At 40.6% G+C, this 72,089-nt stretch overlaps 1 protein-coding gene across 6 annotated transcripts; it reads right to left on the reverse strand.

Annotated features, from left to right (window-relative positions):
- Positions 1–285: 285 nt before the first annotated feature.
- On the reverse strand, positions 286–27,751 carry LOC148977507 (uncharacterized). 6 transcript variants are annotated; one of them, XM_089134731.1, is made up of 15 exons: positions 27,644–27,750; positions 27,532–27,551; positions 27,368–27,426; positions 26,980–27,110; positions 9,979–10,092; positions 9,351–9,464; positions 8,930–9,043; positions 7,736–7,801; positions 6,884–6,997; positions 3,800–3,913; positions 3,370–3,483; positions 2,176–2,241; positions 1,746–1,859; positions 1,324–1,437; positions 286–1,015 (listed from the first exon to the last, which is right to left on the reverse strand). In XM_089134731.1, the coding sequence occupies exons 4-15, from the start codon at positions 27,036–27,038 to the stop codon at positions 874–876; spliced, it is 1,245 nt and encodes a 414-aa protein (XP_088990857.1). In that variant the 5' UTR covers positions 27,039–27,110; positions 27,368–27,426; positions 27,532–27,551; positions 27,644–27,750; the 3' UTR covers positions 286–873. The 6 variants fall into 6 exon arrangements, with proteins under 6 accessions (XP_088990857.1, XP_088990856.1, XP_088990858.1 ...); XM_089134730.1 differs by having other exon boundaries at positions 27,532–27,751; XM_089134732.1 differs by lacking the exons at positions 27,368–27,426; positions 27,532–27,551.
- Positions 27,752–72,089: the final 44,338 nt, after the last annotated feature.

A 72,089-nucleotide genomic window follows, 5' to 3' on the forward strand; every position in this document is an offset into this window, starting at 1 on the left:
CACTGGGATTTCGGTGCCCCACCGCCTGTGATGAGAAGACCAACGCCTGTGAAGAGACGACTCAACGCCGGCGATATGTTATGGTGCCTTTTTATATATAAACAATATTAATATTTAATATTTAGATATAAACAATATGAATGTTAGCCAGAGGAGAACTGGCCCCCGACTGAGCCTGGGTTCTCCCAAGGTTTTTTTCTCCATCCAATCTGATGGAGTTTTGGTTCCTTGCCACTGTCGCCTTGCTTTTGGCTTGCTTAGTGGGGTTAGTTAATATTTAATATTTAACAATATTATTGATCTGTGTTGTACTACTTTCATGTTATCACTGTGAAGCTGCTTTGATAAAATCTGTATTGTGAAAAGCGCAATATAAATAAATGTGACTTGACTTGACACTGCCAAGGGCGTAGCTCGTACCAAGAGCGTGGTGAGCTGAAACGTGCGTACGTCACGAAGAACCGCTAACATCCAATAGGAAAATTCAACTGCAGTAGCCACCGTTCAACCTGAAGAGGGCAGCACTAAGACGTTTTTACACCATATATTATAGAATTAAAACACTTTATACAAATGTCAAAAAAGTTACTCGAATCAATAACTGGTATTAATAAAGATCCATTCTTACAGTTGGTTTAGGGTTTAGTTACTCTTTAAAGTATGATGAATGATTAATGTTTGATTTGCTGCCACTTTCCTCTAGAAATAACTCTTTGGGCTTTACTATGTTAACTCTGACTACTTATTTTTTTATTTTTATGTATGACACGGTTTCATACTGTTTCATATTTTTATATTTAAATTGTCAAATAAAATCAATCAATCAATCAATCACTTTTTCTGTGATGTAATACAATATTTAACATCGTTACACTATAAGCATAACATAGAAATGATATACCTGAGATGAGGCTGTGTGTCTCCACTCTTAAACGTTAGTGGCATATTCATAGAGGCGTTACTCCTCATAGACGCACAGCTAGACTCTGGGTTTGAGCTCTTCTGCTGGACTGAACTGGAACAGAGAACAGATTCAGTTTAATCCTTTAGATTACTATGTTCATTCTTTATGAGAAGAACAATTATTGATATGAACATTTATCTTTCATTATTTTTTTCATGTTAGTTTTAAAACAAAAACAGCAAAAATGTATATTTTCTCTATAAATGTGTATTTGATCTGTGTGTGTGTGTGTGTGTGGGTACATTTATTGTTTAAATCTAGACAATAAAAAGTGATGCATTGTATTACATCTTTTTTTCTGTGATGTAATATAATATTTAACAGTGTTACACTATAAGCATAACATAGAAATGATATACCTGAGATCAGGCCATATGTCTCCACTCTTAAACGTTAGTGGCATATTCATAGAGGCGTTACTCTTCATAGACACACAGCTGGACTCTGGGTTTGAGCTCTTCTGCTGGACTGAACTGGAACAGAGAACAGATTCAGTTTAATCCTTTAGATTACTATGTTCATTCTTTATGAGAAGAACAATTATTGATATGAACATTTATCTTTCATTATTTTTTTCATGTTAGTTTTAAAACAAAAACAGCAAAAATGTATATTTTCTCTATAAATGTGTATTTGATCTGTGTGTGTGTGTGTGTGTGGGTACATTTATTGTTTAAATCTAGACAATAAAAAATGATGCATTGTATTACATCTTTTTTTCTGTGATGTAATATAATATTTAACAGTGTTACACTATAAGCATAACATAGAAATGATATACCTGAGATCAGGCCATATGTCTCCACTCTTAAACGTTAGTGGCATATTCATAGAGGCGTTACTCTTCATAGACACACAGCTGGACTCTGGGTTTGAGCTCTTCTGCTGGACTGAACTGGAACAGAGAACAGATTCAGTTTAATCCTTTAGATTACTATGTTCATTCTTTATGAGAAGAACAATTATTGATATGAACATTTATCTTTCATTATTTTTTTCATGTTAGTTTTAAAACAAAAACAGCAAAAATGTATATTTTCTCTATAAATGTGTATTTGATCTGTGTGTGTGTGTGTGTGTGTGTGTGTGGGTACATTTATTGTTTAAATCTAGACAATAAAAAGTGATGCATTGTATTACATCTTTTTTTCTGTGATGTAATATAATATTTAACAGTGTTACACTATAAGCATAACATAGAAATGATATACCTGAGATCAGGCCATATGTCTCCACTCTTAAACGTTAGTGGCATATTCATAGAGGCATTACTCTTCCTAGAAAAAGTTACTCGAATCAATGACTGGTATTAATAAAGATCCATTCTTACAGTTGGTTTAGGGTTTAGTTACTCTTTAAAGGGTTAGTTCACCCAAAAATGAAAATTAAGTCATTAATTACTCACCCCCATGCTGTACCAACCCCGTAAGACCTTCGTTCGTCTTCGGAACACAAATAAAGATATTTTTGATTAAATTTGAGAGCTGTATAACTACCACATTGGCTCCTAAGGGACTGCCTCTTGACGGCCCAGAAAGTCAATGAAGAAAATGTTTAAATATCCCAAGTGACTACCGTGGCTCAACTATATGTTTATCAAGCGACGCGAATCCTTTTTGTGCGAACAAACAAACAAAAATAACGAGTTTATTCGACTATTTCTTTTCTTCCTTGTAGGCCAGAAACGAGACTTCCTTAGATTTCCACGACACATGCGCGAGAATTGCGATCTGAAGTAGTGCAGAGCGGCTCTGAAGTAGTGTAAGCAGATCGCAAATCTCGCGCATGCGTCGTGGAAATCTAAGGAAGTCTCGTTTCTGGCCTACAAGGAAGAAAAGAAATAGTCGAATAAACTCGTTATTTTTGTTTGTTTTTTCGCACAAAAAGTATTCGCGTCGCTTGATAAACATATAGTTGAGCCACGGTAGTCACTTGGGATATTTAAACATTTTCTTCATTGACTTTCTGGGCCGTCAAGAGGCAGTCCCTTAGGAGCCAATGTGGTAGTTATACAGCTCTCAAATTTAATCAAAAATATCTTAATTTGTGTTCCGAAGACGAACAAAGGTTTTACGGGGTTGGTACAGCATAGGGGTGAGTAATTAATGACTTAATTTTCATTTTTGGGTGAACTAACCCTTTAAAGTATGAATGAATGATGAATGATTAATGTTTGATTTGCTGCCACTTTCCTCTAGAAATAACTCTTTGGGCTTTACTATGTTAACTCTGACTACTTATTTTTTTATTTTTATGTATGACACGGTTTCATACTGTTTCATATTTTTATATTTAAATTGTCAAATAAAATAAAATAAATCAATCAATCAATCAATCACTTTTTCTGTGATGTAATACAATATTTAACATCGTTACACTATAAGCATAACATAGAAATGATATACCTGAGATGAGGCTGTGTGTCTCCACTCTTAAACGTTAGTGGCATATTCATAGAGGCGTTACTCCTCATAGACGCACAGCTGGACTCTGGGTTTGAGCTCTTCTGCTGGACTGAACTGGAACAGAGAACAGATTCAGTTTAATCCTTTAGATTACTATGTTCATTCTTTATGAGAAGAACAATTATTGATATGAACATTTATCTTTCATTATTTTTTTCATGTTAGTTTTAAAACAAAAACAGCAAAAATGTATATTTTCTCTATAAATGTGTATTTGATCTGTGTGTGTGTGTGTGTGTGTGTGTGTGGGTACATTTATTGTTTAAATCTAGACAATAAAAAGTGATGCATTGTATTACATCTTTTTTTCTGTGATGTAATATAATATTTAACAGTGTTACACTATAAGCATAACATAGAAATGATATACCTGAGATCAGGCCATATGTCTCCACTCTTAAACGTTAGTGGCATATTCATAGAGGCGTTACTCTTCATAGACACACAGCTGGACTCTGGGTTTGAGCTCTTCTGCTGGACTGAACTGGAACAGAGAACAGATTCAGTTTAATCCTTTAGATTACTATGTTCATTCTTTATGAGAAGAACAATTATTGATATGAACATTTATCTTTCATTATTTTTTTCATGTTAGTTTTAAAACAAAAACAGCAAAAATGTATATTTTCTCTATAAATGTGTATTTGATCTGTGTGTGTGTGTGTGTGTGTGTGTGTGGGTACATTTATTGTTTAAATCTAGACAATAAAAAGTGATGCATTGTATTACATCTTTTTTTCTGTGATGTAATATAATATTTAACAGTGTTACACTATAAGCATAACATAGAAATGATATACCTGAGATCAGGCCATATGTCTCCACTCTTAAACGTTAGTGGCATATTCATAGAGACATTACTCTTCCTAGAAAAAGTTACTCGAATCAATGACTGGTATTAATAAAGATCCATTCTTACAGTTGGTTTAGGGTTTAGTTACTCTTTAAAGGGTTAGTTCACCCAAAAATGAAAATTAAGTCATTAATTACTAGGGATGGGTATCGTTAAGGTTTTATCGGTATTACTACTCTTACCGATACCGCTTATCGATCCGGTACTTTAACGGTATTCTTATCGGTTCTTTTTGGTGTTTTTTTTTTTTTTTTTTTTTTTAAGAATTAAGAACATAATTAAACTTTATATTTTGAAATGTAAAATATAAAAAGAAAAACGAAGAAAAATATATTTTTGTTATGCAGCAATGTGCAGGCTTTTTTTGTTTATACAAAAAGGACACATAAGAAAAAAAAACAAGTACAAACACAAGAATACAATTAATCAAAGGTACAAATTATATACAAAGTGCTTTAATTTCAGGAAGGTCTACTAGCATATCTTGTCAGGTAATTGTTTCTGTCTGAAAAGAAACCTATTAATCAAATATAAAATAGCACTGTAGTTTATCATAGATAGAATAATGCTTATTAAATCTAAAGTTACTCATTCAAAGGCTGTGAGTGATTTTCTCTGCCTTTTGTTGTTTGATTTGCATTAATGGCTGAATCGTCAGCAGGTTTAGGCTATTAGACTGCTGCCCCTTTAAGACCGATTGCAGATCTAATGGGGACTGATGCACCATCATTTTCTCCCTATTATTTACGTCCGTTTAAGACATGTGTTTAAGTGAATAAACTGTGTTTAAGTGAATCTCAGAGCTGGTCATTTTGACATTTGTATGTATATTTGATAGTTAAGGACGCACAAAGCCCAAGTATATAGGTTACTTTTCTTGTCTCGTTGCAGTCCGTTTCGGAGCGTGCACCGCCTTGTGAACAGCGTCTCTTGCGCAGGTTTTTGTGTTTTTAATAGCTATTTTCTTGATCTTGCAACAGTAGAAGACAGCACTTTGAAACAATCGCCGATCGTGCTGATTCTGACGGTTACGTTTGGGTTTTAGGAAGAACTGACAGCGCTCCGCAGTGCTTTGAAGTAAAGGAAGTTAAGCTGGACAGATCGTTTCGTTTTTTAACGGTTTTATCTCAAATATCTTCTTTTATAATCTTTTGGAAGCCGAAATACAAAATATATTAGAATAATACCCCAGATCTAAAGTGTAACCACGTTGGATGTTTAGTTCTGTCCTCATTGTCACTCATTAAGCAAGGGCTGTCGTGTTGCGCGTGCTGTGGCTTTGCGTGAGAGATCACTCTCTCTCTCTTCTCTCTCTCTCTCTCTCTCTTCTGAACTGCGAATTGCAAATTTGCATCACAGACATATGGTTTAATTAAAATATAGTTTATATATAGAAATGGCTGGTGATATAAACATGTTCAAGATAACGTCTTTATAGGAATAATAAATAGTAGCCCAACTTGCGTGTATTTACTTAATTTCTCCAGTACCGACAGCAGAACCGGTAACGTCCGAGCTTATCGATACAGCGGTCTTTCAAAATTCAGTACCGGGGCCCGTTTAATACCGGGTTTCGGTACCCATCCCTATTAATTACTCACCCCCATGCTGTACCAACCCCGTAAGACCTTCGTTCGTCTTCGGAACACAAATAAAGATATTTTTGATTAAATTTGAGAGCTGTATAACTACCACATTGGCTCCTAAGGGACTGCCTCTTGACGGCCCAGAAAGTCAATGAAGAAAATGTTTAAATATCCCAAGTGACTACCGTGGCTCAACTATATGTTTATCAAGCGACGCGAATCCTTTTTGTGCGAACAAACAAACAAAAATAACGAGTTTATTCGACTATTTCTTTTCTTCCTTGTAGGCCAGAAACGAGACTTCCTTAGATTTCCACGACACATGCGCGAGAATTGCGATCTGAAGTAGTGCAGAGCGGCTCTGAAGTAGTGTAAGCAGATCGCAAATCTCGCGCATGCGTCGTGGAAATCTAAGGAAGTCTCGTTTCTGGCCTACAAGGAAGAAAAGAAATAGTCGAATAAACTCGTTATTTTTGTTTGTTTTTTCGCACAAAAAGTATTCGCGTCGCTTGATAAACATATAGTTGAGCCACGGTAGTCACTTGGGATATTTAAACATTTTCTTCATTGACTTTCTGGGCCGTCAAGAGGCAGTCCCTTAGGAGCCAATGTGGTAGTTATACAGCTCTCAAATTTAATCAAAAATATCTTAATTTGTGTTCCGAAGACGAACAAAGGTTTTACGGGGTTGGTACAGCATAGGGGTGAGTAATTAATGACTTAATTTTCATTTTTGGGTGAACTAACCCTTTAAAGTATGAATGAATGATGAATGATTAATGTTTGATTTGCTGCCACTTTCCTCTAGAAATAACTCTTTGGGCTTTACTATGTTAACTCTGACTACTTATTTTTTTATTTTTATGTATGACACGGTTTCATACTGTTTCATATTTTTATATTTAAATTGTCAAATAAAATAAAATAAATCAATCAATCAATCAATCACTTTTTCTGTGATGTAATACAATATTTAACATCGTTACACTATAAGCATAACATAGAAATGATATACCTGAGATGAGGCTGTGTGTCTCCACTCTTAAACGTTAGTGGCATATTCATAGAGGCGTTACTCCTCATAGACGCACAGCTGGACTCTGGGTTTGAGCTCTTCTGCTGGACTGAACTGGAACAGAGAACAGATTCAGTTTAATCCTTTAGATTACTATGTTCATTCTTTATGAGAAGAACAATTATTGATATGAACATTTATCTTTCATTATTTTTTTCATGTTAGTTTTAAAACAAAAACAGCAAAAATGTATATTTTCTCTATAAATGTGTATTTGATCTGTGTGTGTGTGTGTGTGTGGGTACATTTATTGTTTAAATCTAGACAATAAAAAGTGATGCATTGTATTACATCTTTTTTTCTGTGATGTAATATAATATTTAACAGTGTTACACTATAAGCATAACATAGAAATGATATACCTGAGATCAGGCCATATGTCTCCACTCTTAAACGTTAGTGGCATATTCATAGAGGCGTTACTCTTCATAGACACACAGCTGGACTCTGGGTTTGAGCTCTTCTGCTGGACTGAACCGGAACAGAGAACAGATTCAGTTTAATCCTTTAGATTACTATGTTCATTCTTTATGAGAAGAACAATTATTGATATGAACATTTATCTTTCATTATTTTTTTCATGTTAGTTTTAAAACAAAAACAGCAAAAATGTATATTTTCTCTATAAATGTGTATTTGATCTGTGTGTGTGTGTGTGTGTGTGTGTGTGGGTACATTTATTGTTTAAATCTAGACAATAAAAAGTGATGCATTGTATTACATCTTTTTTTCTGTGATGTAATATAATATTTAACAGTGTTACACTATAAGCATAACATAGAAATGATATACCTGAGATCAGGCCATATGTCTCCACTCTTAAACGTTAGTGGCATATTCATAGAGGCATTACTCTTCCTAGAAAAAGTTACTCGAATCAATGACTGGTATTAATAAAGATCCATTCTTACAGTTGGTTTAGGGTTTAGTTACTCTTTAAAGGGTTAGTTCACCCAAAAATGAAAATTAAGTCATTAATTACTCACCCCCATGCTGTACCAACCCCGTAAGACCTTCGTTCGTCTTCGGAACACAAATAAAGATATTTTTGATTAAATTTGAGAGCTGTATAACTACCACATTGGCTCCTAAGGGACTGCCTCTTGACGGCCCAGAAAGTCAATGAAGAAAATGTTTAAATATCCCAAGTGACTACCGTGGCTCAACTATATGTTTATCAAGCGACGCGAATCCTTTTTGTGCGAACAAACAAACAAAAATAACGAGTTTATTCGACTATTTCTTTTCTTCCTTGTAGGCCAGAAACGAGACTTCCTTAGATTTCCACGACACATGCGCGAGAATTGCGATCTGAAGTAGTGCAGAGCGGCTCTGAAGTAGTGTAAGCAGATCGCAAATCTCGCGCATGCGTCGTGGAAATCTAAGGAAGTCTCGTTTCTGGCCTACAAGGAAGAAAAGAAATAGTCGAATAAACTCGTTATTTTTGTTTGTTTTTTCGCACAAAAAGTATTCGCGTCGCTTGATAAACATATAGTTGAGCCACGGTAGTCACTTGGGATATTTAAACATTTTCTTCATTGACTTTCTGGGCCGTCAAGAGGCAGTCCCTTAGGAGCCAATGTGGTAGTTATACAGCTCTCAAATTTAATCAAAAATATCTTAATTTGTGTTCCGAAGACGAACGAAGGTTTTACGGGGTTGGTACAGCATAGGGGTGAGTAATTAATGACTTAATTTTCATTTTTGGGTGAACTAACCCTTTAAAGTATGAATGAATGATGAATGATTAATGTTTGATTTGCTGCCACTTTCCTCTAGAAATAACTCTTTGGGCTTTACTATGTTAACTCTGACTACTTATTTTTTTATTTTTATGTATGACACGGTTTCATACTGTTTCATATTTTTATATTTAAATTGTCAAATAAAATAAAATAAATCAATCAATCAATCAATCACTTTTTCTGTGATGTAATACAATATTTAACAGTGTTACACTATAAGCATAACATAGAAATAATATACCTGAGATGAGGCTGTGTGTCTCCACTCTTAAACGTTAGTGGCATATTCATAGAGGCGTTACTCCTCATAGACACACAGCTGGACTCTGGGTTTGAGCTCTTCTGCTGGACTGAACTGGAACAGAGAACAGATTCAGTTTAATCCTTTATATTACTATGTTCATTCTTTATGAGAAGAACAATTATTGATATGAACATTTATCTTTCATTATTTTTTTCATGTTAGTTTTAAAACAAAAACAGCAAAAATTTATATTTTCTCTATAAATGTGTATTCGATCTGTGTGTGTGTGTGTGTGGGGGGGTACATTTATTGTTTAAATCTAGACAATAAAAAGTGATGCATTGTATTACATCTTTTTTCTGTGATGTAACATAATATAACAGTGTTACACTATAAGCATAACATAGAAATGATATACCTGAGATCAGGCCATATGTCTCCACTCTTAAACGTTAGTGTCATATTCATAGAGGCGTTACTCTTCGTAGACACACAGCTGGACTCTGGGTTTGAGCTCTTCTGCTGGACTGAACTGGAACAGAGAACAGATTCAGTTTAATCCTTTAGATTACTATGTTCATTCTTTATGAGAAGAACCATTATTGATATGAACATTTATCTTTCATTATTTTTTTTCATGTTAGTTTTAAAACAAAAACAGCAAAAATTTGTTATTTCTAGAGGAAAGTGGCAGCAAATCAAACATTAATCATTCATCATACTTTAAAGAGTAACTAAACCCTAAACCAACTGTAAGAATGGATCTTTATTAATACCAGTCATTGATTCGAGTAACTTTTTCTAGGAAGAGTAATGCCTCTATGAATATGCCACTAACGTTTAAGAGTGGAGACACATGGCCTGATCCCAGGTATATCATTTCTATGTTATGCTTATAGTGTAACACTGTTAAATATTATATTACATCCCAGAAAAAAAGATGTAAAACAATGCATCATTTTTTATTGTCAATCAATCAATCACTTTTTCTGTGGTGTAATACAATATTTAATAGTGTTACACTATAAGCATAAGAAATGATATACCTGAGATGAGGCTGTGTGTCTCCACTCTTAAACGTTATTGGCATATTCATAGAGGCATTACTCTTCCTAGACACACAGCTGGACTCTGGGTTTGAGCTCTTCTGTTGGACTGAACTGGAACAGAGAACAGAGAAAAGTAACAGAGAAAAGATTCAGTTTAATCCTTTAGATTAAGGTGAAGACACATTCGAGCTCTTCACGGTGAAGCAGGAGCTGGAATACGTCGAGAAACAGATCCGCGGTCTGCTGGTGAAGCAAGCCGAGCTGTTGGATCGGCGCTCAACGCTTGAAGCATCACGCGCCGACGCTAACAAATCAAATCACTCTTTGACTCCGAGTTCATCTACTCCGTATGTTACTCTGCCGAGGAAGATGCGATCATCTCAGGCTTCATTCACTCCGGCACCGAAACAACATGGACCATGGATCACACAGCGGAAGACACGAGCCAGGACCAGAGCTGCCTCTCCGCCCCTCCCGGTCTTCGAGATCTCCACCCGGAACCGCTTCTCCCCTCTTCGCGAGCCGGAACGCGATGACGCCGTGATCATCGGCACATCCATAGTCCGCCATGTCCGCGCTAATTCGGATAAAGGTAAGGTGCGCACTCACTGCTTTCCTGGTGCTCGTGTTCTTGATGTTGCTGCACAAGTTCCCGAGATCCTGAACGGGGACGAGCGCGTCGGAGCTGTTGTGCTGCACGCGGGAGCGAACGACATTAGGCTGCGGCAGACGGAGGTTCTGAAGAAGGACTACAGGAGCCTGATCGAGACGGTACGCAGCACAGCGCCTAAAGCAGCGATCATCGTGTCTGGACCGCTTCCCACGTACAGACAAGGACAGGAAAGGTTCAGTAGACTTTTTGCATTAAATGAATGGTTAATGTCATTGTGTAATGAACAGAGGCTGCACTTTGTAAATAACTGGCATCTGTTTTGGGAAAGACCGAGGCTGTACAGCACAGATGGTCTCCATCCCAGCCGAATCGGAGCGGCTGTGCTGTCGGACAACATTTCCAAGACACTACGCACCAGATGACTAATGAGTCAAAGTCCAAATTACAGCCTTTGCGGTCCAAACTTAACTAATAAGCATAGTGTGGAACGTTATATAGAAACTGTGTCTATTCCTCATTTAGTGAAGCCAAACAATAAATCTAGTGTAGGATCTAGCAAAAATCTTATTGTAATTAAACCAGAAAATCTAAATATCAGTGAACAAAAACAATTTCTAAAGCTAGGTCTCCTAAACATTAGATCGCTCACCAGTGTTGTGCAAGTTACTTCCAAACTGTAATACATTAGGTATTACTTGTTACTGTTATGTAAGGGTTAATGCCCGACGAGGTGTCCATTGTCAGGTTTTAATGGACGACGGCGAGGCGTAAACCGGCCGACGCGCAGCGGAGGACGGTTGCCTCCGCCGAAGTCCATTAAAACCTGACAATGGACACCTCGGAGGGCATTAACCCGCTTATACCATGGTCACTTGCCAAATAAAACATTAGTTTATATTTTAATTAGGCTAAATCTAGTTTTTACAAATAATAACTTGCCTTGCCTGCCTGAGTGTTTATTTAGCAACCGGAGATATATAGTCCGCTTAGTTCGTATCCCTCCAGGTTCACAAATGCATTTTTTTTTCATGAAACACAAAGGTAGGCATAGTTTTTTTTTTTTTATTACTCATAAAACAATTAATCAAACAACAATAAAAAAAAAAACAATTAGCTCTGATCTCCAGCTATTCGCGCTTAACGTTATAGAGGGCAATAAATTAATCAGATCAAAGAGAGGGTAATTTTCCTCAGGCTCCTTAGGCTTGAAACGCTGTAACGTTCAGCCTTCTCCTGCCTTGGTTGTCTGGACAGCTGCGTAAAACTCCCGCAGGGTCTCATTCAGGGGTGCATTTCCCGAAAGCATCGTTATCCAACTATGGTCGCAAGTTACGTCGTTACCAATAGAGTTCAATGGAGCAGAGCAGCAGCGGTGTAATTTTCTCCGTTTTATTTACATTTTTTTCTTTCTTCAGCAGCATACCAGTCGTCAAAGTTGCCATATTCTCCATAAATGTTAAAAGAAATAGCACAAGTCGCTCATTGTTGTATTAGGCTATAATATCTAACGTTATAGACCATGTGACTGCCTGTTGCTATGGTTACTCACAGCCGTTGTAGGCAGCGCATTTATTTATTAATTTCGAATGGTAAACAGGCAGTTTCACCAGAACTACTTTACTAGGTGTCCTCTATCACTTTTTAACGGACACCCTGCAGCCAATCAGAATCGAGTATTCACCCAGACCATGGTATAATTAAAAGTAATTCATTACCTTACAATATTACTGTCTCAGAATTGTAATGCGTTACATTACTCATGTATTACTTTTGAGTTACTTTCACCAAAATAACTAAGTACAGGGCTCCAGACTGCGACCAAATGGTCGCATTTTGCGACCAAAATTTGAGAGTGTGCGACTGAATTTTACATCCAGTCGCACATGTGCGACTAGTAAATTTGCCGCACGTTAAACGCATGGTAAAGCGTGGAAGGGGCGCGTCAATGAATCCGTGACAAGAATAGCGCGATTAAACGTCTGTGGGAAGGAGACGGAGACAAATATCACATCCTGATGTGCGTCTGAGCAATCAGCGATCTATCGACTCGTTAGTCGTTACCTAGCAGCGAATGCAAACAAAATGAAAGTGGAACAAAAATACGCCACTCATAGGACCGTGGAGCAGCAGCAGCGATCCGAACCATTGACGGTAAAATAAAGCCCCGAACTTGCCAGTCGCGGGCCGATCTCGCTCACGCAACACTGTTAATAGGAGATCCAGTGAAGAAATCCATTGAATTCGCCTCAGAATTAATAACATCAACACCACGAGATCCAGTGAGAAACACTCCGATTCGGCGCAGAGTTCTGTTATAAACCATATCAGATCAAACAGCGCTGACGTGGAAATCAGGAGAAACACTTATAGAAGGCTTTCAGTCCACAAATCAGCCTAACAGAACCATGGATTTAGGCTAATGTAGTAAGTTAACTCTAACCATAAATATGATAATGTGTAAGAAAATCAAATGCTTACAAGTAGCCTACACATCTTTTCCCAGCACTTCAATAATATCATATATAAATGTTTTATTTTTTTGTATTTTTAATGTGATTACCAACACATTTTTTGTTCATCCTTTAAAAATTGTCCTAAAAAGAAAAAATTTGAGATGTTGGAAAACTCTTATTTAAACACTTAAAAAAATAATAATACCATTGTAAACAGTAGGATGTTTATTGGCTATTTTCACTCCATATACATATTTTCACTACTTTTATTAATTAATATTAAGACATTATAAATGATAATAACTAAAGTTAATTTCATCTACACCCTAAATTAAGCTTAGTGATTTATTTTCAGCAGTGCTACCAGATTTTTTTTTTTGTAGAACTCGCTGTGAGTTCTCATTTGAGGTGATGCTGCCCTCAACTTTGAGTCTGAAACCCTGTAAACTTAAAACAAAACAGCATATCATAATGTTAGGTCTATTTATTATTAAAGAATTTGTCAGTATTACAGTTATTTTGGGGGAAATTTGAATAATTGCATTGCAAGCTGATTTAAGGTGTGCCCCTAAATTTTCAGCTTGCGCTCCTAAAATTTTCAGTTAGGGGCAACAGCGCTCCTAGTAAAAAAGTTAGTCTGGAGCCCTGAAGTAGAACAACTTTGGGGCCAGTGTTGTCAATATTATGAAGCTGCAGACTCGGAGCCTGCATCTACAGTCCCCCACCGAGAGTCCCGCATTCTCAGACCCCTCATTTTTCGAACACAGCGCCTCCTGCTGTTCAAAAGATCGAATAACACCCGCACACAGAGTACAGTGCACTCTTATCCAAATGCAATTAAAAACAATAGGATGCAATATTACGGTCTTCAAATAAATTATCCAATAAATATTTGCGTTCCCTGCTTAATGCAGGTGCCAAAAAAACTCATTGTTACTGATGGAAGGGATACAATTACAGATTGAACTATCTTCTGAAAAATAGTCTATGTGATATTTTATTGCTACAATGTTTGGGTTTTTTTTTTATATATTTTTTTTTATTCAAAATTCAAATTCCACTTTTTCTTTCAGTTCAACCTATAATGGTCTAATTAACATTACCATGCTAACATAACACAATCTGTTTTTTGATATTTTGAATGCGAAGCAAAATAAATCAGAATAGACAAAACACCAATAATAAACAATTCAGTAGGCTACTTTATTTAATGATCACCTAAACATCATCTTACTGTAAAGAAAAAAGGAAGAACAAACTGTGTTCGTGACTTTACTTTTCGTCTTTAATTGCATTAAAAAAAACTCATTTATAAGTCGCTTTGCATAATCATAAAATGATACGTTGCTGGAATCGGAAGGGGCAACTCCATCGATGTATGGTGTACTGGATACGATAGCACATGTCTTATGATCTTTCAAAAAGAAAGAAAAAAATTCAAATTCATGTTGCACTGCTCTGACTGTAGAAGTGTCCCTTGAGATGTTTTTGAACTTTGGACAACTTTGTGGGTTTGAGATATATGGGGGCACAAAATAGGCAGTAAAAATAACTGCAGCATTTATGACATATAAAAAAGTCCGAGGTTAAAGGCTAACGTTAGCTATCAAAATATTTTCGGGGTAAAGAGGGCGAAGAAACAACGGCTCAAATCTTGTTACAAACTACCTTTACAAATATTAAATGGACTATTCTTATGTTGTATCGATTAGCTAAATTAGTTTTATTAAAAAATAAATCAAACGAGCTATTACGATTCTCTAAATAAAATTGAAGACAGCCTACTCACGTTTTAGCTTAAGTTCTGTTTATCTGATACAATTTGATAGGAGGCGCTGACTCGAAAAACGAGGGGTCTGAGAATGCGGGACTCTGGGTGCAGGGGGACTGTAGATGCAGGTCTCCGAGTCTGCAGCTTCATACTACTCAGTGTTGTGCAAGTTACTTCCAAACTGTAATACATTAGGTATTACTTGTTACTGTTATTTAAAAGTAATTCATTACCTTACAATATTACTGTCTCAGAATTGTAATGCGTTACATTACTCATGTATTACTTTTGAGTTACTTTCACCAAAATAGCTAAGTAGAACAACTTTGGTTGTTCAGGTGTTTCGTGAGGTGTTTCGACACACCTCTTCCAATTCCCAGCATTATTCTCCTTACCGTCCAGATCCAATGCTGCCTTATCTTTATTTTATTTTTAAAAAATTAGGCTATTAGTATTATTTGAAGTTAACATTATAAAATACGTAGACCTACACCACAAAACTAGTTAAGGAGCATTATGGACATGACATTTGCAGTCAAAACTTGAAATAAAAATTCTCAGAAAATACATGTATTGAAACGTCTAGGCTTCCTCAAAGGACTCCAGACATTAGACAAATATCAGTCTATGTTTTATTTTTAATATTAGGGAAAAGACACACATTCATGCGTGACAAAAAAAAATAGGAGGCAAAATATATTTTTTGAAATTCTGTTAATTACACTGCGCAAATCAGATGAGAAAGGGTTGGCTCTCCAGTCTCCATAGAACTTAAAATATTCATTTTATTTTAGTTTTCGTGTTCGCATTTATGAGGAAAAAACAATGTTACAGACACGACCGCTCTGAACTGGCACTAAAAGACTGCTTTAAAACTTTCACACAGTATGTTGCCTTTAAGAAGTAAAAGCAGACAATACACTGTAATACAACTGTAATACAAGCCTCACTGAACATCAGTGTTGGGAGTAACGCATTACAAAAGTAATACATTACAGTAACATACTACTTTTTGCTGTAACGCAGTAGTGTAAGGCATTACTAATCAATTTTCAGTAATATTTTACTCGTTACATGTTCAGTGAGGCTTGTATTACAGTTGTATTACAGTGTATTGTCTGCTTTTACTTCTTAAAGGCAACATACCGTGTGAAAGTTTTAAAGCAGTCTTTTAGTGCCAGTTCAGAGCGGTCGTGTCTGTAACATTGTTTTTTCCTCATAAATGCGAACACGAAAACTAAAATAAAATGAATATTTTAAGTTCTATGGAGACTGGAGAGCCAACCCTTCCTCATCTGATTTGCGCAGTGTAATTAGCAGAATTTCAAAAAATATATTTTGCCTCCTATTTTTTTTTGTCACGCATGAATGTGTGTCTTTTCCCTAATATTAAAAATAAAACATAGACTGATATTTGTCTAATGTCTGGAGTCCTTTGAGGAAGCCTAGACGTTTCAATACATGTATTTTCTGAGAATTTTTATTTCAAGTTTTGACTGCAAATGTCATGTCCATAATGCTCCTTAACTAGTTTTGTGGTGTAGGTCTACGTATTTTATAATGTTAACTTCAAATAATACTAATAGCCTAATTTTTTAAAAATAAAATAAAGATAAGGCAGCACTGGATCTGGACGGTAAGGAGAATAATGCTGGGAATTGGAAGAGGTGTGTCGCAATTCTGCTCGTGGATCTGAGTCGTGTGGCGAATCGCGATTTCGGTTTCATATTGCATATCGTTACAGCCCCAAAGTTGTTCTACTTAGTTATTTTGGTGAAAGTAACTCAAAAGTAATACATGAGTAATGTAACGCATTACAATTCTGAGACAGTAATATTGTAAGGTAATGAATTACTTTTAAATAACAGTAACAAGTAATACCTAATGTATTACAGTTTGGAAGTAACTTGCACAACACTGCTGAACATGTAACGAGTAAAATATTACTGAAAATTGATTAGTAATGCCTTACACTACTGCGTTACAGCAAAAAGTAATATGTTACTGTAATGTATTACTTTTGTAATGCGTTACTCCCAACACTGTCGCTCACACCTAAGGCGGTTATTGTAAATGAAATGGTCACAGACAATAACTTCGATGTTCTGTGCCTTACTGAAACCTGGCTTAAACCAAATGAGTATTTCGGTCTAAACGAATCTACTCCGCCAGGATACTGTTATAAACATGAGCCTCGTCTGATCGGTCGTGGCGGCGGTGTTGCAACAATCTATAAAGATATTTTTAATATTACTCAGAAAACAGGTCACAGGTTTAATTCATTTGAAGTACTTGTGCTAAATGTTACGCTCTTAGATGTAAGAAGGAAATCCATATTATCTCTAGCCCTGGCTACTGTATATAGACCTCCAGGGCCATATGCTGAATTCCTAAAAGAGTTCGCAGACTTTCTCTCGGATCTATTGGTAAATGTCGATAAAGCAATAATTGCTGGAGATTTTAACATACACGTAGATAATACAAATGATGCTTTAGGGGCTGCGTTTACAGATTTATTAAACTCCTTTGGGGTCAAACAAAACGTCAGTGGTCCCACTCATCGTCTAAATCATACACTAGATTTAATTATATCATATGGAACCGATCCAACTGATATAGATATTATACCGCAAAGCGATGATGTCACTGATCATTACATGGTGACTTGCATAATACGTACTGATGAAATATGTCATGTTGCGCCACGTTATAGACCAGGCAGAACAATCCTTCCAACCACTATAGATGGATTTTCAAATAGCTTACCTGATCTATCTAAGCTGCAAAGTGAACCCAAACAAACAGATGAATTAGAGGAAATGACTAGCAGTTTAAGCACCATTCTTACTAGTAAATTAGATATTGTTGCGCCAATTAGATTAAAAAAGGTTAGAGAGAAAATTAAAGCACGGAAAGCGTACAACAGTGCTACGCATGCTATCAAGAGAGAAACTCGCAACTTAGAGCGTAAATGGAAACAAACTAATTTAGAGGTCTTTAGAATCGCGTGGAAAGACAGTATGTCACGTTATAAAAAGACACTAAAAACAGCCAGGGCTGAGCATCTCCGCAAACTAATCGAAAATAACCAAAATAATCCAAGGTTTTTATTTAACACCGTGGCTAGACTAACAAATAAACAGACATCACCAGAGCAAAATATACCGTTACAGTTTAGTAGTAATGATTTTATGAATTACTTCAATGCGAAAATAGAAAGCATCCGAAACAAAATTATAAATGTACAATCCGCTATGGTGTTGTCACATTCCTCCGTCTGCACCAGTCTGTCTTGTCTTCAGCACTACACTTCCCAGGATCCTCTTGTCACCCTATCCCGTGTTCACTCCCTCATCAGCCACCTGTTCCTCGTCATCATCATCTGTTTCACCTGTTCTCACCCCATTATGTTTGATTATTCTGTGTATTTAGTTCCCTCTGTTTTACCCTTGATTGTCGGTCGATGTTGTATGTTACCCGGTGTTACCCTGCCTTCCAGCCTGTAGTTCCATTAAATTACATCTCCATTGTGAATCTGGACTCCTTCCGTTCCTTCCGCCTACACTCCTGCATTCCTGCACCTTACCCCGTGACAGATCGACCGACCACAAAAAGCAACATGGACGCCGGGATCTTCCAGGGGATTCTACACCCGACTCACCGGCCCCGTTTGATGCTCGTTCCCCGAAAGCTTGCACTCACCGTCAGCCTTGTCGAGCCCGAGCTTTCCCCGCTGGTTCCGTCCAGTCCTCCTGAGCATGAACTCCTGTTTCGGCGCCCCCGCTTGATGCTTGTCCCCAGAAAGCCTGCGCTCACCGTCAGCCCTGCCGAGCCTGCGCTCACCGTCAGCCCTGCCGAGCCTGCGCGCACCGTCAGCCCTGCCGAGCCTGCGCTCACCGTCAGCCCTGCCGAGCCTGCGCTCACCGTCAGCCCTGCCGAGCCTGCGCTCACCGTCAGCCCTGCCGAGCCTGCGCTCACCGTCAGCCCTGCCGAGCCTGCGCTCACCGTCAGCCCTGCCGAGCCTGCGCTCACCGTCAGCCCTGCCGAGCCCGAGCTTTCAACGCTGGTTCCGTCCAGCTCTCCAGAGACCGAATGCTCTTCACCGCTGGTTCCGTCCAGCTCTCCAGAGACTGAATGCTCTTCACCGCTGGTTCCGTCCAGCTCTCCAGAGACTGAATGCTCTTCACTGCTGGTTCCGTCCAGCTCTCCAGAGACTGTATGCTCTTCACTGCTGGTTCCGTCCAGCTCTCCAGAGACTGTATGCTCTTCACTGCTGGTTCCGTCCAGCTCTCCAGAGACTGAATGCTCTTCACCGCTGGTTCCGTCCAGCTCTCCAGAGACTGAATGCTCTTCACTGCTGGTTCCGTCCAGCTCTTCAGAGATTGAATGCTCTTCACCGCTGGTTCCGTCCAGCTCTCCAGGGACTGAATGCTCTTCACCGCTGGTTCCGTCCAGCTCTCCAGAGACTGAATGCTCTTCCCCGCTGGTTCCGTCCAGCTCTCCAGAGACTGAATGCTCTTCACCGCTGGTTCCGTCCATCTCTCCAGAGATTGAATGCTCTTCACCGCTGGTTCCGTCCAGCTCTCCAGAGATTGAATGCTCTTCACCGCTGGTTCCGTCCAGCTCTCCAGAAACTGAATGCTCTTCACAGCTGGTTCCGTCCAGCTCTCCAGAGACTGAATGCTCTTCACCGCTGGTTCCGTCCAGCTCTCCAGAGACTGAAGGCTCTTCACCGCTGGTTCCGTCCAGCTCTCCAGAGACTGAATGCTCTTCACCGCTGGCTCCGTCCAGCTCTCCAGAGACTGAATGCTCTTCACCGCTGGTTCCGTCCAGCTCTCCAGAGACTGAATGCTCTTCACCGCTGGTTCCGTCCAGCTCTCCAGAGTCTGAATGCTCTTCACCGCTGGTTCCGTCCAGCTCTCCAGAGACTGTATGCTCTTCACCGCTGGTTCCGTCCAGCCCTCCAGAGACAGTATGCTCTTCACCGCTGGTTCCGTCCAGCCCTCCAAAGACTGAATGCTCTTCACTGCTGGTTCCGTCCAGCCCTTCAGAGACAGTATGCTCTTCACTGCTGGTTCCGTCCAGCCCTCCAGAGACTGAATGCTCTTCACTGCTGGTTCCGTCCAGCTCTCCAGAGACTGAATGCTCTTCACTGCTGGTTCCGTCCAGCCCTTCAGAGACAGTATGCTCTTCACTGCAGGTTCCGTCCAGCCCTCCAGAGACTGTATGCTCTTCACTGCTGGTTCCGTCCAGCCATCCAGAGACTGAACGCTCTTCACTGCTGGTTCCGTCCAGTCCTCCAGAGACTGAATGCTCTTCACTGCTGGTTCCGTCCAGCCCTCTAGAGACTGTATGCTCTTCACTGCTGGTTCCGTCCAGCCCTCTAGAGACTGTATGCTCTTCACTGCTGGTTCAGTCTAGCCCTCCAGAGACAGTATGCTCTTCACTGCTGGTTCCGTCCAGCCCTCCAGAGACTGAATGCTCATCACTGCTGGTTCCGTCCAGTCCTCCAGAGACAGTATGCTCTTCACTGCTGGTTCCGTCCAGCCCTCCAGAGACTGAACGCTCTTCACTGCTGGTTCCGTCCAGCCCTCCAGAGACTGAACGCTCTTCACTGCTGGTTCCGTCCAGCCCTCCAGAGACTGAACGCTCATCACTGCTGGTTCCGTCCAGTCTCTCCGAGGCCGAGCTCTCTTCTTCGCTGGGCCCGACCAGCCCAGCCCCAGAGACCGTCCTGCCAACGCCACAGACCGTCCAGCCAGCGCCAGAGAACGTCCAGCCTGTGCCGGAGACCGTCCAGCCTGCTCCGCCCTGGTCTCGCCCTCAGCCTGCTTCGCCCTGGTCTCGCCCTCAGCCTGCCCCGCCTTGGCCACACCCTCAGCCTGCTTCGCCCTGGTCTCACCCTCAGCCTGCTTCGCCCTGGTCTCGACCTCAGCCTGCTCCGCCCTGGCCACGCCCTCAGCCTGCTCCGCCCTGGCCACGCCCTCAGCCTGCTCCGCCCTGGCCACGCCCTCAGCCTGCTCCGCCCTGGCCACGCCCTCAGCCTGCTTCGCCCTGGTCTCGCCCTCAGCCTGCTTCGCCCGGGTCTCGCCCTCAGCCTGCTCCGCCCTGGCCACGCCCTCAGCCTGCTCCGCCCTGGCCACGCCCTCAGCCTGCTCCGCCCTGGCCACGCCCTCAGCCTGCTCCGCCCTGGCCACGCCCTCAGCCTGCTCCGCCCTGGCCTCACCCCTCTCAGCCCTCAGTTCGTCCCCCCTCCTTCCTCTGTTCTGCGGCGTGAGGTCACGCCTCCCGGGAGGGGGGAGTTCTGTCACAGTCCTCCGTCTGCACCAGTCTGTCTTGTCTTCAGCACTACACTTCCCAGGATCCTCTCGTCACCCTATCCCGTTTTCACTCCCTCATCAGCCACCTGTTCCTCGTCATCATCATCTGTTTCACCTGTTCTCACCCCATTATGTTTGATTATTCTGTGTATTTAGTTCCCTCTGTTTTACCCTTGATTGTCGGTCGATGTTGTATGTTACCCGGTGTTACCCTGCCTTCCTGCCTGTATTTCCATTAAATTACATCTCCATTGTGAATCTGGACTCCTTCCGTTCCTTCCGCCTACACTCCTGCATTCCTGCACCTTACCCCGTGACAGGTGTCTTATGATTCAGCTTCAATTATGGACCCTCTAGAACAACTACACCGCTTTACAACGATAGGACAGGAGGAGCTAAATAAACTTATAATTGCATCTAAACCAACAACATGTTTATTAGATCCAATACCCACTAAACTACTGAAAGAACTATTACCTGCAGTGGAAGAGCCTCTCCTCAATGTCCCAAAAATATACAAGCTGGCTGTAATAAAACCGCTCATTAAGAAACCGCAATTAGATCCAAATAACTTGGCAAATTACAGACCCATTTCAAATCTTCCATTTATGTCCAAAATACTTGAAAAAGTAGTGTCCGCTCAATTGTGCTCTTTTTTGCAAGAAAATGATATCTATGAAAAATTCCAGTCAGGATTCAGACCGCATCATAGTACAGAAACTGCGCTAGTTAAAATTACAAATGATTTACTTTTAGCTTCTGACCAAGGCTGTATCTCAATACTAGTCCTACTTGATCTTAGCGCTGCGTTCGACACTATAGATCATATAATACTCTTGGATCGACTACAAAACTTCACCGGTGTCCAGGGACAGGCCTTAAGCTGGTTTAGATCATACTTATCGGACCGTTCTCATTTTGTCTGTTTAAATGGGAAAAAATCAAAGATAACGTCAGTAGACTATGGAGTACCGCAAGGATCGGTTTTAGGCCCTCTGCTATTCTCAATATATATGCTGCCACTTGGTAATATTATAAGAAAACATGGAATTAATTTCCACTGTTACGCTGACGACACTCAATTGTATATTTCATCACGACCAGATGAAAACACTAACTCATCTAAAATGACAGAGTGTCTCAAAGATATAAAATGCTGGATGACGCGTAATTTCCTGCTATTAAATTCAGATAAAACGGAGGTATTACTTATTGGTCCAAAAAACTACTCACAAAACCTCTTACAATACAACTTTAATATAGACGGATGTCCTGTTACTTTATCCACTACAGTAAAAGACCTGGGTGTTATACTAGACCGCAACTTGTCTTTCGAAAATCATATTTCATATGTTACAAGAACAGCCTTTTTCCACCTTAGAAACATTGCTAAGCTACGTAACATGCTATCTATTTCTGATGCAGAAAAATTAGTTCACGCATTCATGACCTCGAGACTAGATTACTGTAATGCTTTATTAGCCGGTTGTCCTGCATCCTCAATAAACAAGCTACAGTTAGTACAAAATGCAGCTGCTAGAGTTCTTACTAGGTCAAGAAAATATGATCATATAACACAGATTTTATCATCTCTACACTGGCTACCTATTAAGTTCCGCATCAACTACAAAATACTACTACTGACCTATAAAGCCCTAAATGGTTTAGCACCTATGTACTTAACGGACCTTCTTTCGCCCTACAATCCACCGCGTTCCTTAAGATCACTAAATTCAAGGCTTCTGGTCATTCCTAGGATATCGAAGTCCAGTAAAGGAGGGAGGGTGTTCTCGCATTTAGCTCCAAAACTCTGGAATGGCCTTCCAGATAAGGTCCGAGGCTCTGACTCGCTGACACAGTTTAAAACTAGATTAAAGACGCATCTCTTTAGTCAAGCATTCACATAATGCTTACCTTCTAGTCCTCTGTTATGCCATACGGAACCGTTTGCCACTGAAACTGCTTAACGCACCAGTGGGGCTCGACAGCCTTTTAGACAAACGGGTCGGCGCGTATGGTCGGCGCGTATGGTTGGGTTGCGGAGAGTTCAGGTTACGGAGAGTTTGTGAGTTATAACGGAAATCATTATGAACATCAGCTATGCTAATTATTTCCCATCTGCCTTTCTGCTGTTATCTCGGGATGCTTGTCCCGAGAAAAATGGCGTTCGTCAGGTCCAGTTTTGTGTCCAGCCTCTCACGGGGATTTCGGATGCCCCAACGCCTGTGATGAGACGACTCAACGCCTGTGATGAGACGACTCAACGCCTGCGATATGTTATGGCGCCGTTTGATTCATAAACAATATTTATATTTAATATTTATATTTAAACAATATGAATGTAAGCCAGAGGAGAACTGGCCCCCGACTGAGCCTGGGTTCTCCCAAGGTTTTTTCTCCATCCAATCTGATGGAGTTTGGTTCCTTGCCACTGTCGCCTTGCTTTTGGCTTGCTTTGAGCTTGCTCAGTTGGGGTTATTTAGTGTTTAGCAATGTTGTTGATCTGTGTTGTGCTACTTTCATGTTATCACTGTGAAGCTGCTTTGATACAATCTGTATTGTGAAAAGCGCTATATAAATAAATGTGACTTGACTTGACTTGATTAAGGTGTTCATTCTTTATGAGAGGAACCATATTAAACACTCATCTTTCATTTTTTTTCATGTTAGTTTTAAAGGAACACTCCGACTTTTTGGGACTTTAGCCTATTCACCTTACCCCCCAGAGTTAGATAAGTCCATATATACCTTTTTCATCTCCGTGCGTGCTATAAGTCTGTTTGACGCACCCACCGCTAGCTTAGCTTAGCACAAAGACTGGATGTGAATGGTTGCAGCTTTCATACTAATCCAAATGAGTGGCAAAATAACGCAAACGTTTTCCTATTTACATGTTGTGATTTGTATAGTCACAGAATGTACAAATAACAAAGTCAAATGAGACACAGACATCTTTTAACCGTATAAAACCTGGGAACTATTCTATGAAGGCGAAGCACTGCTACTTTGGCGGAGTGATAACCGCATCACCTGAGACACGCCGTCATTGTTTGGGTAACAGAGTCAGCAATTTATAAATAGTAAAAGCGTAGTTTAGAGTCATGGGTTTTCGCTCTATTGTAAATAGCTGCGACAGTAAACAGGGGAGGTAATACCATGTTTCACAGAATTCCAACTAAAAACGCTGACTGGATGAAGAAATGGCTAACTTACTCTGGATATTTATTCAAACACACCTAAATAGATTATCAAGGGACATTATGTTTGCTCGGTACATTTCAATGGACGACTATTTTGAAAAAATGGAATTTGCCACACGGACCATAATGTGCTGAAGGATACGGCTAAGTTATCCCATCGATAGCACAGACAGGACAAGTGGATCACCTGCGGCTGAGGTAAGTGTTCCGTTATGTTTTTAGATGACCTACTGTAACAGTGCCATTAGCCAGAGCTAATATAACGTTTGTAACACTATTATATGATTAGGGTATGAATATGTTTTTATCTTGATGCGGTGCGGACGCGCTTGGGAAAAAAACGAGCGCGTTCACCGCGTTGAACTTGCACCCTGCGCGTGGCGCGCCTAGCCTAAATTTGAAATAACCATGGAAATAACAAACTTGAGCGTGCAAAAGGGTACGATAGGCTGTGAGTTCATTGTGCAAAAACAATTTGTGCTATTACTTTCCCCTTATTCTATCCTATAGTAATGCAATTTTACTGTATATTATATACTGTTGAATACATTTGGTTCAGCTAATAAATTGCATTTAAAATATATTGATTCCTGTAATATTAATTATTTATTCATGTGATATTTATAAATCTGGGTGCGTTTTTGGTTGGAAATCAATGAAACATGGTACTGTATTACCTGGTCTCCCCTGTTTATTGTCACAGCTCATACAATAAAGCAAACACCCATGATAAACTATGCTTTTCTATCTAACGTTAGTAATTGCTGACTCACTCCAACACTCAGCGAACACTCTCCTCGTCACGGTGCGTCTCAGGTGATTGTTATCACTCTGCCCAAGTAGCAGTGCTTCGCCTTCAGAAAATATAGTATTTATACGGTTAAAAGATGTCTGTGTCTCATATGGCCTTGATATTTGCACACTCTGTGACTATACAAACCACAACATGTAAATAGGAAAACGTTTGTGTTATTTTGTCACTCATTTGGATTAGTAAAGCTGCAACCATTCACATCCAGTCTTTGTGCTAAGCTAGGCTAGCGGTGGGTGCGTCAAACAGACTTATAGCACGCACGGAGATGAAAAAGGTATGTATGGACCAGGGGCGAAAATTTCATCAAAATGTTGGGGGGGGGGGGGGGGGGACAATAAACATAACAATTCTCAAGAACAAATTTTGAAGGGGACACCAATAATACAGGCAAAAAAACACAGAGGAAAGCCTTACTAGTACTATTATTAGTGTAGCATGGAGACCATTTCATTATACTTCTTAAAATTTCTTTCTGGTTTAAGCCAGCTGTGAATCTACTCTCCTAACGTTACATCACGTAGTAGTGTATGTGTACACTCTGTGTGTTTGTGTGTAGGGATATACTGGCTATTAAACAAGCTAGGTAAACGCATAGACTATTATAAACAAGGAAGGGTAAAATTATAATCGCTAACATAGCAGACTGCATCAGTGACAAAAGTACATTGGTTACACAATCATATATTTGTTTTTTTGACATGATTTATTATATAATGACTCGGCATAATCTATATTAAAGAGAAAATAATCACTTCATCCGATGTATAAAGTGAATAAAATAAAATTGACTAAAGGGGGTCGCACGGACGAGAAGCGCAGCACAGCGTCTAGGACAACTCCAGGTAACGTTATCGCACACCGGATGCAAACTTTCTAATCAGTGTATGGCCAGCAATATTGTAATGTATCATGACATGAAATGAAGATAATGTCTGTTCCATGTTATTACTGTACAATTAAATACAATCGTTGCTGAGTCTGCAGTCTGAAAACTTTACCTCAGAGCATCCGTTGAATGAATTAAGAATCTCACCTGAAAAATCCAATAACATCAGCATTCAAGCAGCTGATTTCTGTAAATGAATGCAAAACTAAATGTATATTTGCAGCATAGGGCAGGATGCATCAGCACCGATTTGAGACAAAAATAATTTAAATTGTATATAAAACTATGTATAAACTATATGGCGCTCTGTGGCGCAGCAGGGTTTTGAACACGGTCCTGAGTCGTTGCTGGGCGCCGCGGACAGACGCCGCATGGCGCCGCTGGTGTGTGTACACTCATTGAGAATAATGTGTTCGAATTTTAAAGACGTGGCGCTGCGCGACGCGATGCTGCACTTCTCGTCCGGTGTGCGACCCCTTTACTGGAGTTCAACAACTAACTACTCAAAAACTATCTTCTTCTCTCCCGCCACCGGAATGTGTGTGTCTGAGGTAAAAGGGGCGGAGGCAGTGGACCAACGCACTGTGAGGCAAGGGAGGGGGGGTCTCAAAATGTTTAGAACGCACGTTTTTTTCGTTATTGCCCCATTTGCATTTGTGTTATTTCTTAATTATTTTAAGAATAAATCATTACATTATTTACAATACAATATTTACAATGTAAATACAATTTACAATATAATTTAATGTTTTTTTTGGGGGGACGGGACAACCCTCAGATGGGGGGGGGTCCTGAGCCCCCGCGATTTCCGCCTATGGTATGGACTTATCTAACTCTGGGGGGTAAGCATGGGGGTAAGATGAATAGGCTAAAGTCCCAAAAAGTCGGAGTTTTCCTTTAAAACAAAAACAGGCAAAATAGGCCGTGTTTGTTGAAAGTACCTGCATACTGGAAGAGAATCTCCATGATCTCCATCTCTGGATGCTTGTAAATCAGCCATGATGAAGATGCAGGAGAATCTGATGAGTTTGATCTCTCCTCCACTGACTCCGAATGAAGAAACATTTACACACTAAATTAAATGAATTAAACAACCTTCTTTTAGCTGAGCATATAGTGTGTGAGGAAAAGAATCACTACATTAACTCAAGCTCATTGTTCCCACATATGCTGTTAAACTTCTGAAGAATCACAGCCATCATGAAACACAAAAGAATCATTGAAGTGAAAGAAACCCTTTAAAGATTTCATGTAAACAATCACACTTAACATGTCCAGCAGTGCAGAGATTCATATTAATATGTGGAAGTTAAACACATTAACACTCACCTTGATCAAACTTTTACAAGATACAGGATCTCAAATCCTCCAGCTTTAACATCATAAAACTACATGGAAATTCCTGCGTAAGTTAATTGTTTCTATTAAACACTTTGTTTTTCCGTATTGGTATTTCACCTGCTTAAAATGTCTAAAGGAGAACTCTAACTTACTTTCACTTTAGTTGAGTAGACTGTAAAAGGAGGTACACCTAACATTTTATTTTTTTTTTTTACAAATAAAATACATATACTTTGCGAGTTCATCATAAATCATTCATACAACCTGTGTTTTTGGTCTTCACTCATTTTAAACCGCTGCCTACGGAGTAGCACATTACCGGCCGCGTGACTCGCCATAAACAGAAAAAAAGTAGATCCGGCGGCAATGTTCGTCCGCATGACGCGGTTTGTTTATTAACCGCTAGAACGCAAACAGTTACATTTTTTAAATAGGCCTACCTTTAAAAGTTCTTTGTGTTCCGAATATAAACGAATGTCTTACGGGTTTGGAACGATATGTGGGTGAATGATTAACCACAGAAATGTTTTACATTTTTAGCTCAAAAATGTTTTTCACAGCTTTAGCTAACCCCGTTTAAACTAATGAACTTTCCTGAAGCACGTGAAGAGCTTTCCTGTGTCATGACATCATGGAGTTTGTTAAAAAGTTGTTTCCTTCAGGCTTTTTGATTTGTTTGTTCATATTTCTACCATATATTGTCTTCATATTTCTACCATAGGCCTATATGTCTTTATATTTCTACCGTATATTTTTGTTATTTATTTATTTTTACGTTTTTTTATCAACTTACACTCACAGTCACGTGTAAATGGATTTATAATGTCTGTATAACTAAATTTATTTCCATTAATTTTTTTCATTCATATTTTCGCATATTTTTCATATTAATCGTGTTTTGTTTTCTCAAAATCACAACATTAAACATGCAGTTAACAAATGATAGACACTTAGAGATAATGACGTTAGTCTATGTTAAATATATAATGTCATAATCTAATCTTAAAGCCAAGTCATATTTAATTTCACTCATTCTCTTCACCTTGAAAGCAAATATGGATGTCTCCCAGAGCACCGAAATACTTCATGAAAGTACTTACTGTCTTGACGTTAGTTAATCGTTAAGACATCACGTATTCTCCTTCACGGCACAGCCTGAAAAACAATTCCAGTTGAACTGAACTTTGTGTTCAGAAATGAGTGTAGTCTAACAGGTTTTTCTGGATTCGGCCCATGACAGTAAGATGATTATTTATGCTTGAAGAAACATACAAAATACCAAACAAACCTCAAAAAGACAAATCTTGATACAATTCCAGGAAGTCCAAATAGGAGCAAACTGAATAAATAAACAACATAAACCTAAAAAAAAAATATATATATATATTAAATAGGCTACACAAATAAAATATTATCATCAAAAACCCCTTCAGAAGATGACATAGTTTAGTGCTTTTCTACGACACATGAGTCTATAAGATCTGGACAAGATGAAATGTTCCTCTGTTAGGATGCAGCGGATAGGACTCATACACATACACTCGAGTGAGAATTCTTTGCGCTGATCAAGAAAGTCCTCAACTAAACCCGTCTAGAGTGAGGATGGATCTGTGAGGATGTTTGGTGATGATGAACTGAGCAACATCGGGCCTTTATGCCCTGCTCCTGGACGACACAAACTGTATGAGGAACACTTTATATTGTAGCGTTTCGCTACTAAAAGTAAACAGACGGATTCTTCCTCCTTCTATGTCATCTGCTGTTAAACTCACTCTGTCTTTTTGCTTCCCACTCTCACTCTAGTCCCTTGACACCGCTAAACCCCACCCCTTAAATTACCTTGAACTAACAAATAGAACACTTATGATTCGATTAACACTGTCGAACATAACACTAGTGTCTTCCATTTATACTGACATTATTCACTATTATTCACAATTATGTACACTAGCAAGAACCACGCCACAACTATGCAAAATTAGCTTTATGGAATGATGACGGGGCGAAAGGGGTGGGTGTAGGAGCCATGTAATGGGAAAGTCATGTGACCAAATGATAATGGGAGTGTCATTTGTTAAGTGGGGTTAAAACACCTGTTGTTTGTGTGTGTGTTTATATGGAAGAATGGGGGTGGGTGAGTGCTGGAGCTAGAGGTCTTCACAGTGCACCCGAGACCCGTCGACCTGGGACCCGACCCGGGACCCGTACGGGTTCGGGTCTATATTTTAAATGTTCAGCCGGGTCCGGGTCGGGTCCGAATCTATTACTTAGGGTCCCGGGTCTTTTTAACATTGTGTGTAATACCCGGGCGATCGGAGTGCAAAGTGCAATCTCAAGCGCGTGTCATGTTTCTATGGCAACCAGAGCAGAGCAGTCCAGGCAAAGTAGCTCATTTTGGAGCCAAAAATAGAACTAATTGTAAAAGATTTTTTTTCAGCATAGATCATTTCTATGAGGTGTCCAGAACAACATACTAAACTAGTTGAGGAAATATGTTTAATTCGCATCAATCCGAGATGTGTGCCAGTAAGGCCAGACAACAATACACCCCAATGGGGCTATTTTTTTCCTTTACTCCTATCAAAATAAAACTTTATACAATGAAAGTATCCATGAAAAGTAACAAATTTTGTATTACAAGTTTCTTTGAAAATGAATTTTATTATGCAAATGAGCTATACACTAATCGAATATGCCCAAAATACACCCAAATAGGCTTATTTTTTTCCTTTACTCCTACCACAATAAAACCTTACAAAATGAAAGTCTACAAGAAAAGTAAAACATTTTGTATTAGAAGTTTCTTTGAAAATGAATTTGAATATGCAAATGAGCAATTTACTAATCAAATATGCCCAAAATACACCCTAATGGGCTTATTTTTTTCCTTTACTCCTATAAAACTCACAATTAAACCTCACAGAACAATGACAGTGAAAGTATACATGAAAAGTAACCTTTTTGTTTTACAAGTTATCTTGTAAAACAAAAATTTATGTAGTTAGCAGAGCCGGACAGTATCAGAGTACATTTACTTTAGTACAGTACTTAAATACAATTTTGCGGCATCTGTACTTTACTTGAGGATCATTTTTGATCCTCTGAACAATGATCAAGCTGAACAAGCAAGCAATCGTTATTATAGTTCAAAAGGGCAAACAGTTAAAGTTATTATGTGAGTTAACTCGAGTCAGAATGTAACGTTACATGTGCAAGGTTGCATTTGTCATCCATCACCGTGACATCAAGTGGACTTTTAAAGCTGAAATAATGAGTGGATTAAGCTTGGAATATCGAGAGAAATAACATGGATAGAACTTTCTTGTCGGTGGATTGTAATGCCAGTCAGGTAACGTTACAAGGAAGTGAGACGACGGCTACTAAAATTAGGTAAGACAAAAATTTTATTTTTCGCAACTCCTGTGAAATAATATGTGACGACAATCGGGTCCAGTCGGGTTTGTGTCTTTCTGCCGGGTTCGGGTCCAGTTTTCAAATAATAGACGGGTCCAGGTCGGGTCCGGGCAATACATTTATTACAATTCTCGGGTCTGCACGGGTCCGGGTCCAACTTTTGAAATGAACGACGGGTCCGGGTCGGTTCGGTGTAGCACATTACGGGTCTTTTTCGGTTCGGGCATGAATTTTTGGACCCGTGAAGACCTCTAGCTGGAGCACATATTTTGTTGACCGTGTAAACGTGCAAGCCTGTACAAAATAAACGCGTCAGAAGTTATTCCTCCACTCAGCTCCTTGGTGGTTTTTGGTTTGTCTTCATGCGCTGCTAGAATGGGGAAAGGATGTGATGATTCTTCGTCTGGTTGATCAGGGAGTCTAGTAAGCCAAGTTACTTGAAGACCCCCAAAGCTTTGGATGAGCCGATGCGGGCTTGAGCTAGATGGAGATCGTTAAGATTTATTTGATTTTTTTTAAAACAGTCAAACATGCATACAAACCAACATAGTGCAGTAGTGAGCAATCTTGTAATTCCAGAAGTGACATAGAGTGATTTAAGTGTTAGATCTAAGTGTGCATGTGAGTGGGTGTGAGTATGGGTATGTGTGTGTATGCGTAAACAAAGTAACCATTTATTATTTATTGCCATTGTCATTACCATCATCACCCCCACTCCCACCATATTGCCAATATTGTATTAGTCGATTTTTATCCTTTCTCCTATGTACCAATTGCCATTGTCAACCCTGTATAAAATAAAAGATGATACAATAAGATAATATATGATAACCTTCCCCCACATCTCTTCAGTCCCTATCTTCTCCTATTTTTTGTGTGTGTGTGTGTGTTATGTGCAATGTCTAAAGTGCATTAAAAGAGGGAGTACATTGCGAGAGTGTCTCAACTTGGGACAGAGATGCTGTCCTGCTGAAACCACTTCTCGCCTGACTTGCCTGCCCTGGTGTTTGTGAGGTTTTCCATATATACATATTTCCTTTTTTTTCTATTCTATGTTGTGGTGCATTAAAAACCCATGAAAAGATAAGGGGGAAATTATTGCAGTAGTGATGATAGTGACACTTAATTCCAATACAGCATTGACAGTGGCAATATTGATGATTCTAATAGTAATAATAATAATATTGATATTAATAATAAATGATAATGATGATGGCAGTGGTGATCGCAATGGTGAAAGCAAAAGACAGCTGTCATACAAGGTGCACATGTAAATGTGGCTTTATAACTTTAAGGGTATTCTGTTACGTCCCTACACACACACTGAGAGGCGTTCCCGGAGGTTGAGAGGCGAATCTGTTGAGAAGAGTTAAGTTAGCACTTGCCTGTATGTTACTTGTATGTTTTCTTCAATAATACAAAGAAGTCGTTGAAACCACAGACTCGTCTGGACGTTTGAATTATTTACATGGTGTCAGAAGCGTTTGACGGACACATTGCTTTTCTGAAAGATGGCCAAGTTTAATCCTCCGGAAAGTTTCCCTTTTGATCGTCCAAATGAATGGGCCGACTGGAAGCAACGTTTCCTGTGATTTCGGCTGGCAACTAAACTGAGTAAAGAGGATGGCGAAGTTCAGGTCAGTTCGCTGATTTATGCCATGGGGCCTGAGGCTGAAAACATTTTCAAGTCTTTCACCTTTGAAACGGAGGGAGATGAGAAGAAGATTGACGTTGTGTTGGGAAAATACGACGCATATTTCTATCCTAAACGTAACATGATTCACGAGCGCGCCTGCTTTCACCAGAGATCACAGTGGCCCGGTGAGAAAGCTGAAATGTTTATCAGAGCCCTGTATGAGTTATCAGAACACTGTGACTTCAGTGTAAACAGAGACGAACACATCCGTGATCGCATAGTTGTGGGCATTTTAGACGAGGAACTGTCTCATAAATTGCTGCTAATGGCTGATCTTACACTTGTCCAAACCATTACAACTGTTCGCCAGTCCGAGGAGGTTGCACTCCAAGTTCACCTGCAGGGGGAGTCACATGCAGCAGTACAGGAAATCTGCGGGAGAGGATTAGGCAGAGGAAAGCCCAAGTGGAAACCTAAAAAGAGAGAAAGTGCTCAAGGAGACTCGAAAAATGTGGAAAATTTAAACACAGTGATCCAGAAAAGTGCCCAGCCAGGAACTCTACATGCAACAAGTGTAAGAAGGTGGGTCACTGGGAAAAGAAATGTTACAGTAAATCAGTCAGAGAAGTGACAGAGACTGTGTCACAGACACCATACTTCCTGGGTGCAGTCACAAATGAAAACAGAAGTGACGAACAATGGACAGTACAGTTTACAATTGGAACAACACCGGTCAAATTCAAGATTGACACAGGCGCAGATGTAAACATTATGGGAGAAGAGACATTCAACAAAATTATTCCAGACAAGAAATTGGAGTCATCTAATCACACTAACGCAGGTGCTGAGGGGGTGATAGATCATTTACAGGGGGAGCTAAATTATTTGCAAGCTGCTAAAATAAAGCATACAAAACATCATCTAAAATGATCTATAGGCAAAATGATTATAATCAGAGCATGTGCATGTTTGTCAGTGATTTACGTATATTAGGTTATTACAGCATTTAAAGAGCACAGACCTACACTGTCATGATTCTGCCTTCTTGTCTTTGATTTTCTCTAGTCGTGAGGCAGGATCATGACAGAATCATGTTTTGTGTGCAAGCGCATGGCCTGTTTGGGCCATGTGCTTGTGTTGTCTCGTTTCTTTACTCCGCCCCCTTGTTATCCTCGTCTCGTCATTATTGTCTGGGCTTTGTTTTCCCCTTTTTGTCTACAATAAACTATCTGTGATTGCACACCGTCTGCTTCTGGGTTCATCCGCCACCCATACCATAACATACACAAATGAGATGCATGTGAAATGCCTTGTAACTTTTGCCATTTCTACATCTGAGGCAAACGCATTAACGGACTCTTTGTCAGACTCCGTACTAAAATCCGATTCTGAAATGTGTCAACCTCGGGCTGAGGTAAATTTATGTAGGCTACTCATTTTCACAAACTAAGTTATAATTACGAGTTTGCTTTCTTGGCAGAAGGAAACGCTCCATCTTTCTAAATAATTCTAATACATTGCAATTTACGTGACCTGACGTTGGACGTCGCATATGTGTAATGAGTAAAATGTTTGTCTTAAATTATTTTACCATTTATTAATTAGAATATACGAAAACATTGATTTTTATTAGTAAACTGTTTTCTATACTGCCAAAATTTAACTGCTTCCAGATATTATTTTTGAGGTTGGGGGTGCTATTGGGGTGCTTTGGTCTTTCTTGGGGGTGCTGAAGCACCTGCTAGCCCCTCCCTAGCGCCGCCTATGATCACACTGTACAGCCCAGGTGGTCAGTTGGTTTGTTTTAGGAAAGTTCCAAGCCAGCACGGATTATAAAGGAAAGCCGTACTCTTTTCCAGTATATGTCATCAGCGGGTAAAACGCGAACAATCTGCTTGGTAGAGCCACAGCAACGATGATGGGCCTTGTGAAACGTGTCGAGGAGGTCCACACACCATTCGGTGAGCATGGAACTCTCAAAACCGAACCTGTTAAAATACGGTTAAGAGATAATGCTGAGCCATACGCAGTGCATACTGCTCGTCGTGTCCCGTTGCCCCTAATGCAAAAAGTAAAAGAGGAATTAAAACACATGGAGGAAAATGAGGTGATTGAGCCTGTGACCGAGCCCACTGACTGGTGTGCGCCAATGGTGCCAGTTCCAAGGAAAAATGGGAAGGTGCGCATCTGTGTTGATTTGAAGAGGTTAAACGAAGCTGTAAAGAGAGAGAGGTACGTTCTAGCTACTGCTGAGGAAATTACCGCTAAACTCAGTGGTACCACCATGTTCACTTCATTGGACGCTGCCTCTGGGTTTTGGCAGATACCTCTACACCCAGAAAGCACCAGGTTAACCACCTTCATAACACCCTTTGGAAGATATGCGTTTAAAAGACTCCCATTCAGAATCAAGAGTGCTCCGGAAATCTTCCAGCGTAAAATGACAGAGACCCTCAACGGCCTGGTAGGCGTCGCTATCTTCATGGACGATGTTCTTGTGTATGGAGATACTCCAGAGCAGCACGATCAACGTCTCAGCAAGGTGCTGGAAAGGATCCAGTTAGCCGGCCTGAAGCTAAACAAAGAAAAATGTAAGTTTAGACAGGACCAGCTTCACTTCTTGGGTCATGTCTAGTGATGCACGATATATCGGCCGCCGATATAACATCGGCCGATTTGGTCAATTTTTTACACATCGGTATCGTTCCGATGTCAAAATAGGGCCGATGTGAACAGGCCGATGATCATTCCCTGTGTATTTGACGTGCGTGTAGGTGTGAGTGTGGGGGCGGGGATGTTTGTTTTTGCACGCGTATTAAAAGCGCAAGTGCGTTTAAACATCAAGCGCACGCAGACTGGAACTGGTGAGCTGTTTTCTGCCAGCCTTATGCGTATTTTTGTCCCGCCAAAGCCATATTTGACCGGTAAGTGATGTAGATGAGTGACTGCTGCGCTTGTTTAACTGAGGGAACAAGAGAGAGTGAAAGCACCGGTCACGCGCGCCGTCTTCAAAATGTCTTTCGCTTGTTTAACTGAGGGAACAAGAGATAGTGAAAGCACCGGTCACGCGCGCCGTCTTCAAAATTTCTTGCGCTCTCTCTCTCTCTCTCTCTCTCTCTCTCTCTCTCCCTCCCGCATGTTTATGAATTGAGTTGACTGAATATCTTTGAGAATGCACGATGGTAAAAGGTCGGAAGACCGAAGTTTTTTTCTTCTGAACTACTGGTTGTGAATTGTGAAACCACACTTTCAATAAACCAAAAAAAATCTATCTGTTGATGAAATGTTTTCTGTGTCGACTGTCGAGACCATAGACTGTAAAAATAGGTCGAGACAAATCTCGTGCGATGTTCTAAACTGCCTGGATAATCACAACGTGTGCCGTGGTTCCGTTAATGACACGTCCGATTCGCGAACTAATGACTCCTTTGAACCGATTCACTTTAATGAATGGTTAAAACAACTGATCTGTCCAACACTGAGCTCAAGATACATAAATCGGAAACACTTTACAATAAGGTTCCATTTATTAAAGTGTACATTAAATGTATTGTACATTAAGGTTAATAGATTAATAGAATGTTAACAAATTTTGTTAACATTCTTAGGGCCCAAGCCCTGAAAGGGCGAAGGCCCTATTGTTTTCCTTAGGATTATTATTATTATTATTATTATTAGGGCCCAAGCCCTGAAAGGGCGAAGGCCCTATTGTTTTCCTAACGATTATTATTATTAGGGCCCAAGCCCTGAAAGGGCGAAGGCCCTATTGTTTTCCTTAGGATTATTATTATTAGGGCCCAAGCCCTGAAAGGGCGAAGGCCCTATTGTTTTCCTTGGGATTATTTTTCTTTACTATTATTATTATAATAATTATTATTTTACTACCTTTTGGGCACTTTTGGGGCCCTTAACGTGCTCGAAAACTCTTGAAACTTTGCACACGGGTCAGAACCCGCGGCCATCAGAGCCGGGCTGAAGCTGGTACCCGGGCGTGGTAGGGCGGCTCGTCAGCGCCCCCTGGAACGGGGTCCGAACACTTGGTCTATAACTCAAACACGCTTGTATGTAATAATATGAAACTCGGTACACATGTTGATCTCATCGTTTCATCTATACCTCACACTCTTACTTTTTACCCCAGCCCAACAGGAAGTCGGCTATTGAGGTTTGTTTGTAAAACGCTCGCAATGGAATGTCAAATACTCCTCCTAGAGCTTTGATCCAAATTCGACGAAACTCGGTCAGCGTGAAGTCAAGACATTGAGGATGAAAGTTTGCGAGGGGATTTTTTATATCTCGAACGGTTTGTCCGTGGCGAGGAAACGAAATCATGGCGAGAAACGTGAAACAGGAAGTGTGTTATAACTTCAGCATACATTAACTGATCTTGATGAAACTTCAGCAGTGTGTTCGCTGTAAGAGGACGATCACATGGATGTGACTATTGTGAGTCAAAGTTATAGCGCCACCAACTGGCAGCAGGAAGTGTGTCACTTTCAAAATGCTTTGATATCACCCTTTTATTTTTACCCGATTTGCTTCAAACTTCATATGTATAATGTAAACATACGGCAGATGTAGACCTGTGAATGGATTCTTGATATCTTTGAAACTGTTGCCGTGGCGACGCATCAAACGCTACCATTCTTTTAGGATGCTTTTGAGACCCTTAGCATGCTTGAAATTGCATGAAACTCGACAGACACATCACATTTATTAGCCAGTAGACACGTGCAAAGTTTCAGAAACGGGCGTGGTGAGGGCTCAGTAGCGCCACCTTTTGACAAAAGTGGGGTTGTTAGTTTTATCTACAGTTACAAAAATCGGTATGTATATTGTACTCCTCGAGCCGGACAACTTTCTAATTGACACTCATTAGCTAGGACCCACAGAAAGTCAGATATGTTTGTTTGAATGTAGAGAAAATCTCAGAATTTTGCCAGTGTCTCAGTGTCCCTCTGTGTGAGTGAGAGGAGGGGCGCCTGTCAGGTTAATTTTAACCCTTTATTTGCTGTGTGCAACTTCTCTGGCATTTTCGGGGGCCTTAACATCCTCTAAAACTCTTGAAACTTTGCACACGGGTCAGAACCCATGGCCATCAAGGCCGGGCTGAAGCTGGTAACCTGGCGTGGCAGGGCGGCTCGACAGCGCCCCCTGGACTGGGATTCGAAAATTTGTCCATAAATCAAACACACTTGCATGAATTAATATGAAACTCGGTACAATTAAAGATCATATCAGGCCAAACAACTTTCGTGCTCTAAGTTTTAAGAAGGAAGTTGGGAATTATGGGTTGTTTGAATAATTCTCCTAGGAGAAATACATCAAATTACAACGCATGTGTTTACCAATCACAACCAAACTCGGTGTGCATGAAGTCAAGACATTGAGGATGCTCAATTCCGGACGGATTTTTGATATCTCAAACGGTCTGGCCGTGACGAGGAAATGAATTTTATGACTAAAAAAGGACACATAAAGTGTGTTATAACTTTGCTCATTTTACCTACAGTTACAAAACTTTCCACGTATATTGTTCTCGTCAAGCCGATCAACTTTCCAATTTAAAGTCATTCGCTCTGAGCAACAGAAAGTCAGATATTGTAGTTTGAATGGATTTATTTCCCCTGTGATTCTCTCTCTCTCTCTCTCTCTCTCTCTCTCTCTGTGTGTGGGTGTGGGTGTGTGTGTCTGTGTCTGTGTGGGGAGGGGAGGGCTGTTGTCTGTGTTTGTGTGTGTGTGTGTGTGCATGTGCGTGTGTGTGTGGGGGGAGGGGAGGGCTGTTGTCTGTGTTTATGTATGTTTGAACCACACAGTGTGGCTGGCTGCGATTTTTCCTATAAGTCCTTGTCTCTAAGTCCTTGTCTTTTTGCATAACAATTTTGTATTTTTTTTAAATGACAAAATAGGCATATAACCCCCATCTTTTAAATGTATAGTTTGCTTTAAATAAAAGTAAGATTGTATTTGTAATTGAAGCTGAATGAATTTAAAATTCTTGTGCTATATTTCAATATATTTGTTTTCCTTAAGATTTTAAAACACTAACTTCATTCTTTTCTGAATTACAAATATTTGTTTCTGTATAAAATAATACTCTGACTAAAAACACATTTGATGTTTCTTTTTGTATTTTTATTTACATGTATTTATGTATGTGTGTGTGTGTGTGTGTGTGTGTGTGTATAAAGTGCAGGTTTTTTGAGATAAAGTAGAATTTCTATAACTATGTGTTGAACTGATAAATCACTCTTTTTTATTCTTTTTTTTTAACCTTTATTTATCTAGGTAAAATGTTTGAGAACCACTTCTCATTTACAAACATGACCTGGCCAAGAGGCTACAGGAAAAAATAAGAACATAATGTACAGCTGTACATAGTCAAACACATAACACTTAGAACAAGCAGCTAAATAAAAATAAAAAAGACAACAAAGAGGAAAAAGAAAACGAATAGAGTGCTTAAATAAGTGTGTAAATATGGTTCATGATTGTCAGCAGGAACAAGAGTCAACTATGTAATTTTCGAGGTTTTGCTTAAAGGTGGAGATTGGGATCAGAGATGTAAGTTTCAGGGTATTTTGTAGTATGTTCCAGTCGTGTACTGATGCAAAGCGGAAGGCATTATGTCCAAAGGTAGTAGAAGTAGGGGGGATACTAAATTTAATCAAATTACTTGATCTTGTGTGATAGGTGTTATGAGCGGCATGAAATAGGGATGACAAATAGAGAGGTGCCTTGCCCAGAATTGTCTTATATATGAAGAGAAACCAATGATGGAGCCGCCGGGTATGAAGGGAGGGCCAACCCACCAGTTTATACAGGTCGCAGTGATGAGTGTGATAGGGTGCATTAGTGGCAAAACGGATGGCTGAATGATGGATTGTGTCAAGTTTTTTTAGAGCTGTGTTTGGTGCCACTCTTGTGTGTGTTAAACACAATCTACTTAATACAGACAACTTCATTATAAAGATAAATAACAAATCCCAAAAAATATATGATTATAATCTATGACAAAAAAAGCCATTACAAACTATATTAGTGGTAAATACACATTGCTCTTTGTATTGTTGTAAAATATTCATGAAAAACAAGATAACAAAAATCAAAAAGATAAATTATTTTAGATAGAGCCATGGCTGCTATAAAATTGAGACAACATGTTTTAAATGTATAGCAGAGATGTTAAATGAGGCAGCAACATACAAACTTTCTAGAACAACATGGACCTGAATAGCTGGTTTTTATGGAGGACAGTGAAGAGGAAGAGGGTGCAAATCAAACAGCTCATTCTCAGACTACACAGCAAACAGCTTAAGTTTTTAGTGCTTTGTTTGAGGTTTTTAGTGCTCTGTCCTATCTTTTATCAACACATAATAGATAGAACAGAACAAGAAAGGCAATTAATAATCTGTCATTGCATTATGATATGAAAGGCTCAGTACAGTGTGGCACAAAACGCTTATGCGCATCCCGAGTGGAGAATGATGCGCTTAAAGCCACATGGAGTTACAGCGCATCGAGTCCGCATTGATGCAAGCTCTACAATACACTTCTTTTCGACAGTCAAAGTGGGGGTTACGTTTTTGCACGTCATACAGAATAACCCTAAAGGCACCAAGGTGGCGGTGCCACCGGCTTTATATTAAATATAAATATAGCTGTGAGCAGCGATAAAGGGCCAAAGCCGGCGGTACCACCATCCCGGTGCCTTTAGGTAACTAAAGGCATCAGGGTTGCGGTGCCACCGGCTTGGGCCCGCAATCGCTGCTCGCAGCTATATTTATTATTATTATTATTATTTATACGACTATTCGGGCACTTTTGGGGCCCTAAACATGCTCAAAAACTCTTGAAACTTAGCACACGGGTCAGAACCCGCGGCCATCAGGGCCGGGCTGAAGATGGTACCCGGGCGTGGCAGGGGGACTAGACAGCGCCCCCTGGAACGGGGTCCGAAAAGTTGGTCCATAACTCAAACACGCTTGTATGTAATAATATGAAACTCGGTGCACATGTTGATCTCATCGTTCATATATACCTCATACTATTACTTTTTACCCCAGCCCAACAGCAAGTCGGTTATTTAGGGTTGTTCATAAAACACTCGCAATGGAATTTGAAGTACTACTCCTAGAGAATTCAAACACACGGCACGAAACTCGGTCAGCATGAAGTCAAGGCATTGACGATGAAAGTTTGCGAGGGGATTTTTGATATCTCGAACGGTTTGGCCGTGGCGAGGAAACGAAATTATGGCGAGAAACGTGAAACAGGAAGTGTGTTATAACTTCAGCATACATTAACTGATCTTGATGAAACTTCAGCAGTGTGTTCGCTGTAAGAGGACGATCACATGGATGTGACTATTGTGAGTCAAAGTTATAGCGCCACCAACTGGTAGCAGGAAGTGTGTCACTTTCAAAATGCTTTGAACTCACCCTTTTATTTTTACCCGATGTGCTTCAAACTTAATCTGTATAATGTAAATACATAGCAGATGAAGACCTGTGAATGGACTCTTGATATCTTTGATACTGTTGCCGTGGCAACGCATCAAACTTTAAAATTCTTTTTTTTATGATTTTGAGACTCTTAGCGGCTTTTGGGGCCCTTAACGGGTTTGAAAACTCTTGAAACTTTGCACACAGGTCAGATCCCACAGCCATCAGAGCCGGGCTGAAGATGGTACCTGGGTGTGGCAGGGGGGCTAGACAGCGCCCCCTGGAACGGGGTCCGAACACTTGGTCCATAAATCAAACACGCTTGCATGTAATAATATGAAACTCGGTACACATGTTGATCTCATCGTTTCATCTATACCTCACGCTCTTACTTTTTACCCCAGCCAAACAGGAAGTCGGCTATTGAGGTTTGTTTGTAAAACGCTCGCAGTGGAATGTGCAATACTCCTCCTAGAGAATTCAAACACACGGCACGAAACTCTGTCAGCATGAAGTCAAGGCATTGAGGATGAAAGTTTGCGAGGGGATTTTTGATATCTCGAACGGTTTGGCCGTGGCGAGGAAACAAAATTATTGCGAGAAACGTGAAACAGGAAGTGTGTTATAACTTCAGCATACATTAACTGATCTTGATGAAACTTCAGCAGTGTGTTCACTGTAAGAGGCTGATTACATGGATGTGACTATTGTGAGTCAAAGTTATAGCGCCACCAACTGGCAGCAGGAAGTGTGTCACTTTCAAAATGCTTTGATATCACCCTCTTATTTTTAACCGATTTGCTTCAAACTTCATCTGTATAATGTAAAAATACAGCAGATGTAGACCTGTGAATGGATTCTTGATATCTTTGATACTGTTGCTTTGGCAACAAATCAAACTTTAACATTCTTTTTTGATACTTTTGGGACTCTTAGCATGCTTGAAATTGCTTGAAACAGATAGATACAGATAGCTCGACAGATACATCACATTTATTAGCCAGTAGGCATGTGCAACTTTGGCAAAAGATTAAAGTAATGTCAAAAAAGTAAACACTAAAAGCCTCATATCTTCTAAAAATGTAATTATACATCATTTGTTTCTAAATTAAATTATACAAATATTATAATTAAAGCAGTTTTTCCCTTTTTTCATTTAAGAATTATGTTTACGTTCAAAAACAGCCAGGTTGTAAAATTCAGAAGAAGAAAAAATAATCTGAGTCATACGTAGTGCTATACTGCCCTCTTGTGTTCAATATCAGTTAGGCCTATTGTGTATATTCCCACCGGTTAATCAACGTGTGACTCCGCTGGGACTCGGGAACTTTTAAATCGCTTACTTAAAACCGAAAGTCAAAATACAGATATCCGCACAAGACATTAATGTTGTGGAGTAGAGCAAGCATTTTAAATAAATTCCTATTAAGTAGGATTGAACTAAACAGAATGAACGTTCACTCTGTTCTGCTGGTTCCTCGCTGTTGGCGCGCACAGTTATGAATGCTTGTGCAGCCATGAGTTTTAGTTTAATTTTAAAATTAGCGCAATTTCGGGATTTGTATTATTTGAATTTATTTTTAAAAAACACAATGTTGAGTTTTATTGTAACACTGTTTAATCGCGCCCACGGTTATATTTTGTATATTATATATAATTATAATGTATTTCTGTATAAAATAATACTACAATAAAAAACACATTTGTGACCGACCTGATCCAGCAAAATTAGTCACAGTGACCCAAATTTAAAAATTGAGATTTTGATATTAATGAAAAGAGGACACTGTAAGCTTTCAAATGATACCTTGGTCATACCTTGAATGGTTGTAAAGATATACAGATTTGAATTCTGTTCGTCTGCCCTTTTTTTCCAATTGAAAACCTAAGAAAATCGCTTTTAAAGTTTTTTTTGCCCGTTTTTTTTTTTTTTTGATATCTTTCAAAATCCATAGCATTTTAAGGGATAAACTATTTATTTTATATAGCTTAATTTGACCAAATAGATTAACATATATAAATGCAATTTAACGAGGCTGAAACTCAACTTATTTTTAATTTTTTTGAAATAAATAATTAAAAAGTCACTTTTACAAAAATGTTCTAAAATCAGAAAGATTGAAGAGGAGTCAGAGAGAAATTCAGTTTTCATACGGATTAGCCCACATAAGCAGAGAGCAGTCTGTTTTCTTTCATTTTGAATGGTTGTCTTTAAAAGTAGACATTTCAATATACATGTCTGTGAGGATACCTTATACGCTGACTTTCGGTTCATGAGACAAGCTTCAGTTCACGTGCCGCGCGTCTCAGCGTCGTGATTAGGCCTAGCCTATTGTCTGCAATTTATTTCTTATTATTAAATCCCAGTAATTGGTTGATGAAACATTGATTTAAATTAAGATAATTATTTTAAAACGAAATTTACTTTAAAGAAAGGCTTTGTGCTTGCATGTTTAAGCTATGTGAAAGTTTTAGTGCTGCTTCCAGAGAACGGTCACGTTCGGATTGTTTTTCCTCATAAATGCGAACACGGAAAATAAAATAAAGATTTTATGTTCTGGAGAGAGTCAACCCTTCTTCATCCGGTGAGTATTACTTTTGGTTTGTGCAGTGTGGTTCACATAGGCCAATTTATTAAAATATTTAATTATCTGGGAATTGGATCTCCTCCATAATGCTGAAATTGCCCAATTTTAAAAAATTTAGTAATAATTTAAGTTTTGTGGTGTAAGTCTACGTATTTTATAATGTTAACTTCAAATAATACTAATAGTAATTTAAAGATGTTGTAGCTAGCATTGGGTCTGGACGTGAAGGATAACTTCGGGAGTTGAAGGGACGTGTCGGTGTCGTGATTCTGTCTTCTCACACCGCGACACAGGTTCGTGGATCTGAGTGTCGCGATCGTTACAGCCTTACATAGGCTATATTCTTCTTGCAGATAAATATACTCACGCAGTTTAGGTTAGAAGCCTCCAGTGAGTTCAACGTTTCAGGGGATACCCGGGAAATGCTCAGAGGTGACGAGGGGAGTTGAGAAGAGCAATGTTTATTTCAGCGAATTTAAAGCTTTGACAACTTTAATCGTTATTTAAATACCTTTACTCAATTATCTCGACTACGAAACCCTGTGAGATTATTTTTGAATGTCTGTTCTTTGAAATTAGCAAAAATATATATATATATATATTTTTTGTTATTTCATGGTTTTTCCATATAATCGGCCCATATCTTAAAATGGAAGGTTGCAACTTCCGACTCATTTCGCCAGAGCGGGTCACATTTGATTTTTATTTTTTAAACAATGTAATGTGTAACCTAAAAATAAACAGATTATTTGATAAATGGTATATTTAAATCTGCATATTGTAGCCTAATATCTGCAGGGCAGCCTAGTCTTAATAAATGTATGCTTCATTTTTCATTAGTAAATTTGATCAATAAATTCAATAATTTAGAATAATAAGACACTATAGGGCTGTTACCCTAGGTAAGGCTGATCAAATTAAATCGGTTACACAATAATGTTACGAGATTGGTTTAACAGGAGTCAATTAAAAATCGCTGTAAAGAACGATACTTTTAAACATAACCCTAAATCACCATAAGGTGTCGCCAGATGACCGTCTTAATGAACGAGTCATGGATTCAAAATGCTGAATCATTCAGTAATGAGAAAACACATTGCTTTGAGATGCGCGATGGGTCGCTGTGATCTTTGTTTAACTATTTTCTCTGCTGAAACAGAAAAAAGTCAATATTGCATCTAAAAAGTCAATATTGCATCTAAAATGTAAGTGACTTGACTTGTGTGTGTGACTATGTTTGTTGTAGTGATAAGAGTTGCACCCTTGTTAAAGTTTAAGGCCTTGTGTTTTTGGACATATATCTTTCTTTCTTTTTTTTTTCTTTTTTTTTACAAAATATGCATATAACCCATATATTTTAGATTTATTATTTGCTTTAAATTAAATTAAGATTGTATTTTTGGTAATTGAACCTGAATGAATTTAAAAATGAATGTGCTATATTTCAGATCATATTTGTTTTTTCTTAAAATTTGAACTAACTTTATTCTCAGCTGAATTATAAATATTTTATTTCTGTATGAATTAAAAACACATTTGATTTTTCTTTTTTAATCAATGTAGAATGTGTAACTGAAATATAAACAGATTAGGGCTCTGTTCGAGGACAAGTAACTAAAACCAATGCGACATGATGAATGTTTGTTTCCCAAACCATCTCAGAGTAACAGCTTACTTTTCTTTCTTACTATATTCTTTCTTACTATAAACTGTGCTGTAGAGCTTGCATCAGTCAAAGCAGGGTTACATTTTGCATGTCGTGCACAATAAACCTAAAGGCACCAGGGTGGCGGTGCCACCGGCTTCATATATATACAGTATATATATATATATATATATATATAGCTGTGATCCGCGATGAAGGGCCAAAGCCAGTGGCATGGCCACCCTGGTGCTTTTAGGTAACTAAGGAACCGGGGTTGCGGTGCCACCGGCTTGGGCCCTTCATCGCTGCTCGCAGCTATATTATTAATATTAGTTTCTATGCGGATTTACTCCATGACAAAACTACCCCAGTCATTCTAGAATGATTCATTCTTTCCAAATAGAGCAATTCAAGTAATTTGGTGAAATTGTTTTTATATCACAATATATATCGCAGAAAAATAAAATATCACAATGTAATTTTTTGCCAATATTGTGCAGCCCTAATCCTCGCTATGTGTTTTCTATACAGGGATATCGACATCGGTAAATATCGGTATCGGCCATAACAGCAATGTTAATATCGGTTATCGGTATCGGCCACAAATTTTCACATCGGTGCATCACTAGTCATGTCATTGACAAATCAGGTGTGAGGCCTGATCCTGACAAAGTCAAGGCAATTCGCGAGCTCCCTCCACCACAGAACGTGCAAGACCTAAAGCGGATTTTGGGCATGTGCAATTACTTGGGGAAATACATTCCAAATTTGTCTACAGTGTGTCAGCCACTTTATAGACCTGTTAAAGTCCAAGTCAGTATGGACGTGGGACCACTATCAGCAGGAAGCATTCCAGTGGATTAAAGACATCCTGTCCACTTCTCCAGTCCTGAAGTTTTATGATGTGGACCGACCTACTGCTGTCTCAGCTGACACCAGCAGTTATGGCATAGGCGGAGTACTGCTGCAGCTACATGAAGGGGAATAGAAACCTGTGGCATACTGCTCACGTCGCCTGACTGATGCCGAGACCAGATATGCACAGATTGAGAAGGAGTGTTTGGCGAGTGTCTGGGCCTGTGAGAAATTTGGTAAATACCTGTGTGGCCTTGAGAGCTTCAAATTGGTCACTGATCACAAACCTCTGGTGCCACTAATGAATCAGAAAGATCTGGACAACGTGCCAATATGGTGCCAAAGACTACTCATGAGACTTACTCATGGAGTACACTACAGTGCCTGGAAACGGAGACTGACATTCATTCAGACGTAGCATGCTATATAGCAGCCATTGTGGATGCCCTACCTGCAACCCCACGCAGGCTTAAGGCCATAAAGACAGCTACAGCAGCTGAATGTAACCTACAGTTGGTGTTGCAGTACATAAAGTCAGGGTGGCCAGAGTACATAAACCAGGTCCCAGCAGCAATCAGGGAGTATTTTCCCATGAAAGGAGAATTATCTGAATGCAATGGAATCGTCATCAGAGGCAGTCGTATGGTAATTCCAGATGTGCTGAGAACAGACATCCTGAACCGAATACAATGACGGACACCAGGGTCTGACAAAGTGTAGAGAGCGAGCACATGCGGCCGTATGGTGGCCCAGCATCTCATCAGCAATCCAGCAAAAGGTCCAGTCTTGTCAGGTATGCCGTGAGATAAAACTCAGCCAGCGGAAAGAACCTCTCATCTCTACCCCCCTTACTGACCGGCCTTGGAAGAGACTTGCTATAGACTTGCACACTTACCTTGTCATGTCAGATTATTTTTCCTGGTTCTTGGAAAATACTCCACCTGCCGACAACCACTGCCTCACAGGTAATCTTGAAGTTGAAGACAGTGTTTGCAAGATTTGGCTGTCCAGATGAGGTCGTATCGGACAATGGGCCTCGATTTTCTTGCCAGGAATTTAAAGACTTTGCGAGAGATTTTGACTTTATACACATCACTTCAAGTCCACACAACCCTCAAGGGAACGGACATGCAGAGAGAGGAGTTCAGACCGCTAAAAGAATCTTGAAGCAGTATGACCCTCTACTCGTGCTTTAGGTGTGTTTTCATGTGCTTTAGGTCTACGCCTTGCACCACCACAGGTGTGAGCCCAGCAGAGCTACTCATGGGCCGGAAGATAAAGACAACCCTTCCAACACTGGAGGCAAATCTTCAGCCCAGATGGGCTGATCTGGAAACTCTGGATGCATTGTAAAAGGGGAAACAAGCGTTCTATTTTAATCAGCACCATGGAGCTAGGCCCTTGCCTTCCTTAAAGCCTGGTGATGCTGTTCTCACCTGCCGTTGTCGCTGGAGAAAGCACCACACCACGCTCCTTTGTGGTTGAAACATCTCAGGGAGCGACTTTGAGACGCAACCGGCGTCACTTGCAGCACGTTCCTCCGGTGGCTGGAGACACACACCCTCTAGCTCCAGATGGACTAAAGCAAGGAGCTGCCACACAGCAGCCTGACCCTGCAGTCTTTGCCAACACTGCATCACCAACCCCCAGTGTCACACTGCCAGACACACAGACTGGACTGTTCTATACCCGGTCTGGTAGACTGAGTAAACCAGTTGAATCTGTGAAGGAGTGGCTATTTTGTAAAATACTTTATTAGCCATGGACTGTAGGGTGGGGAAAGAGGACTGAAGGGAATTGTTTATTGATTTTGATTGTTTATTGATTTTGTGGGCTGAAAAGTTTATGGACACTGTGAAGAGCCTATGGATACCAGTGCCTTGTTGTTTAGTCAAATGTATTACTGTTCAAATGTTCATTTATAGGAACAGTCTCAGAGAAAGAAACACAACTAAAAAGGGGAGATGTCATACAAGGTGCACATGTAAATGTGGCTTTATAACTTTAAGGGTATTCTGTTACGTCCCTACGCACACACTGAGAGGCGTTCCCGGGAGGTTGAGAGGCGAATCTGTTGAGAAGAGTTAAGTTAGCACTTGCCTGTATGTTACTTGCATGTTTTCTTCAATAATACAAAGAAGTCGTTGAAACCACAGACTCGTCTGGACGTTTGAATTATTTACAACAGCAACGATAGCAATTACAACAATGAAAAAAGTACAAATGAAAATAGTAATCATAACAGTAATAGTAAAGATAGTAATAACAATGATGACAAAAACAAGTTTAAACAACTAAAATGCATTAATATTCGTGGGTTGATTAAGAAGGTGAGAGAATTCAGAGTTGAAAACAGAGAAAGAATTTATAGCTGTAAGAGGTCAGAAAGTGTTGGACGGCAGAGGTCAGTTTCAGATGCATAATTATGAAGGGGAGATGCGTATTCCATTGCAATGAAGTCTGTAATAAGATTTTTCCAAATGTTAATGTGTAATTTATTTCGAGTTTTCCAGTTCATGAGGATAGTTTTCTTGGCGATGGTTAGAGCTATGAGGAGTATTTTAGAGTTTATAGTTTTATCAGTGATTATTGTGAGATCTCCCAGCAAGCAAACAAAGAGAAGGCGAAAGTGGGATGTGGCAGCCAACTATAGTGGATAGCTGTGTGACCTCTTCCCAAAAGTGTTTGATTGGAGTGCAGTGCCAGGTTGTATGGATGTATGTATCTGTAGAATTTTGATTGCAATGTGTGCAAACTTCTGATGTGAAACCCATTTTAGCTAATCTATTGCCCGTGTAATGTGTTCTGTGAAGTATTTTGTATTGTATCAACTGAAGATTCGCATTTTTGGACATGAGATAGATGTTTTTACAGATTTGGGTCCAGAAGTTGGCATCAGGGGCTATTGTTAGATCGTTTTCCCATTTCATTGTTGGTAAATATATGGTCTGAGGTTGGTTTGAAATCATTTTGTATATTTCATAGAGAAGTTTCTTTGGAGAGGAAATCTTAACCAAGTCTGATATTGCCGGTGGGAGTTCTAAATTTGTGTATCTGAGGTTTATTTTTGTCAGAACAGAAGATTTGAGGTTTTTTTTGGTATTTTAAGAATTTGCTGTTCCCGATACCATACTCCTGGACCAATTGCGGAAATGGTCTAAATGTGTTAGATTTGAAAATATGCTTAATGTGGGTGATGGCCCTTTCCGCCCAAATGTGAAAATTCAATGTTTTTTTTATTGCTTATAAAGTCACGGTTGTTCCACAGTGGGGTGAGGTTAGATGGAGCTAGTGTAGAATTTGTGATTTGGTGAAATTTCCACCAGGCTGTCAGAGTGGTGGCCATAGTTACTGCATTAAAACTTGTGTGTTGTTTAATTGATTTGGTGAGGAACGGTATGTCAGCTATATTTAATTCTTTGCATAGTGATTGTTCTATATCTAGCCATATAATATCAGATTGGGTGGAGTGAATCCATTTGTATATGTATTGCGGTTGGTTAGCCATTGAGTAATGTTGGAAATTTGGTGCTTCTAGTCCTCCTTGAACCTTACTTTTTTGTAGTGTAGTGAGTTTTATCCATGGCGTTTTATTTTTCCAGTAGAAGGGAGTTATTATGGAGTCTAGTGATTTAAACCAGGTGAGTGTGGGGTGGGTTGGAATCATTGAGAATAGGTAATTAAAGGTGCAATGTGTAACAAAGTTGAGTATCTATTAACAGAAATGCAATATGACATCCATAACTATGTTTTCAGTGGTGTATAAAGAACTTACTTAATTAACCGTAATGTTTTTATTACCTTAGAATGAGACATTAATAGCTCCATAACCGCGGGAATCCCCTTCTATGAAGGTCGCCATGTTGTGACGTCATATTCCTACCGTAGCCGAACGCGAACACACAGTGCTACAGAACGCGTTTCATCACTACCTTGAAAGAGAAGTAGCGGAAAGCTGGAAGCTAGCCTTACACTCCGTGAGTAGTGACTTTTCCCTTGTGAGTGGTGTAAAATATGTAGTTGGGATTGTTTCATGTAACTTAGTTCCCCCTCGCTGTGTTATGGGTTTGTTATGTTGGGGATAGATGTGCTGTTACGTTCGTGAGACAGCTGATGATTAGTATTCATGTCATTGACCGTAAAACAGTACGTTGCAGGAATCACTAACCCGTCGATAGAGACTTTTACTAAAGTCTTTTATCACTAAAGTCGATCGCGAAGATTTTTCAAAATCAGAGGAAAAAAGCCTATTGTGTGTAGTAAATAGTATCTATGGGATGCGAAGATGACATGATTGTAACAGCGCGCGCACTTCCGACCTTTGGACTCATGCGGACGAGTCCCAGCTCAGCCACAGTAACAGCTCATATTAGCCAGCTAAACTGTTACTACCCTGTTAGAAAAAATATATAGCTGCTCCCTCGCTGTATTATGGGTTTGCTACAGTATGTGGGGATAAATGTGCTGCTGGTTACGTTTGTGAGACAATCAGCTGATTAATATTATTTTATTAAATTATATATTAAAACCCTTGATCCTCACCTGACTATGGCTTTGTAAACAGTATTCATGATGTGGTTTATAGGACTGTGGTACAGAAACAGTGACAATGTTACACACTCTTGGCTTACTCTGGCTATTCCTGGAGCTCTCTGCTGGGGTAAGTTGGTCAGATGACGTCCTAAAGTCAGTCTTTTGGCTGGGTTTGGATGATCATCTGTACCAGCAAGCCCCAGCAGCAGCGTTTCCAGGAACCTTCGCCGAATACCTGGACCATGTGTTGTGGTTGAGTGGGTCAGCCTTCACCGTTGGTGAGGCTGAAGATGACAGCACCACTCAACCACACACACCTGCCATCATCCCCTCTCCGCTGGTTCCGTTCAGCCTCTCAGAGCCCGGGCTCTCTTCTTCGCTGGTCCCGTCCAGCCCCGTCCAGCCCGCACCCGAGACCGTCCAGCCCGCTCCAGAGACCGTCCAGCCCGCTCCAGAGACCGTCCAGCCCGCTCCAGAGACCGTCCAGCTCGCGCCAGAGACCGTCCAGCCAGCGCCAGAGACCGTCCAGCCAGCGCCAGAGACCGTCCAGCCAGCGCCAGAGACCGTCCAGCCAGCGCCAGAGACCGTCCAGCCAGCGCCAGAGACCGTCCAGCCAGCGCCAGAGACCGTCCAGCCAGCGCCAGAGACCGTCCAGCCAGAGCCCGAGACCGTCCAGCCAGAGGCCGAGACCGTCCAGCCAGAGCCCAAGACCGTCCAGCCAGAGCCCGAGACCAGGATCCCACCCAGCCTCCCTCTCCCACCTCCTCCCGTCACGCAGCCGTCAGCCCTTCCGTCTGCCAGCTCCCCTGACCCAGCCTGGTCGTGGGATCCCCGGTTTTCACCTCCGAACTCCTCCACATGGACACTTCCTCGGCCCCCGGTCCCAGTGGCTCCCCCGTGGCTCATACCTCCCTCAGCTCCTCCATGGTCCCACAGTCCACCAGCTCGACCAGGCTCCCTCTGTCCTCCGGATTCCCTTCACTCCCTCGTCATCCTCCCTTCACCTATGGACTTCCTTCCTTTGACTCTGCCCCGTTATGTCACCCCTCCGGTTCAGTTGGACTCCTCACTCCCTCCAGTCACCCGTCAGCCCTCACTCCCTCTGGCCTCACCGTGTTCCTCTGTGCCCCTGTCATCACCTTGGTCACCTGAGCCTGTGCTATCACCACGGTCCCTTGGTCCCTCGTCAGCACCTTGTCTCGCCAGTCGCTCTGCTCCGCCCTGGTCTCGCCCGCAGCCTGCTCCGCCCTGGGGACGCCCTCAGCCTGCTCCGCCCTGGCCACGCCCTCAGCCTGCTCCGCCCTGGCCACGCCCTCAGCCTGCTCCGCCCTGGCCACGCCCCGCTCAGCCCCCAGTTCGTCCCCCCTCCTTCCTCTGTTCTGCGGCGTGAGGTCACGCCTCCCGGGAGGGGGGAGTTCTGTCACAGTCCTTCGTCTGCACCATCCTGTCTGCGTCTCCAGCACTACACTTCCCATGATCCTCTTGTCTGCACACCTGAACTCACTCCCTCATCAGCCTCCCGTTCAGCGTCCTGTTCATCTGTTTCACCTGTCTTCACCTCATTATGTTTGATTCTTCCGTGTATTTAGTTCCCTCAGTTTCATTCTGTCTTTGTCGGTCAATGTTCGATGTTACTCTGTGTACCCCGTCTTCCTGCCTGTATTCGGAATTAAATATATATTGTCTTCGTTTGAACCTGGACTCAGCCTGTCCTTCTGCCTGCACACACCGTGACACTAATGTTTTGCTAATAATTTTTATGTCGACATTTATAAGTGAGATACAGGGCCGGATTGGGACTCATTTTCAGCCCTGAAGTTTCATGCCTTAGACCGGCCCACTTTAGTTCCCGACTGACTATATTAAAATAATGTAATTAAAACCTCAGTATATAAGCAATAGTGTTCTGTACAGCCTTGTAATTCATTGCATTTTTCAAAAATATTATTTTCTATTCAGTGCAATAGCCGGGTATGCTCCCCCGGGATTTTTTTGTTTTTTTTGAAAGTTTTGAAGTTTTGTGCAAAGAGATATAGAATAAAAGTAGGTCTAGCAAAGTCTTATATTTCTGCAAGTCACACAGAATAAACACAAAAAATTCTGGTTGAATAGATTGCTAGCTGAGAAACACTGCTTTAATAATTGTAATGACTTTGTGAAATGTTAACTTTTGTCTCCTCTCCACCAGTAAGCTGGTGTGTGGTGAGCGTTCTGGCGCAATATGGCTGCCGTCGCATCATCCAGGTGGATGCTGCACATTGGTGGTGGTTGAGGAGATTCCCCTCTCTATGTGAAGCGCTTTGAGTTTCCAGAAAAGCGCTATATAAATGTAACAAATTATTATTATTATTATTATTATTATTATTAACTAAACAGCATGAGGCTCTGCAGCTGGCCAGTAAGGTTATTTGGCAAATTTCATTCTGTAACATACAGATCTGTATAATGCTATTGTTTTTGATAGTGTTATACATTTCTTACAGAAAATCATAATTAACACGAGTGGACGGCAATCAGCAACCAATGATAAGAGGGTATATATAGACTCAGGCCGTTTCTCAATATGCGTACTTGTCTGTACTTGTGTTCTTGTGGACTTGTGAAACGTCATCAGTCGCTGCCGAAGTACTGTTCCAATTCAAAGTTCGCATCTAGCCAAGTCCACTTCAAATCCCCGGATGTGTTCTTGATCCGCCCCGTTTACCGAGGATGCATCGAGAGGTGACTTGTGTGGACTTGAGATAGCCAGGTATCCCAGAATGCACCTCGCACCAACCAGCAAGCGTCAATGGGAGAGGAGAAAATCCGCGAAATATCAAAATACTACTGTTATTAGCTGTGTCCCAATGTGAAGGCTGCGCACTTCGAAGGCTGTAGACTTCGAAGGATGCAGCCTATTTGGCCTTCGAAGGACGCTTCATGTAGCCTTCGTGGGATTTCCTAATTGCGCAACCAGGTGTTCCCTATTACTGCTCCTGGCGCCAAGCAACGGAGCGAGAGTACAGCTGCCACCCTGATCATTCATTTAATGAAACTGAGTAAACAGCTATGGAGACAGGCTATTGTCATTTTGTTGTTTTATATTTTACTGGAAATTTTATGTTTTATATTTTCCTGTCTTTAAATGAGGGGCAATATATATAAAATCACATAATTTCAATTCACATAACACTAAGAAAATATTTAGAGTCATGTATTTTCGGCTCAGGAGTTGGCCAGAGCTGGTTTAATGCTAGAGGCTGCGTCCTGAATAGCCAGATTACACTGTAAACTGTTCAAAAATTGGGTGTTAACCTACGTAAATATTGTAATGAAATAAAAATAATACAAATGTGGACAAATGTGAACTACCCAAGCATTGTCATTCTTGACAGACGCATGCCTACTGTACATACAGTATATAGCCTATATTCAAAGGTTAATCGTACCTTGATGCGATTTTGTATGGTTTTCTTTTTATTGTCTTTAAATGGACCATGGTGAATATATTTATACAGGCTGTCAATCCTATTTGAATATTTTAAACCAGTTGGATATAAAAAGTCCAGTGCAAACGTCGTTACTCCCGCTCGTCGTCGTCAGCTGTCAGTCACAGTTGCTAGGCGACAAGAACAATCCTCCGCAGGCTAGACCGGTCCGAGCGCTTCAGGTGCGCACTTTGATATGGGACGAAGTTGAAGTTAGTAACAATTTGTTAATATTGTGACAATGGACCAACAATTTGTTACTTTAATTTTTAAAATAACCAGTGGGAGTCTGGGAGAATGTAAGGAACTTCATACTGCGATAGTATGCATGTACAAATGTGAGTAGCCTACTTTTTTCCCTCACAGGACAACAACACTACACATTTTACATTAAACGACACAAAACAAAAGTATATTATAGTTTAAATGTATCAACCTTGCAAACACTCAGAGACCCTTACAAAAATAAACAAATACCAGAGCGATCGTGTACACATTTAAAGTTGCATTAAATAATGAAATAATAAATAATAAAGAAATACAATGTACAAGAAATACAATACAAGGCTATAAAAGCCGTTTTCGCATTTCCACTTGACAAAACCATGCAATGCTGACGAATAAGATGAATAAGAAAGAAAAAAAAACGAGAAAAAAAAGTTTTGGCTGTTAACACTGGTTTCTCTGGGTATTTGAGTAAATAAACACATAATACTTTTACATTTAAATGTGAATTTGCCGTCCACCACTGAACTCTCGGCCACCCTTTTTTAAAATAAAAATGCTGTCGTCACCCGCGCAATGATTTATGGGGTAGGATCGGGTAGGATAGTCCGCGAAGTGTCCATTTATGTATCGTTCCTTTCACGGGGAAACGAAGGGTGCATTTGGCGTCGCTTTTGAAACAGGTAAGCCTTCGTCGCGCTGCAATGACGCAACCAGCCTTCGAATACGGCCTTCGGAGGATGCATAACTGAATTGGGTAAGCCTTCATCCCACCACGATGACGCAATCGGCCTTTAAATGCGGCCTTCGCGGGTGCAGCCTTTGAATTGGGACGTCCTTCGTCGCGCGGCTGTGACGCAATCGGCCTTCAAATACGGCCAAGCGTCCTTCAAATACGGACTTCGGAGGATGCAGCCTTCACATTGGGACACAGCTATTGAGTCATGAAAAGTAATTTTTAAGAGTGTTTCAGACGAGAATGTGGTTGTTTAAATCTCAAATCTGTAGTTTATTTATAAAGATAGCGCCTATATTGTAAAATGCATCTGACGTTTTCGGAGTTCTAACATCCAAGCCTTCAGCGGACACTCAGCGAGATCAACCCCGACTGGAACAGCTTATCCTCGGCTAGTGCTTCTGACGTTTGCCGCCGGCTCTGATCTCTCTAGTCTAGTGGATAAACCTTGACGTATAACTCGTCTTGTGTATAAGTCTATCTTTGGTCTCATTAAACTATAATTTGTTCCATGGCGCAAAAAAAAAATCGCTATTTTATATATATTGTCTTCACTATATGAACAATAAAATAAAATGACATAACCCTGTCACTGTTTGATAAATGTCAATAAAAATCCAATGTTTCATATTTTTAAAATGAAAACAAAAAGATCATGTTCATTTTGTTATAAATATATGCAGTGAAGAGAATCGCGTTGCCTGAACCACATGGCCATTAGGCTATTATAGGCTATGTTGTTTTTTGTTAATGACGAGTCAGAGGTGTTTTATAACATATTTCGTCTTATTGTTGACGAAAAGATGCAGAGTTGTAGCAAATTTCGTTTTATTGTTGCCTAAAATATAGAGTAGAGCATGCTGAGTGACGCGATCAAGTACGTTCTGTTCCATTTGCAGAAGAACCGGACTTGCGTCCTCGCATCCTCGGGAGTTCGTTCTCCGGAGTCGAACTTGCAAGTCTGAACTACCAAGGACGCAAGTCCGAAGTCTGCGTACTTGGTATTGAGAAACGCCTTCAGCCTCGATCGTCGATCCATTGATCCATTGTCTTACCTCGATCCATTGGCAGTTTGCAGCATCCCTCCTCCACCCCTTCTCCACACTCCTAGTCCTGCACACTCCTCTTTCTAAAAAACCACTTGCATACGGGGGGAGTACTCTGGGTTCGGGCAGAATTCCGAGCTCGGAGCCCTCCCTCCGGACAGCACGCCAAATACGCATTGAATCTTACTCACTCAAAATTATATGTAAGTGTGAACTCGTGAAACAAGGCTGACGGCTGAACACAAATAAAGGCTTCTGGAAACATCAGTGCGCTTCACCATTGTCTGGCTGGGGGTTTGCTACACTGACCGTAACATGCAGTTTGTTCATTGATGAGTTACACAAAAACTCGAGATAATAAGCAAACATCCCATTACCAAGAAAATCCTCATCGCAAATGCACCAACCTCAAAGCCAGGGACAGCCCAGAGACAGCACTCCAGACACAATCTCATTCAGAAGTAGCAACTTCCGGAAAGGGGCGGTACAGGTGACAACGCATCCCAAATGACAAAAACCCTCCCCATTTTATACTATGACATCTAACTGCTGATAGGTTCAATGTTTTTACATGACACTGGCCAATGACCAACACTGGTATAATTCAAATTGATGGAGAAGCATAGTTTACTTTAAAGCTACATCTTAGTTTTGCTTATCTTGGCGAAAGCCTAGTACAAATCAGCATGAAGTTTTAACATCTACTCTTGTGTAATGGAAATCCTCTTGCTACAATTGCAAACAGCTGAAAGTCTGTAAATGTTGCCAATAAATCTGAACAATGAATTTTCAAACAATGTGAGTTTATAAGATTTAAAACTATGTGAAAAAAGTAAATTAAAAGATTAAATGCAAATTACATAAATGCAGATTACAAGCCAAGTATACTTTGAATATTTAAAGGGCACCTATTATGGAAAATTCACTTTTACATGGTGTTTGAACATAAATGTGTGTTGGCAGTGTGTGAGCAAAACCACCCTAGAATGCTAAAAATCCACCCAGTGTTTTTTTTTTACAATCTCAATAAATCATATGCACTGCCTCAGAACGAGCTGTTCTGAGATCCAGCTCTTTGTGACGTAGAAAGTGAGAAAGGGGTTTGATTGACAGTGTGGTTGTGGCATAGACCCCACCCTTGATCTGTACATCCTCCATTGTTTCAACGACAGCCGGTAATGTCTCTTGGAAACATAAATGTTCTGTCGTGGACTCGTGGGTTAATCCTGTTGTTGTAGCTTAAAAGTTAATCCTCAACTGTGGATCGTCATCTACTGTTTGCGATCCACCGTCACATCCAGTAATAGTAAGTGTATTTTATGATTTTTGAGCAAATAGTCTTTTCAGTCAATGTCAGCCAATTCAACAACAAATGCGTCTAAAGTTGTTGTCGTCGTAGAATGTCTGTGTAGGCTATATAATTTAAGCCTTTTTTGTATAGTGTGTAACCACACGTTTATATATATTTAAAGATATTGTATTAAAAACTGGATATATGTTGTTGTTCTGTAAGTTAGCCATCTCCTCACATTTGCCACAGAAGCACAAGTAAACATGATGCCACAGGTCCCTCGCATAAATGTAATTTCGCTTGTAGTAGCAAACTTCACAGTATGTGTATGTAATTTCCAGACTGATCTCATGAAGTAGCGTGTGTATGACACGCCAATTCGTATTTCCATTTTTGGCGTGCTATCAAGACGCATAATCGCCTTTCAGCGTGTTTATGAACGCCGTTGACTTAACGTTATATAAATATATGACTTACCTCAACCCCGTAATTGCAAATGGGACGCGATTACAACAACTCAATAAGTACATAAATGTATCAAATAACCATACCGAGACGTATTGGTCCATTCTCATTTGTGTTTATTTTTCCGGAGTCTCTTCGTACTATTTATATATTCCGATTCAAACGTACGCTGAATGACATTAAAAACAGCGGTTTCTCTCAGTCTCTCTGTACCGACTGCCATTGGTATCAAGTTATGCCCTCATCCAAAGGCAGGGCGGGGATATGCAGCTCATTTGCATTTAAAGCCGTATACCCCGAAACAGATCATTTTTAAGCAGGCCCCAAAATGACATTTTCAAATGGTTATAATAAATTAACTGTGGGGTATTTTGAGCTGAAACTTCACAAATACATTCTAGGGACACCAGAGACCAATATTACATCTTGTAAAAAGGGGCATAATAGGTGCCCTTTAATATAATAATTATACTAAGTCAATTCAGTATAAGTCAAGAATACTTAAGTGAAATTTTAAGTACATTTCTTAAAAGTAAATTAAAAGTACACTGAAAGTATTTAAGTAAGTTTGAATTTAAAAGAAGTACACTTGATAGCACACTTGAATAAATGTCTTTTTCGTGAGTTTGAGGACGCGATACCATCTCACATGTCTGCAGCCACTCCCTCGCAGGAACCATGGAGCCAGGTAAGTGTTAAATCGCATTAAGGCCTCTACTGGGATGTTATGCCTTACGGGTTGGATCCCTGTGCTCCACCTCACTGCCCCACGTCTGTAGTTCCATTGGTGTTGCTTGCATGGTGTTTGGGGGCTGGCTAGCACTTCCCAGCCCCCAAACAATACTAAGTCAGTTAGATGACGTCTTGGGATGAGAATGGGCTGATTTCACACACGGGTTGGCCAAAAATATAACATTAGCTCTATTGAACACACACATCTGCAAAAACCTTCTTGGGTTATGTCTATAACCCTTCACACTGCGTCCATGAAAACGACTCTTTGGAGAAACTCCCTTAGCGTGCACTTCTGAAGTATGAATGAAACTAATCCAATCCTGATTGGTGTTGAGTCGTGACGTAACATGTGACGGCATAACCGGATGCATAAAAGTGACGATGATACTGTACACACACACATCAGCTTCGCGATGAAGCAATACGCTCTAAGGCCTCGAGGGGCGTGGCAGGACGAGACTGTCTTGTTCCCTTCTCAGGATACAAGGGTTATAGACATAACCCGAGATTTTTGAGGGAAGTCACACTGCGTCGTTGAAAATGACTGTTTGGGGAACGAATGCCCACTAGGCCACGCACTGAAATAGGCCTGTCCTGGAGTGAAACTGATTCAGGCACTCAGCTTGGACGAGAGCACATGTACACCAGGCATACTAGGGAGGTGCAGACTATAGAACCTAATAAAAGCCCAACCGGTCATGATCATGGAAAACAAGGTATGAAAAATGAACTTAAAAAAATAGTAATGCCGAATCTTCTGATTTCATGTGATTGCACTAAAAGTGTGCACAAGGTTTGGTTTTGCTACAGTAAGACCACGATTGTGTTAGATTCCATCTATTGTTTTTTTGTAACTAGGCTCTATCGTTAAGATTTAGAAACATGGCTTTTCCTATCACTGCTATCTTAATGACACACATCTCTACCTTTCATTCCAGCGAGATTATCTGGCGGTTGCTGCTCGCATCTCGGCCTAGCTGATGGAACATTCTTGCTGGATGAATGACCTTCACCTTTAAAGGAGAACTCCGGCGCAAAATGAACCTTTGGTCTTATAAAATGTTGGTACCTAGTTAACCGTTCTCTGAGATTTGTTTTCATGATAATCAAATATAAAGAGTTTAATCTCTAAAAACGGTTTAGTGTACAACGCTAGTAAATGGGGGCATTTAGTAAGTAAAAAGTAATCGGTGGTTAATACAAGGCTCAAAATAGCCCCACACTAACACTGTAACATAATGAGTGTCCCTGCAAGCAAACCGAAGCATTGGGAACTTTGTAAGTGTACAGACAGTTTAAGATAGTTTATAAAGAGTCCACTTCGTATATACAAAGCAGAAGCCATCTTTGGAAAACAGTCTCGATAAGTCGAACGACGAACGAAGTGCCAAGTGAACTGAACTGTATGAAGTTCAGCAAACTTCTGAACTGTATGAATAGCATTCGTGGTTCGACTTGTCTGTCTGCCTGTATACACGAAGTTGACTGTCTTTATAAAGTATCTTCTTATTAAACGGTCTGTACACTTACAAAGTTCTCAATGCTTCGTTTTCAGTGTAGGGACCCTCATTATGGTACTGTGTTAGTGTGGGCTATTTTGAGCCTTGTTAGTGGTATTAACTAGCGATTTCTTTTTACTTATTAAATGCACCTTGCCAAGACAGAACTGTTTATGGTTTCTTTCAGCCAAACCCTATTTGGTGTGATCCTGCTGATTTGCCTTACACCATTAGGAGGATAAGGCCCTTCCTATCGCTTTATAAATAAATGTGACTTGACTAGGGCTGGGCGATATGGCCAAAAAATCATATCTCGATATTTTTTGGTCAAATGGCGATATACGATATATATCTCGGTACTTTCTACGTTTTCTATTTAGATAAAGAAAATCTTTATATTTAAAAAAAAATAATATATATATATATATATATATTCACATTCGGCCCAATGATATCCTACAAACAATGTTGATATTGAAGGATATGGAAACAAATATAATATAGGCTATGCAATATATTATGTGCAAAAAGCTTTTGTTTTTATATTGACTAAAAGCTCAACTAAAAATGAAAATAAAAACAAAAACAAAAGCACAAACTAATTATATTAGCCTGCATTTGATTACCCCATTATAATCACTTTTACTTTCATTAAAAATATATACTTGTAGGTTTAAAATTCCACATATGGCACATTTATTTTCTCCAACAACAAATATTTTAGCAATATGTTTATTTTAGTCAGAATTATTGCGTACTACGTAGTACTATTCACGCGCATGCGCGCGCCGGCGCTCGTTCAAGGAAGCATGAATTTTAGCGGAGATTCACTTGCAGAAGCTCGTCCTCTTCTGACATGGACATATTTGTTGTGAAATGGACATATTTGCTTTACTTTCTAACATTTACAGATGGAGAATATGTGAAATGTAAGTTGAGCACTGAGGAAAGCACATCTCAAACGCATTAAACAGCGCAAGTATATCTGTCAGTCAGCAACAGTGTCTGTCAGAGCATTTGACAGGGCGGCAAGCTGCCTTAAACTTGTTAACTATATCAAAGTGATTTTGACGCAATTAATATAAGCTTGTGTCATGTTTAGGACAAATTGTACTACGTAGCCTAGCTACTTTCACTGCAGCAGCTCACACTGCAACCTCCGCTATTTTTCAGATGTGCTCATATCAAACTACTGTATCGATATAAACGGTATTGCCTCATTCCATATCGTTTAAAAAAATATAACTATACATCGTACATATTCGATATATCGCCCAGCCCTAGACTTGACTTGACTATCGGAGCTACACAACTCCTGGTCTAAGCTCTTGCTCTGTCCCGACTGGATATTGTAATTCTCTCAGGACAGGCCTTCCAGCATCAGTCAAACCCCTGCAACTAATCCAGATGCTGCAGCAAGAGAGTCTTTAAAGGTAGCCCTATACACAAACTCACTAGTTTAGATCTATGTGTCCTCCAGAAGCTTGTGTTCTGCAAATGAACGGCACCTTGTGGTGCCATCATCCCAAAGAGACACAAAACCACTTTCACTGACCTTTACCTGGACTGTTTCCAGCTGGTGGAATGGCCGGCGGAACTCAACACATTTTCAAGAAACTGCTAAAGATCCATCTTTTTCATAAACACTTGCCCCAATAATACTAAATCTTTGTTTAAAGGGGTGGTTGACTGCGATTTCCCTTTTTTCATTTTAAATAGTGTGTAATGTTGCTGTTTGTGCATGATTATCTGCAAAGTTGCAGCGCTGAAAGTTCAGTGTAAGCAGAGATATCGTCTTTTAAAAATCAGGAAGTTTAATGCCTACAAACATGACTTGGGACTACAACGGGTTTTAGACGTCACTAACCCATACATTTGCATCAACCCTCCCTCCAGAATATGTCAAAAATATCGTCAACAATGGATAGAATTTATGTTTGATTATGTTCCTGAAAATTACAATCGTAGTTTAATCATAATTTAGCTCTCTGTGCACATTTTACGAAAGACAGCTTCCAGAATCTCCACGAATTCAATGGATTCAACAAGAAACTGTTACTAAAATATGAAGCAGTTCCAACTTTAAAACTAGAGGCAGCAGTTGCTGGGCCACAACCTGTAAGTAACACTTAATCATTTTGTTAAGTAGTTAAACCAGGATTGTATTCATAGGTGGTTCTAATTTATCTAGCCTTCCTCTTGGTGTGTCGATCAAAACACAGGGATGGATCAGGACAGTCTGATTCAATCAAAGGGGTTTATTGAACGTTGGTCTGTGTGAGGTATGTATGTGGTTCTACAATAAAACATAAATAAAGAAATAATCAGTATAACATGGCTTGACTGTTATATCCACATAATCACACTATACATCACATTGCATTACACTATAATGCTATAATATACTTAACTCAACTTTCTAACTTTACAATGCAATTGTATGGCGCTGTCATTAAGTAAACATAATTGGCACGTTGAAACCTAAAGTGTCCATATGAATATCACACAGCGCACTATACAGTACTTTCATATGAACCTAACAAAGAATTAAGCATAATAACATAGTAACATAAATAAACAGGTATGGATGTATCAATAAAGTATCAATGGCTTAACACATCCTCAATTGCGGTTATATTGGTTATATTGTGAATACAGCTCGTGAATGCACCGAGCGCACAAACTTAATTCTCCTCACAGTATTCATTCTGACTAACTAACAGCCAAATACCAGATTGTCATAGGAAATAAATTATATGATTAACAAGGATTGTCTGCTGATCAAAACGGGTACTCACAATCAGGGATAGACGCACACTATAACACACAAATAACGGTTCTTTCTCCCGGTCCCGTGCAAGTCTCTCTCTCTTGTGCTTCATTCGGCTTCGTCAGGGCGATGATTGACAGGTACACTAAACCCCGCCTTTCCAACATTGCCGCCCCCAAATTTATTTGGAAATTTGCTCCGTTGGAAATCAATTCAGGGCTTCTGTTGGTTGTCTTCGCTTCCTGGATGCTCATCCTCTTCAGGGATTTCAGGAAGAACTATTAGACGAGCTATAGGCCGAGTATACGTTCTGTCTTTTATCTGTATCTCCGCTGTTCTGACACGGCCATCGACTCCTGGAAAGACTTTCAGAATTCTTCCAATCTTTCATAGGGACCAAGGTAGTTGGGGGTCGACCAACATGACTACAGTGCCAGGCTCGATGTTAGGTGATGGTCTTTGCCACTTTTCTCTCGTCTGCATCGCTGGTAGATAGTGCCTTATAAATGCAGAACAGAATCTGTCAGCTAATACCTGGGAGTGTCTCCATCTCCGCTTTGTGAGGAGTTCAGACTCCGGATACACCACCTGGGGTAAAGAACCATCTGGCCGCCCCATCAGCAGGCAATTTGGAGTAACCGGGTCTAGATCAGCCAGATCTGCCGAAACATATCCCAAAGGCTTAGAATTTAAGATGGCTTCAACCTCAATCAAAACCGTCTGAAGCACTTCTTCCGACACCGTTTCTGAGCCTAGGGTTACACGAAGGGCAGCCTTTACAGACCGGATCTCCCTCTCCCACACACCTCCAAAGTGCGGAGAGGCCGGAGAATTGAAGTGGAAACTGATCCTTTGTTTGACTAGCAGCTACTGTAAGTCTGGACTGAGTTGGTTGAAATATTCCCGGAGTTCTGTCTCTCCACCTCGGAAGTTGGTGCCCTGGTCACAGTACAGTTCTGCAGGCTGGCCACGTCGACCAATGAACCTTCTCAGTGCCATCAGAAAGGCATCACTGCTCAACGAGGCCAGCACTTCTATGTGCACCGCACGGGTGGTGAGACACTTGAATAGGAGGCCCCATCTCTTCTCTACCCGTCGTCCCAATGTCACTACCAGTGGCCCAAAACAGTCAATTCCTGCAGAGTAAAATGCCGGCTTAAACAACCTGAGCCTTGGAGGAGGGAGATCAGCCATCTGCTGTGTCGCTGGCTTTGACCTCCACTTACAACAGTCGAGACATGCTCTTTGGTGCTTCTTAATTGCCTCCCTGCCTCTCAGAATCCACACTCGCCTGCGGAGCTCAGCAAACACTCGCTCAGGTCCTGGATGGTGAAGTCGAGTGTCATAGTCCTTGATCAGTAGCTGAGTGTAAGGATGATGAGAGTCAAGTACAATAGGGTGCACGGTAGCTAGGTCAAGGGCTTCCACTCGTCCTCCGACTCTGATGAGTTGGTTTTCAGAGTCAAATGCAGGAGAGAGACATAGTAACCAACTGTTGGAGCGAACTGGCTTGTTGGATTTCAGCAGCTGGAAATCCTCAGGGAAACTCTCTAACTGTATCTTTCTCAGGGCAACAGTCTCTGCCTCTCTGTAGGTATCTGCTGAAGGAGTTTTATCCTGGGCAGCCGCCCCATGCAGCTCTTGTGCCACTGCGTCCACCAAATCCTTCCAGTGGTTGTATTTCCTTTCATTGGTCAACTGCACAGCGTTAGCGATCCCACAGAAGATTCCTCCTTTAAGTTCAGCCGCATCTTCAGAGTTCGGAAAGAGTGAGGTGGGCTGAGAGGGCCACTTCTCCTGTGGTTGCAGTAGGAACTTCGGACCTTGAAGCCATCTGTTGGGGCCAATAAAGTCTTGCAGTCTCTTGCCCCAAGTCAGATCATCAGCAGGGTTTCCTTCAGAATTTATGTATCGCCATTCTGTCCGGTCAGTCAACTCCTGAATCTCCGCTACCCGGGTGCCCACGAAGACTTTGCACCTACAGGACTCAGAAAGGAGCCAGTGGAGGACAATAGTAGAGTCAGTCCAATAGGTGACCTTGTCCCACTCTAGAGTGAGCTCAGTAGTAAGCAACTTCGCCAACTGCGCACCTGGTAGTATAGGGAAGGATGATGCCAAGGGGGTCATATTGACTTGTCAGCACCCTATAGATGCTCCACATTGTCAAGGCATTGTATGTGACAGGTCGGTGTTTGAACCCAAGATGGTCCAGCTCGCAGTGCCAGCTAAGGCCCAAAGTTGACTCTCGTGGGTTGGCTTTGTCTTGAGAAAGCCACAACTCCAGCTTGGGGGACCTGGCCTCGAGAGATAGGTGACTAACAACGTCTGCTGCATTACTGGCCCACTGCCGGATGTCAAACCCACCAGAGGACAGGAGGGTGCGTAACTTATCCACTAACAGTCGTGCTTCTTGGACAGAACCCAAACTTTTGAGACAATTGTCCACGTAGAAACATCTGTTTACAGAGAATCTTACATCCTCATCAGGTGTACTATGTAGTGCCACGTGTCGCTGAAGGGCGAAGGATGCACAGCACGGGCTGCACGTAGACCCAAAGGGAAGTACCTGCCACTCATAGGTATCTGGAGGGTCATCCCGACGCAGGTCACGCCATAAAAAACGTAGGAGTGGTCTATCCTCAGGCAGTAGCAGGACCTGATGAAACATCCCACGTATATCCCCACTTATGGCCACACTGTGTTCCCTGAACCGCAAGAGGACACCCAGAAGAGAAGGGCTCAAGACTGGACCCGGTAGTAAGGAGTTATTAAGGTTTAGCCCCTCATACTCGAAAGAACAGTTAAACACTAAGCGGTTCTTCTCATTGTGAGTGACCATATGGTGCGGGATATACCACTTCTCTCCTGTGGCCTCTTCTCCATCATTCTGCAGTTTGACAGCAGCACCAGTCAACTCCAGCTTCTTTATCTCGAACTTATACATCTCCGCCTTCTCTGGTGACCGAACAAGCCGACGCTCCATGCCTCTGAGACTAGGCATGACTGCTTCCTTAGGAGCACAGAACAAGGGAAAGTCTTTCTTGCACAGTAGAGGTGTTGCATAGCGGAGGATGCCATTAACCTCAACCCGAGTCGTCTTAGTCTCCAGAAGACGGATAGCTTCTTGGTCCTCCTTGGATCGGGGAGACCTGCTTCTCACAGCGGTAAGGTAAGACATCGATCTGCCACAGCCTTTCAACATCCCTTTCAGCTCTAGATCAGCAGGGGTGAGGGATACGAAGAAGCACTGTTGCGGTGAAAGCTGATCCTTCAAGAATCTTGCTGGTCCCTGCAAGGTCCATCCGAGCCTGGTCTGAACAGCTGCAGGTCCTCCAGATGGGCCCAGACGAACAGGTGATATGGGAGTAATGAGGTGTGTATTATCAGCTCCAATCAGTAATAGTGGGCGTACTCCATCGAAGGACTGCAGTGGAAGGTTCTTCGGGTGCTGATACTTCTCCAGGACACTCGGAGGGTAAGAATGGTCCGCTAGACCAAGGCACTCGGCAGTGAAGGCAGCTGAGATTCTAAATATTTTCTGTTGCTGAGTTACTGGAGAAATCTGGAAAGAGACTACAGCACCATTGACGGTCTGAACCTCCTGGCGGATAGTACGCAGGGATAAACTCTCCATGGGACCGTGAATTCCGAGTTTGGTGACTGCAGGGGATAGAAGAATCGTCCTCTCTGAACCATCATCCAGGATGGCATAAGTATCCAGGGTCTTGTCTTTATGACGGAGCAGAACCCTGACAACCTTGAGGAGAACTTTCCTACATCCGGTAGGTTTATCCAGATACAGGGTTTCAGTCGCTGAATTAACCAGACAAGATCCTTCAGTCACTGGTTTGTAGTTCACCTCATGGAGAATTTGAAGGTGTCTGCCTTTACAGATACTACATGGCTTTTTGAGGTTACACTTAGCCGCTGGGTGTGCACGCCCACAGCGCCAACAACAGTGATTCGTCTGGATCCAATCTGTGATCTGCTGTTTGTTGAAGGACTTGAAGGTATCACACTGACTGAGGTAATGATCATTCCTTTCACAATACGGACAGAGAGCTTTGGGCTGTGCTTTGGTGATCCCTGAACTGGCTAATGGAATCTGAGCTGGTTCGATTGGTAATTTTGCAGGGGTCTCGTCCGATCCATGAAGTACAGTAGCTGAACGTCCGGCAGGGTTTGTCGTTCTTCCCCGGTCTGTCTTCTGCTCTACCCTCCGCCGACGGTCCGAAGTTTGACTCTCACTGCTCTGACACCATGCTTCATACTGTAACCATTCAGAGAAGTCTAGGAGGTTATACACTGCACCAGGACGACGAAACATGTGTCTTCTGAACTCTGACCTCATTTCAGGAGGTAGTTTGCTCAGCAGCCTCTCCACATGCGAACCACATCTCAATTCTGACTGACCTTCATGACCCAAAGTCTCCAACATACCGACAAGGGATCTGATTTGTAAGGCAAACTTGTCAAAAGCTGCTGTATCACCTCGTCGTATGTCAGGAGCGTCCATCACCTTGGCTATCCTTCTGAGGGCTAGCTTGTAAGGTTGTCCGAACCTCTCAGTCAGAGCTGCCATAGTATCACTGTACGGAAACGGTGAGTTAAGATAGGAGTCAGCTACTAGGCGTGCTTCATCTAACCTTAAAATGATCCAGCAATATTTGATAGCGGAAGAGCTCAGTCGCATCATGAGGTAAAAGGTTTTCCAGAGCCATCTTTAGTCTGGTGAACTCACTAGGATCTCCCGTGATGAAGTCTGGAATGGTCGGTGTAGGCCCACGGTAGGTCGTCTCTCTCTCATCTGGATGCAAAGCTCTGGGCATAGGTGTCAGACACTTAGGTCTCCTTGGCTGATAACTTTCATGAGGTGGAGGCAGGTAAGCAGTCCTAGCAGGCTCAAACCTCTGTTCTGGATACCTACTTGGATCATGAGTGTGGGTACTGTACTCATTGACTGGTGGAGGTAATCTGCGAGAAGTCGGTGGGAGAGCTTTATCTGGATAACTGGCGGGAGGGAAGTCATAATAATTAGGGGGCTTAACTGATGGTGTGACTTCTGGTTTGGCGGGCAATCCAGTTTGTATATGATCTCTCATAACTTGAAGCTCACTACGCATCTTACCTAGGAAATCTACCATCACATGATCCCTTAATGGCTCCTCAGCATTTCTCTCTGGATGGTTAGGCAGAAAAGAGCCATCTCTATAGTCCACAGTCTGCTTTGGGGTTGAGAATGAGCTGTAATCCCCTCTAAAAGCAGATGGATCTGAGTTCACCGGTGCAGCAACTGTGCTGGCCAAACGCATTGACTGCTGGTTGGTAGATATATAAGGAAGTGGTGTTGGAAGAGATTCAGAGCGCAATATGGGTTGCGAAGGCCTGCGTGCTGAGTCATAGACAGCTTGTGGAGAGACTGAGTGAACCTCAGTCTGTTCCCAAGGTCGATGATATGGTGAAACTTGAGGTTGGATAGAGGACATGGGAGCTCTCACCTGATGTCTTCCATAGGAATGCTCTCTGTTATAAGCAGCCGGTGACCACTCGTCCACCACGTTCCAGGAATACCGACTCACAGGACTAGAAGCTCTGTCAGAGGGGGAGGGAGAAATCATGGCAGCATCTAATGGCTTTCCTCTTTGTGGCTCCTCTGCGGCATAAGACATCATTGGCTGTCTGATCGGTCTATGTTGCGCAGCTGTAAGATCATAGTCATCGAGATAGGCAGGAGTGCGAACATGGCGTTGAGGTCTGCCACCATCTGCATTTACCCCATCTGGTTGCATATTAGAGCTGATAGATCCACTTTATCCAAGAGCAATGGCTGATGTCCAGCTCGAAGGACCAAATTTGTTAAGTAGTTAAACCAGGATTGTATTCATAGGTGGTTCTAATTTATCTAGCCTTCCTCTTGGTGTGTCGATCAAAACACAGGGATGGGTCAGGACAGTCTGATTCAATCAAAGGGGTTTATTGAACGTTGATCTGTGTGAGGTATGTGTGTGGTTCTACAATAAAACATAAACTAGAAAAAAAAGTTTGATGACACAAACTTTAAGTTGGCTTGAGAAAGCCGGACCAGAGCGTTTGAAGAATCTTGAAGTTTGAATGAAGTTTTAAAGATGGAATTAGAAAGAAAGAAAGAAAGAAAGAAAGAAAGAAAGAAAGAAAGATGGATAGATTAGTTAGAAAGATAGATTAGTTAGAAAGAAAGATAGATAGATAGATAGATAGATGTTTTTAGCAAGAAGCTAGCATGATTAGCATGTAGCTAGCATCATGCTAGCATGTTTTTAGCAAGAAGCTAGCATGATTAGCATGTAGCTAGCATCATGCTAGCATTATTAGCATGTTGCTAGAAAGAAGCTAACATGATTAGCATGTTGCTAGAAAGAAGCTAACATGATTAACATGTAGCTAGCATCAAGCTAGCATGATTAGCATGTAGCTAGCATCATGCTAGCATGATTAACATGTAGCTAGCATCATAATAACATGATTAGCATGTTGCTAGCATCATGCTAACATGTTTTTAGCAAGAAGCTAGCATGATTAGCATGTAGCTAGCATCATGCTAGCATGATTATCATGTAGCTAGCATCATGCAAGCATGATTAGCATGTTGCTAGCATCATGCTAACATGTTTTTAGCAAGAAGCTAGCATGATTAGCATGTAGCTAGCATCATGCTAGCATGATTAGCATGTTTTTAGCAAGAAGCTAGCATGATTAGCATGTAGCTAGCATCATGCTAGCATGATTAGCATGTAGTTAGCATCATGCTAGCATGATTAGCATGTTGCTAGCATCATGCTAACATGTTTTTAGCAAGAAGCTAGCATGATTAGCATGTAGCTAGCATCATGCTAGCATGATTAGCATGTAGCTAGCATCATGCAAGCATGATTAGCATGTTGCTAGCATCATGCTAACATGTTTTTAGCAAGAAGCTAGCATGATTAGCATGTAGCTAGCATCATGCTAGCATGATTAGCATGTTTTTAGCAAGAAGCTAGCATGATTAGCATGTAGTTAGCATCATGCTAGCATGATTAGCATGTTGCTAGCATCATGCTAACATGTTTTTAGCAAGAAGCTAGCATGACTAGCATGTAGCTAGCATCATGGTAGCATGATTAGCATGTAGCTAGCATCATAATAACATGATTAGCATGTTGCTAGCATCATGCTAGCATGTTTTTAGCAAGAAGCTAGCATGATTAGCATGTGGCTAGCATCATGCTAGCATGATTAGCATGTTGCTAGCATCATGCTAGCATGTTTTTAGCAAGAAGCTAGCATGATTAGCATGTAGCTAACATCATGCTAGCATGATTAGCATGTAGCTAGCATCATAATAACATGATTAGCATGTGGCTAGCATCATGCTAGCATGATTAGCATGTAGCTAGCATCATAATAACATGATTAGCATGTTGCTAGCATCATGCTAGCATGTTTTTAGCAAGAAGCTAGCATGATTAGCATGTAGCTAGCATCATGCTAGCATGATTAGCATGTAGCTAGCATCATAATAACATGATTAGCATGTTGCTAGCATCATGCTAGCATGTTTTTAACAAGAAGGTAGCATGATTAGCATGTAGCTAGCATCATGCTAGATAGAAGATGGATAGCTTAGTTAGAAAGAAAGATGGATAGATTAGTTAGTTAGAAAGAAAGATGGATAGATTAGTTAGAAAGAAAGATGGATAGATTTGCTAGAAAGAAAGAACGATAGATTAGTTAGAAAGAAAGATGGATGGATTTGCTAGAAAGAAAGAAAGAACGATAGATTTGTTAGAAAGAAAGATGGATAGATTAGTTTGTTAGAAAGAAAGATGGATAGATTAGTTAAGTAGAAAGAAAGATGGATAGATTAGTTAGAAAGAAAGATGGATAGATTAGTTAGAAAGAAAGATGGATAGATTTGTTAGAAAGAAAGATGGATAGATTAGTTAGAAAGAAAGATGGATAGATTTGTTAGGTAGAAAGAAAGATGGATAGATTTGTTAGAAAGAAAGATGGATAGATTAGTTAGAAAGAAAGATGGATAGATTAGTTAGAAAGAAAGATGGATAGATTAGTTAGAAAGAAAGATGGATAGATTTGTTAGAAAGAAAGATGGATAGATTAGTTAGAAAGAAAGAAGGATAGATTAGTTAGAAAGAAAGATGGATAGATTTGTTAGAAAGAAAGATGGATAGATTAGTTAGGTAGAAAGAAAGATGGATAGATTAGTTAGAAAGAAAGAAGGATAGATTTGTTAGAAAGAAAGATGGATAGATTTGTTAGAAAGAAAGATGGATAGATTAGTTAGAAAGAAAGATGGATAGATTTGTTAGAAAGAAAGATGGATAGATTAGTTAAGTAGAAAGAAAGATGGATAGATTAGTTAGAAAGAAAGATGGATAGATTTGTTAGAAAGAAAGATGGATAGATTAGTTAAGTAGAAAGAAAGATGGATAGATTAGTTAGAAAGAAAGATGGATAGATTAGTTAGAAAGAAAGATGGATAGATTTGCTAGAAAGAAAGATTGATAGATTAGTTAGAAAGAAAGAAGGATAGATTAGTTAGAAAGAAAGATGGATAGATTTGTTAGAAAGAAAGATGGATAGATTAGTTAAGTAGAAAGAAAGATGGATAGATTAGTTAGAAAGAAAGATGGATAGATTTGTTAGAAAGAAAGATGGATAGATTAGTTAGAAAGAAAGATGGATAGATTTGTTAGAAAGAAAGATGGATAGATTTGTTAGAAAGAAAGATGGATAGATTAGTTAGAAAGAAAGATGGATAGATTAGTTAAGTAGAAAGAAAGATGGATAGATTAGTTAGAAAGAAAGATGGATAGATTAGTTAGAAAGAAAGATGGATAGATTTGTTAGAAAGAAAGATGGATAGATTAGTTAGAAAGAAAGAAGGATAGATTAGTTAGAAAGAAAGATGGATAGATTTGTTAGAAAGAAAGATGGATAGATTAGTTAAGTAGAAAGAAAGATGAATAGATTAGTTAGAAAGAAAGATGGATAGATTAGTTAGAAAGAAAGATGGATAGATTTGTTAGAAAGAAAGATGGATAGATTATTTAGGTAGAAAGAAAGATGGATAGATTTGTTAGAAAGAAAGATGGATAGATTAGTTAGAAAGAAAGATGGATAGATTAGTTAGAAAGAAAGATGGATAGATTTGTTAGAAAGAAAGATGGATAGATTAGTTAGAAAGAAAGAAAGAAAGAAAGATTAGGTAGAAGGAAAGATAGATAGATAGATAGATAGATAGATAGATAGATAGATAGATAGATAGATAGATAGATAGATAGATAGATAAGTTCATTAGTACATATAGAATGGTAGTTTA

This window comes from Pimephales promelas, chromosome 9, assembly GCF_988280905.1.
Source record: "Pimephales promelas chromosome 9, fPimPro1.hap1.1, whole genome shotgun sequence".
Taxonomy (NCBI): Eukaryota; Metazoa; Chordata; class Actinopteri; order Cypriniformes; family Leuciscidae; genus Pimephales; species Pimephales promelas.

Coding starts and splice junctions, on each gene's coding strand:
- LOC148977507 (XM_089134730.1), bottom strand. CDS start 27,038: ATGGCTGATTTACAAGCATCCAGAGATGGAGATCATGGAGATTCTCTT. Junction 10,093..26,979: donor GATTCTCTTCCAGTATGCAG/GTACTTTCAACA, acceptor TCTCTGTTCCAG/TTCAGTCCAACAGAAGAGCT. Junction 7,802..8,929: donor GACACACAGCCTCATCTCAG/GTATATTATTTC, acceptor AACTTTTTCTAG/GAAGAGTAATGCCTCTATGA.